General features: G+C 34.1%; 2 protein-coding genes across 2 annotated transcripts in view; one reads left to right on the forward strand and one right to left on the reverse strand.

The window, feature by feature from the left end:
• Positions 1-14,984, reverse strand: part of TSPAN19 (tetraspanin 19) — a 17,263-nt gene extending 2,279 nt beyond the window's left edge. Inside the window, exons 1-6 of the mRNA XM_010355541.2 lie at positions 14,919-14,984; positions 14,757-14,829; positions 12,601-12,725; positions 8,082-8,156; positions 3,481-3,591; positions 1,343-1,486 (exon numbers count right to left, since the gene is read on the reverse strand). Of these exons, the coding sequence (XP_010353843.1) occupies positions 1,343-1,486; positions 3,481-3,591; positions 8,082-8,156; positions 12,601-12,725; positions 14,757-14,829; positions 14,919-14,984 (594 nt within the window). The remainder of the gene's footprint in view (positions 1-1,342; positions 1,487-3,480; positions 3,592-8,081; positions 8,157-12,600; positions 12,726-14,756; positions 14,830-14,918) is intronic.
• A 6,941-nt stretch (positions 14,985-21,925) lies between these two features.
• Positions 21,926-59,216, forward strand: LOC115900015 (leucine-rich repeat and IQ domain-containing protein 1; the record flags this gene model as incomplete). The annotated part of the gene is made up of 11 exons (XM_030939555.1): positions 21,926-22,012; positions 23,744-23,899; positions 26,382-26,493; positions 30,844-30,935; positions 32,517-32,634; positions 33,199-33,422; positions 38,119-38,193; positions 41,420-43,054; positions 52,257-52,409; positions 53,719-53,869; positions 59,032-59,216. Coding segments are annotated over exons 2-11 (2,877 nt in total), but the record flags the coding sequence as incomplete, so codon positions are not given.
• Between the last annotated feature and the right edge of the window lie 9,333 nt (positions 59,217-68,549).

Below are 68,549 nucleotides of genomic sequence, written 5' to 3' on the forward strand. Positions count from 1 at the left end.
AGTCAATATCTAACTGGAGACTGGACTTTTTAGTCCAGAAAGCTTTGTATGGCAGCAGGACATCTCAGTTGCTAATTTTAAAGGTGCTAAGATGTTATCATGTAATTAAAATCAGAATTTTATTGCATTTTGGAAAGAGATTTTCTCTTCTGCAGACTATTGTAATTCATCAGAATACAGTAATTTACCACCAGAAATTCCCCCAGTGGAGGCCTGAAACCACAGACAGTATCAAACCCTAAATATATTGTTTTTTTCTATAGAAACATATATATAATAGAGTTTAATTTATAAATTAGGCACAAGAGATTAACAACAATAACTAATAATAAAATAGAACAATTATAATAATATGCCAGCATTACTATTCTTACACTTTGGGGTCATCATTAAGTAAATTAAGGGTTCTTGAACACAGGCACTGTGATACCTCAACCGTCGTTCTGATAATGAAGATGACTACTAAGTGACTAAGGATGGGTAGCATCTGCAGTGTGAATATACTGGACAAAGGGATGACTCATGTCCCAGGAGGGACAGGGCAGGAAAACACAAGATTTCATCATACTACCCAGAACAGTGTGCAATTTAAAACTTATGATTGTTTATTTCTGGAATTTTCCACTTAATATTTTCAATGGTTGAACTCTCAGAATGTGAAACTGCAGATGGGGCAACTACTATATATACCACCACCTAAAATGGTTATTTCCCAAAGAGTAGATGCTTTTTTAAAAACTATGTAATGTTCCATTTATTTATGAATTAATTATGCAATTGAAACAATATATCTTAAGATTAGAATAAGCTTAATATGTAAACTTTACAAAGTATTAGCAGTTCTTGGGATAGAAACATCTAGTTATCAATGTCCCACACCTGTAAATCACAGTTGCTCCAGAGAACCCTTTACTCTTGCTTCTGCCACACTTACTTGAACCCATCATTGCTGGGGTCCACTCCCTTTAGTTTTTGCCTATCCTTTCACTCCTGGTGTTATAGCTCCCTTTCCAATCTTATGCACCAAGGCTTTGATAAAAGTGCCTCCTCTTTCTGAAGGACTTCTCAAGGAAGGCTGGGGAGAAAGACTGATGATATCCCAAGTTCCAAGAATACATAAATCATATACTTCCAGGAAGTTTAATTACTTTATGTATTATACACTGGAAATAACACTACAATTTACCTAACTACATGTTCAACTTAGGGAAGTAGATTAGGAATGTAGCCACCATCAACAACATTACTTTTATATCAAAATTTGCTCAGAATTCTAAATTGACTTGCAAAATAAACAAACAAAATACTATACATACTTGGAGAAGACTAGATTTATCTTTACCTCGAGGTAAGTTGCATTCAATGGCTCATCACAAAACCATTTTCTTAAAGTAGACTTTGTGCAAGAACATGGCACCTGTCCTGAATTTTCTTTGTTCTTATTCTTTATCCAGTCTGTGTAATTATGTTGGCCACAACACTGTAACTAGGAAAAAGCTTGTATGAATTTTACCATAAAATGTTCAAAATGCAGTTAATTATATGAGATTAATATTGAAGTGATTTTTGTGATGAAGATAACTCATTAATTTTTCCTCATGAATACGTAATGAATTAATAAATAAGTATATTTGTGTTTATTTAATTCATTACTTTGTTTCCGCTATTATTGTTGTTAACCATAGCTAAAGATTTCTGCTCACATTAGTGACTTGTGATTGGATAGAATTATTACATCTGAATTTTATCCAGGATAGAAGATACACTTGATATGCTTACATATAAATGATGCTTAGGGCCATAATATAAAACAATCACCTGAGCCATATCCTGCTCCTAACTATAACAGTTCTCTTTGTATTTAAAGCATATGCAGTCATACATGTTTGGTATACCTAAAAAGAGATTCAGGGTAATATCTACTTTTCTAGGATTAATGTGAGATGTTAACTTTCAATTTTGTATTGTGTGAAAATTACCATAAAGAATCAAAAGAGGATAGTAAAAATAGTCATAAAATGATCCAACTTTTAAGAAATGTCTCATTCGCAGTACTGATTCTGGAATCCTATCAAGTAGAGTTAGGAGGATATGAACGAATCAGTTTACATATTTGTCACTTAGGAAATAAGAGAAAGGTGAAGTAATTGTTTTCTAAACTTTTATGGAAAATGATAACATTAGTACTGCTTATGTTTACAATATATACCAACAATCTTTGCACAATTCTAGTAAATGCTGATAACTAAAATAGTGATTGAGAGTTAGGTTACTGAAAGTTAGCTTAAACAAACAAATCTACGTATATTATCTCAGTTATATTAATGGCTAGGAACTGACAGCTGGAATTTCACTAATAGTAGTGATATGATATACAGAATTGTTTCCTCATCATTTTCTGACCATAGAAAGGTTCACTCCTCTACTGTAAGTTGTAATGCAGTCTGAAAATACAACACATGTACGGATCATATACATAAGAGAAGACGATGATGAGTAAAAGTATTTGTAATTACATTTTGATTATCTTAAAATTTATTTCCATTATCATATGTACTAAAAATAACTATTTTTTATGTGAGGCATATAATATATCAGTAAAGAGTATAGAATCTAGTGTCAGATTGGGTGGGTTTGAATCTTGGCTCTGCCACTTATTAGATGTGCAATCCTCATTAAATTGCTAAATTTCTCAGTTTTTCATCTATAAAATGAGGATAACAGTTCCTATGTTATAGGGTTGGGAGGATTGAATTAGCTAATATATGCAAAGCACTTACAAACAAGTCTGGGACTATGTAAATGTTTGCTATTTTTTTAATTGGGCACTTATTATATTCTAGGTGCTGATCTATTTCTGTAAACCATTTGGTTGACAATACCCTTCTCTTACCCTTCCACTGCACCTGTCCGGAAAAAACCTGCACTGTGAAATAATAATCTTAAAAAATTTGCTAAAAAGTATTAGTTGCATTTATGCCGTGGATCCAAGCCTTTCTATATATCGTATATGTTACTGCATTTATTCCTGCCAACCAGAGGTAGGGGTTAGTATGCTCATTTTACGAATGTGGAACTATGAGTTTAAGAGGGTTACTTGTCCAGAACTACAAAGCTACTTCACAGCCATCCTGGTATTCGGACTCAAATGGTAACCACCATGCTGCCAGCAGAGACTACTGCTTAGACTTGTCTCCCATCAGGTGCGGCAGGATAGACTACCCCACTTGGCAAAAGACCAGCAGCACTTTTCCAGGTGAAACCAAGTTAAAATGCACATCAATTAACACAGGAGTTACAAAAGGCAGATATAACTCAAGATTTGTAAGTGGGGAGAATGCTCTTTTTGCCCAGTTTGTTTGAAAGAAATACAACAAACTCTCATTCCTCTGCCCCATCCCCTGACCTGACCTATTCTCTCTTCTTCTGCCCCACAGTGATCAACACTGACATCTAATTTTTAAGTTAATTTCATCTTACTGTTTTCTGTAAAGCATTCAGAATAGTCCACTTGTTTATATCTTCAGGCTTATCTTTAGATCCATACTCAGAAATGACAAAATCAATTTTGTCATGCCATAGTTGCTGAACCTGTAGAAAATTGTATTAAAAATGAAAATTTCATAGAAATGTATCCATAAAAATTTCATAGAAATTGATGGTTCCTCAAGAGTACCATCATGAGAGAATATTCAATATTACTTTTCTGTTTATTTCTTCTTAAAATAACTTTTTAACAATTTCAGTGGGTATCAAAGCATATGGCTTTTCAATTCGTAATCTATAGGAAGAATATATTAGGCTCATTTTACAATTAAGGAAGAAGTAATGTGCTATTCTCATGCATATCTAAGGGAAATTTCTTCTCATACTCTCAGGAAAAACACTGCAAAAGTCTTTTAAATAAGCCAAAAAAGTTTGTTGAGTGTCTTTTCAATGGACACTAGGCTTTTTCTGGCAAACTTCAACATTCCTTGATTCTGTGGGGGTCTGTACTGTACTTTTCATGATTTATAATTTATTTTACAACTTTAGAAGTTGTAGAAAACTGTGGTTATGCAAATTATACCTGGTCAAATGTATATTTTTCTCGGTGAAGGTATATTTAATTCCTTCTCTCTCCAAACCTGTTTTGCATCTATTAAGTGACGGCCTATGTAAATGTCCTCTTTGGATTCTCCTTTGAATTAATTTTTATATCGTACTGATTCTCTCATTAATTAAGATGTCAAATAAAATGATTGACTTCTGAAATCTGCGTATTTCCACAAGAATTATGATTTTTAAGTTTTAAATATTATCCTTTTGTAATACTATCAGGCCTCAGAATACAATACTCCAAAATATAGCACCTTTGTATGCTGAGTATTTTAAGCTCAAGGAAATTGAGAAAACTGCAGAAGCAGGAAGATCACTTTCTGACCTTCTCCTGCCTTTCTTCCATGAGGCAGGTCATAAAAGAATTCTCACTGGCCGGGCGTGGTGGCTCACGCCTGTAATCCCAGCACTTTGGGAGGCCGAGGCAGGTAGGCAGGTGGATCATGAGGTCAAGAGATTGAGACAATCCTTGCAAACATGGTGAAACCCCGCCTCTACTAAAAATACAAAAACTAGTTGGGCGTGGTGGTGCATGCCTGTAGTCCCAGCTACTTGGGAGACTGAGGCAGGAGAATCGCTTGAACCCGGGAAGCAGAGGTTGCAGTGAGCTGAGATGCACCACTCTACTCCAGCATGGGTGACAGAGCGAGTCTCCATCTCAAAAAAAAAAAAAAAAAAAGGAATTCTCCGACCCATTTTCCCTGAAGGTATCCTCATTCCAGAGTGGTTCTATCCTATACGCAGAAGCCAAGAAGCATCTGAACAGACAGGCCTTGCTAAATTTCTCCCAGTTTATTACCATTAGATTATATGCTTTTGTCTTCCAAACACATTTTCACATGACTATCCATGAAAATAGATTTCCTTGGATCTCTGAGTCTTTATTTTTTGGTTAAGTAAATTTGTTATGCTTTTCGTTTGTTAGTTTGTCTTTTGTTATAGGGATCTCAGCCAAGAACCTTGTGATGGATGAAGTATAACTTTTTCTCTCTACAATACTAATACAAAAATGATCAGATTTGGATGGGGATAAACAAAACTCTGCAATTTCAAAATCAAGGTAATGCAAAGGTAGAATGATTATTGTAGTAACTTAAGCATTTACAAATTTATATAATCTTTTATAACAAATTACTAATTTGGTCCTCAATAATACCAAAAGGTAGGAAGAAAAGATATTATTACCATTTTATGAATGGGAATACAGACACTCAGGGAATTTAATTATTTACTTTTGTTTACAAGGAGCTGAGACTTTAAATATGATCATTTGAGTACTAGTCTAATGATTTTTACTGAATTATGCTATCTTTGACAATAAAAACTAAGTAACTGGTGGGAATATCACAATAATTATAAAAGGCATGTAAACTAAAATCTTACTTAGTTACTTATATATCTGTATTTTAATACATTTAAGAAGACTAGAATAATGAAAAGGAGAATTTAAATCTATTTTATACTCTGTTCATTTTTATTTTTATTTTTATTTATTTATTTTTTTTGAGGCAGAGTCTCGCTCTGTCGCCCGGTCTGGAGTGCAGTGGCCGGATCTCAGCTCACTGCAAGCTCCGCCTCCCGGGTTTACGCCATTCTTCTGCCTCAGCCTCCCGAGTAGCTGGGACTACAGGCGCCCGCCACCTCGCCCGGCTAGTTTTTGTATTTTTTTTTTTTTTTTTTTTTTTTTTTTTTTTGAGACGGAGTCTCGCTTTGTCGCCCAGGCTGGAGTGCAGTGGCCGGATCTCAGCTCACTGCAAGCTCCGCCTCCCGGGTTCACGCCATTCTCCTGCCTCAGCCTCCCGAGTAGCTGGGACTACAGGCGCCCACCAGGTCGCCCGGCTAGTTTTTTGTATTTTTAGTAGAGACGGGGTTTCATCGTGTTAGCCAGGATGGTCTCGATCTCCTGACCTCGTGATCCGCCCATCTCGGCCTCCCAAAGTGCTGGGATTACAGGCTTGAGCCACCGCGCCCGGCCTAGTTTTTGTATTTTTAGTAGAGACGGGGTTTCACCGTGTTAGCCAGGATGGTCTCGATCTCCTGACCTCGTGATCCGCCCGTCTCGGCCTCCCAAAGTGCTGGGATTACAGGCTTGAGCCACCGCGCCCGGCCCGTCATTTTTATTTAGAATAAATAAAATATATAGTGTTGTTGGCAGTGTGTGGGGGGTGAAACTTATGGCCTCGTTTTGTTTCTAAAACGTTATTTGGGAGATCCAGAGTGCATATAAATGACAACTTCATACATAAGTACTTTCATATGTAACCTATGTGACTAATGTATAAATAAAATTCCTTTATGCTTACTCAATTTGGTAAGCATCTATTAAAGGCCTAGTGTATCTTCCACACTGAGTTAGGTACTGTAAATGACATAAAAGATTTAGAGGCTCTTAAGAACTTAATCCAGTTTGAATGCAGAACACAAATTGATGTAAACAAAGATGTTAGCTCTGGGGTCAGCTAATGAGTATTTGAGTCTAGGCTCTGTCATTTGGCCATGAAATACTTTAACAAGCATTTCTAATCTCAAAGCCTCAGTTTTCTCTTCTCTAAAGCAGGACTTACGGTGCATCTCTAGGGGTTGCTATGAGGATTAATAATACAATGGCTATAGTGTTTATCACAGTCTCTGGCACATGGTAGTTATTAATCAGTTCTTATTTCCAATATAGAGAGAGATACAGGAGTCTGTGCATAACATTGAAGCAAATATGGGTGACTGATAAACTATATTTACATGTTGATAGCTCTTATGTGTCATATTTATGTTCTACCATGAGGTTGAAAAATCTGAGGATGATAGATTGGGATATGGTGTTTTGCCAGCAAAACAGCTTTCTAAAACTTAACTGCTGCAGCCAACATACCTTTAAAACTCACACACACACACATACACACACACACACACACACACATTTTAGATGTGGAGAAAAGTAATTTTAGGTCTAAATGCCAAGCCATTAACAGTAGGCATTGGATGATGAGCTGTCCAGTAAAGAATGAAGTTGGAGGGCAATGGTGTCATACAGGAAAGATATTTTTTTGAACTTTGGCCATTACAGAGGAGTATAGATAGATATAAAGAAAATCTAGGAACCATATAAATTAATCAAGAAATCCTTCAAGATTAAGTAAGGTGAGGGAAGAGAACTCTTGAGTAGCTACTCTACAACTGAAACTTGACACACTGTCAGTTAATGACAACTCTGTAAGGTAGGTAGGTATTAATTATATTTTACAGATAAGGACCTAGGCTCAGAGCTGTAAAGTAGGTTGTTGATCCCTAATCATATTCATATCTGTATGACTTCAAGTACATATTCATCTTACTATAGGACAATTAATCTCCCATGATACAAGATAGACCTTGACTGAACTGAAATACTGAAATTTCTTAAAGGATGAAAAGTAACTGTAGGTTGTAACAGGTAAGTTTTGTTGACCAAAAGTTTTTCCAGGCTTATTGTATGCTGTTTTGAACTAAATTTGATAAACCTAAATCTTGCTCTAATTAATGTAATCACTCATCACTCTACCTGCGGAAAATACAGGAATTATTCAGTATGTCTTGTTTAAGTGAAATTGCTAAATTTCAAATTAGTTAGAGTCTAAATTTGTTTCTTTGCAAAAATATAATACCGTGATTGGGTCAGTAGTGGTAGCCAGAGTTGGTAGGAGGAGATGGGTGAAAATTTGAACTTCTAAATCTCAGTATCACCTCCTCTTCCTCAATACTGTTTGATATTTAAAGCTACTTTCTAATCATATGTAAATGGAGTTTAAGGCAAGTTCCCCTATCTACCCTTTTCTGTCTGACTCCTGGCCCCTTCCTATACTCTAGTATTTTCATTGAATATTATTTTCCCCTAAATAAATTTACCTTTGGCTTTTAATATAGGATCAATAATCTCAATACTCTAAGGTATCCAATTTCCTTTGAACTTCAAATAACAGGATATATTGATAAGGATTTACTTTCCATACCTCCTCTTTCTTTGTGAAGATGACTGCTGAAAGTACAACCTGAACACCAAAGACCCATGTTATCAATACTGCATACTAAAACAAAAGAAAAATAGAGATGATGACTATGCTACTAATATATATTTTGTATGCTCAAATAATAGGAAAACACACACCACTGGAAATATGCAACCATAAAGTATATATGGGTATTGCTGAGGCTTCCTGCCTTCACAAATATGAATGAAATTAGGGAAATAGCAAGGCAAAGTAAAAAACAAACGAACATTTAGGTAAGAGCAAGAGAGAAAGAAGTGATAGTAATTAATGAGCACCTTGGTCCAATAGAGTTGCCAATGATGCCATCTTAATTCAGTTATAAAACTATTATAGGGTGAATTTAATTATCTTCACCTCACATTATTTTGCTGAAACTAAAGACTCACTAAATTTCTGATGTACTATTTAAACCCATGCAGAAAGTATAACAAAAGCAACTGCAATAATAAAACTTAATTCTGTACATACATTTGGACTATTTCCTGAAAACTAAAAATACTTGTATCTAAACCAAATAAAATAATTTTTTATATTTATAGGCTGTTTAATTTTTAAAAAAATATACGGCCACTTTAGTCTTCTTCATAGCTATTGTCAACCTAAAAAAAAGGCACAAAAGAAAATTATCTCTAAATATGTTGAGTTATTCAAGAATAAGAAATAAAGATTTATAGTCCAGATTGCATGAAATGGTAAACTACCAGTTCATTCTGTGAGGAGAGGGTAGAGAGAAGTATTTAGTAGCAAAAAGGGTGAGATTGACATAAACTGCTTAGAAACAGAGTTTATTGGTTCTAAAGATTCAAAGCCAGAGTTGTTGCCAGTTCACTGGTAGAGATGCCATGACTGGTCAAGTGCTCTTCCAAGAACATCTTATCGGAATTACTGCAGTCCTAAGGAATATCAAGTCATAAACATTATAAAAGCAGGAGATGACTGAAGTCAGTTTCCAGCTGGGAGTTCTCAGAAAGTCCTTAGAAACAGTATTTATTTCAGACATGTAGCATAAGCCTCCTCTCCTTTAGACTTTACTGGCTCTATTTTGTCTGGGTCTGACAAAAGTGATTTCCTGCTGGTATCAGCAACTTTTACACAGCACATATTAATATATAAGATTTAGAATTCAGCTGGGTGCCGTGGCTCACGGCTGTAATCCCAGCACTTTGGGAGGCCAAGGCGGGCAGATTCCTTCAGGTCAGGAGTTCAAGACCAGCCTGGCCCACATGGTAAAATCCTGTCTCTACTAAAAATACAAAAATTAGGCGGGCATGGTGGCTCGCACCTGTAATTCCAGCTACTTGGGAATCTGAGGCAGGGGAATCGCTTGAAGCTGGAAGGTAGAGGTTGCAGTAAGCCGAGATTGTGCTACTGCACTCCAGCCTAGCGACAGAGCGAGACTTCATCTCAAAAAAACAAAAAAGAAAAAAGGAAAAACAAGATTTAGAATTCATAATAATTTTAAAAGTAAGCGGTCTGAATATTTACTAGGCAAAATATAAGTACTAATGATTTACTTTATTATTTATTTACTTTTTACTTGGCCCTCACAGAGAGAAAAATTATTTAATTACACATATTTTATACATTTAATACCTTAAAATATCAGACCAAAATTTTCTTCTTGGCATAAGTTATGTTTCCTAGTTTCAGAGAAAAAAAAATTCAGAGACAAAAACGTGCTCTTTACATCTATTTAGATGTTCAGATTTTTAACTTCTACATGCAATATCTCACTTAATCTTATACTAATAAGGGATTGGGAACAGTAGGAAAAATTGTATGAAACTTTTTTTTTTTTTTTTGAGATGGAGTCTGCTCTGTGGCCCGGGCTGGAGTGCAGTGACGCAATTTCTGTTCACTGAAACCTTCGCCTCCTGGGTTCAAGCGATTCTCATGCCTCAGCCTCCCTAGTAGCTGGGATTACCAGTGCCCACCACCACGCCAGGCTAATTTTTGTGTTTTTAGTAGAGACGGGGTTTCACCGTGGTGGCCGGGCTGGTCTCCAACTACTGACCTCAGGTGATCTGCCTGCCTTGGCCTCCCAAAATTGCTGGGATTACAGGTGTGAGCCATCTTAGATCAGAGTAGGAGTATGTAAAATCACCTTTAAGACATGGAGTAGCTTTTTTTTTTTTTTTTTTGACGGAGTTTTGCTCTTTTTGCCCAGGCTGGAGTGCAATGGTGCGATCTCAGCTCACTGCCACCTCCACCTCCCGGGTTCAAGCAATTCTCCTGCTTCAGCCTCCCAAGTAGCTGGGATTACAGGTGCCTGCCACCATGCCCGGCTAATTTTTTGTATTTTTAGAAGAGACAGGGTTTCACCATGTTGGCCAGGATGGTCTTGATTTCTTGACCTTGTGATCCGCCCGCCTCGGCCTCCCAAAGTGCTGGGATTACAGGTGTGAACCACCGTGCCCAAGACGTGGAATAGCTTTTAGGCCTATAATATTTGCCCATAAGTTGACTGTGTGAATTAATTTGGTTCAGGGAAAAATAGATTCATCAGAAAAATATTGGTAAATTCAGAGAGTGTCACAATGGCCAAATTAGCAGTACCCTTCCATGGAATGTCTAGAAGGAATGGTGGTATCTTGGTTCCAGGCCCTAATCTGTCAGATCCTATGTTCATGTGTATCCTTATAATGATATCTATTAGGCTTTCTCATTCAGATGCCATTAATATTTGAATTATATGAGGCAGAAACTTAGGAAATGTTTGTTTTTCTCCCTCTACTTTTCCTCTTCCTTTCCTATCCTCTACCCCCTACATTGTAACATTGTATAAGTAGTAGACTCTGCATTTCCTTTGCCTACATGGAAATTTGTGACAAGAAGAAAAAATCAAGATTTTCTTGTAAGCCATTTCTGTCCTGGTTTTTATATCCCAAATCTGAAGCTCAGTGAGAAAATTATGCTAAGGATCCTGGAAAGAGAGAAAGATAAGATTTGAGAAGAAAGGGTTGGCCTTGGAGGAGAAGAATAGGAGAGAGTAAAGTCTCTTCTTAGACTAAAAAGATTTTGAGGTGGAATCTGGATGTCTGTGGGTTTTCAGAGCAACAGCATAGTCCTTGGAATCCTGGCACTGCCCTGGTAAGGTGGTAAAACCCCAGAGGGAAATCAGGGTCCATACCTAAAATGCCTGTCCCAGGGTAATATTCAAATAATAGTAGAAATTACTATTAATAGGCAGCAACTGATTCCTATGCCAGGTGTACCTCCTAATTGCTGTGTCACTAGGGAGGCTCACTGTCTCAGGGAAGGAAGACTGAAGGAATGGAACTGAGGTATTGGTTATTTACCAATATTTCACAAAAGGGTTTCACTGGTATGCCTGTACTTGTAAATACTGGATGAATAGCAGCCCTACCTTTGCCACCCACACCTTTCAAAGAGCAGAGTGGCTACACCTGAAGGGACCTTGTGACCTGGGAAAGTGAGTGTGTTTGTGGTAAGTAGCATAGACTGGTAACTAGTGTCCAGGGTGACCACCCAGACTTGCTCCATAATAGCTCAGTGTCTCTGCATTCTTCCTGGTAAGGGACAAAATGACAGCAGCTGAACTTCCTATCTGCTTGGTTGCAAATTAAAATCAATTTGATTTAGAGAAAAATGTAAAGGCTATATTTCATCTGAGTATGTGAATTGGGATCCATAACTGCCACATGTATGGTAATTGGCTCATGTCCAGGTCAGTACTCTGGAATATAGTTTGTCTTTTCACATTACAAGCCTTGAGAGAAATAGTGCACAAGCCAGATGCTACAGTCTGCCTCTTTCAGTAATTATAGTTCTCTTTTAAAAATAACAATTTGTGATCTCAATTATAAGTTACCTTTCATGGCAATGATAGACACTATTATTAAAGAGGGGAGGAAAAGAGTGGGGCAAGGGTTGAAAAAGTAACTGCTGGTTACTGTGCTCACTCACTAGCTGGGTCACAGGATCAATCGAATTCCAAACCTCAGCATCATGCAATATACCCATGTAATAAACTTTCACGTGTACCCTGAATATACAATAAAAGTTGAAATTATAAAAAAATACATACATACGTAAGTTACCTTTCCTCGTGCCATGCCCACAAAGAGAAAAATGTGCTGACTATAGATCATGTTTCTTTTACCCTGGTAAGCTACATTGCTCATTGACTTAAATATACTTTATTCTAATTCTAGCCTTTGGATTCTTAAGTTTGGTGAATTGTAGTTCACCCTAGGAGACAGAGAGTCCTATTGACTCTGTGTTGAAAAGTAAATGTCCGAATGTGCTGAGGTACAGATTCAGTTCATAGAAAACTCACTGAGAAAGTCCTATCTGGAAAAGTGACTTTGTTGGAGGGAGGAGGGTGTGCTTCATTTGAATTGCTCTAAGGACATACTCTACTGCAGTGCCATGGTAATATAAGTCACTATTCATTTGTGTAACTTAGATACTTAAAAATCTAAGATAAAAATTCAAGCTATTGACTTAAAATACGTACCACAATTAGGAGCCATCTGATTTCGTTGTGAATTCCTATATAACCCAATAGACAAAAAAGAACAGTAGAAGACCCCACTCCAATCAAAATTTGAGAAATAGATACTATGAAGTGATTATTTTCATCTGTGAAAAGAACAAAATTACTTATTATGAAGTGGTATTTTTATATGAAGTGGTATTTTATTTTCTATTTAACAATAATTACAGCAACCAAAAGTTTTTCTGAGCAGCTGTTGCCAAACCACCAGGATTCTCTCTCTATCCCTCTGTCTCTCTTTCTCTCTCTTTCTCTGTCTCTCAATTTTTGACCTCATGTACCAGCTCTTACTTTTAGAAACAACCTTTCTTCCTGTTCTGACATGAAGAGAATTTCTTAAATTTCAGATATCTTTACCCTTATCCTCCCTGTCTTCTATGATAGAAGAAATTTTTTTTCTAAGATCTCATCTATGTCTAATGTATATTCAAACATTCATGTATTCATTCATTCATCAAAAATCTTTAGAACGTAATATGTGTGAGTTAGATGTATACACCCTGAATTTATTGCTAATATGATCCCTTTCAAACTATATTTTAGTTTTCCCCATCTAGACTGTGAGCCCTCAGTGCTAGATATTATATATATTTATCCAGTCAACAGGCTGCCTGTTGAATGCTTGGTGCTGTGGCACAAACAGCAGAACAGTAAATGCTCAACAAATGATTGTTTTAAAAAAGAAGGATGGATAAATGAATTAAATATGTGGGAGGTGTTATGGGAGAACAGTGTAGGCAGTGGTGTGCTGGAGTGAGCTTGTATTGGCTCATAAAAGCCAATTGTGATATTTTCAGGAAATCTGCAAGCCAAGTGAATTCACTTTGACACCTTCAAACTGGCCATTGAGGAACTGCTTTTATCATGTCAATCATGTGCTATATACATTAAAACATTGTAAACTACAGTGTATTTAAAAGTACAGTGCTAGTTAGAATTAAAACAATGAGAAGAGAAAAGAGAAACCATCTTCCTCCTAAAATCTCCCAGTGTTCTTCTTCTCAGTTTAAGGAGTCACTACAGGTTATATCTTCTACCTATTTAAACCATGGAAATGGGCAGATGCCATAAATCAGTATTCTCCATTCCAGAACTGGTTGTTAAACATTTGCCGGCGTACTACTGCGAACAGAAGCACCTAAACCAGCTGGGGGAGAAGGTTAGAAGGTTTGGGCAAGGCTGCTGGAAAAGGTAACATCTGAGCATAGGCTGTATTGGTCACTGGAAATATCCAGGTTGGAACGGTGGAGCATTTCTGAGACATCCAGCAGCACAGGGTGGCTAAGAAACTCAGCTTTGTTTCCACTTACAGTTTGAGTCAGATGAGACTAAAAATGTTTTCAGGGGTGAAATTATAGGCACTTTGTTTTTCAGTCTTCTTCACTGAAATAAAGCTCCATGAGAATAGGAACTTTATTTTGTTTGCTCACTACCATATCCTCAGCGTTTAGGGCAATGACTGACACAGAGAAGATGCTTAGTAATATTTGCTATATGAGTAAATAGTGGCGATAGGGAGTCAGATTAAAGCTTTTAATAGGAAAGTTACATGTTTAAAATTGCATTTTTAATTTTTCTTTTTAAAGTGACAACTAATAATTGTACATATTCATAGGTGTTGTTTTTATACAGATCTATATTAGTCTATGCCTTCCCTACTTTATCGTAAACCATCTTCCTCCTAAAATCTCCCAGTGTTCTTCTTCTCAGTTTAAGGGGTCACTACAGGTTATATCTTCTACCTATGCTTTGAATTCTCACAATATTTTAGTGATCAGATCAGAGTAATTAGCATATCCATTCATCTCAAATATGTATCATTTTTGTGTGTTGGGAATAATCAGTATTCTTCTAGCTATTTGTGACTATGTAATACATTATTGTTAACTACAGTCATCCTACAGTAGTATAGAACACTAGAACTTTTTTCTTCTATCTAGCTGTAATTTTGTATCCTTTAACAAATCTCTGCAACTGATGAAGACTTTCAGAGGGAATGCTAGACAACACTTGATAAATTCCAGAGAAATACTGCCACCTGCTGAATAAATTGTGTATACAACTGTTTAAAATGGAATGTCTGTTTCACTGAGAGATAAACAAAAATAGATACATACCAAAAGCTGTTAAAAAATTATTTCTATCTAATAAAAGCCATGCACCAAATCCCATGAATATAAGTCCAAGAACCTAAAAAAAGAAAGTCAATGCTTATTTTTTTTTGTAATTGCCTAACAATAGATACATTTTCTTTACTATATAATTATGAAGATTCTTACCAGGAAAGCTCCATTAATGAGATTAAGAAAGTACTTAATAATTATTGTTTTGTTATTTCTTAACATTATTTTTCTTCCAAGATATGGATGATTCTGAAAAGACAACCATAACTTTTTTTATAAACATTCTACACAATAACTTTAAATATTTTGCCCTACTTATGTTCTTTATTTGCACATTTTTCTTCTCAAGTCAGTTATCAGTATAACATACTCCCATCTCTAAATGAAAGGACATATTGAAGGTATCTTGAAACTGTACCTTGTCTGCATTTTTTTTCTTTTTACTAGAGAGTATCTGTACTTAAAATAATAAATATATATCTGCAATGCTTTTACTAGGCAATCAAGACTAAGAAGATAGTTGTGTAATAAGTCAAGCAGCCTTACTGAACTTGCAGTTTCAAAAAGCATAAGATATTTTGTTTTCAGTCTTATTGTATTTGTAAATGTTTATTTTAATCCTAACCATTAGATGGCCAGGAAATTTTCCAGTCTTAATATACCTTGTTCCCCTGGCTGGAAAGTTTTCCTCACTTCTGCATGCCCCTTCTCAGAATAATATTAGCTCCTCACTGAGGTGTTGGTTTGGGGATTTTTCTCTTAACCCAATTTGTTGCCTTTCAACTTTCTCATTGACCTGTCTTCTTCCCCACAGACAGTCAGGGATATTTAGGTGGCGAGAGTATATCTTATATACCAATATAACCTCCAGGTTTAGCACACAGTAGGTACTTGATATATATTTGTCGAATGCATGAATGGATACATGAATTAAATTACTTAATCTATAATTTAATTTGGTATGCAGTATATTAAAAAAACTAAAGTAGCTTTCATCAAAACTTATTTTCCAGATAGTCAATTTTCCTAAAACTTTCATGGAAAAATCAATACTTACTCCATTGGTTTTTGGTGCTGTTTAATAGAGATGAAAGTTTCAAATCTAATCTTGAGTATGTTCCCACATTTTCTCTTTTCTCTTCTCATTGTTTTAATTCTAACTAGCACTATACTTTTAAACATACTGTAGTTTACAATGTTTTAATATATATAGTGCATGATTGACATGATAGAAGCAGATTTAATAAGATTATTTTAAAGCTATTTTTCTGTCCCTAATTAGGCAGAAACCAATTTGTTTGTTGAACTGAAGGATGCTTTGAAAAGTGGAAAAATAAGAGATGTCTACATTAGTCTATGTACTACCTTCCCTACTTTATCATAAATCATAGGCCGGGCGCGGTGGCTCAAGCCTGTAATCCCAGCATTTTGGGAGGCCGAGACGGGCGGATCACGAGGTCAGGAGATCAAGACCATCCTGGCTAACACGGTGAAACCCCGTCTCTACTAAAAAATACAAAAATCTATCCGGGCGAGGTGGCGGGCGCCTGTAGTCCCAGCTACTCGGGAGGCTGAGGCAGGAGAATGGCGTGAACCCGGGAGGCGGAAGTTGCAGTGAGCTGAGATCCGGCCACTGCGCTCCAGCCTGGGCGACAGAGCGAGACTCCGTCTCAAAAAAAAAAAAAAAAAAAAACCATCTTCCTCCTAAAATGTCCCAGTGTTCTTCTCTGTTTAAGGAGACACTACAGGTTATATCTTCTACCTATGCTTTGAATTCTGTTGCTGTCATTTGGTTTTTCTACTTTGCATCCTATTGTCTTATTCCTTCATTCCTCTAATGCCTGGCATGTTTTGATGGTACACTCAGTTGGAAAGACTGCCTGATTTTTATTTCAGTTTATTTCAAAGATGCTATAAATCTACATTTTTGGTTCCAATTCGATTTACTGCCACATGTGGAAAGCTCCCTCACAGCCTGAACAAGAAGATAGGCACAAGGTCTTGGCCCCTGTCTGTGAACAAGAAAGAGAATGGAGACTAATGAACCAGAAAGCTCTGTAGTAACTCTGATGTGAAATGTTGAAGGCATGGACTTGAGTGTTGATGTGGTAATAGTTAGTATGTGAGGCAGGGTCAAGCTGCAATGCTTTATCAAAGGACCCAAATACAGAAATAAACTTTTATTTATCTCTTAGTTCAAAGTAGGTGATTGGTTCGCTTCTAGGAAATCATGTTAGAAATTTGGAGCTAACTCTGGCCTATTTAACATGTGGCTTCCAAATTGGCTCCAGGTGCCATCTTTTATAGCGCACAGAAGGGAAAGGGGATAAGTAAACTCAGGCAGGCATCTTTTAAGCAAGTGAGGTTGAAGTTGTACACTTCTCTTCTGTTTATATTTCACCAGCACAGACTTGGTCCCACAGCAATACTCAACTTCAGTTGAAGGCAACCATGTACCCAGGATAAAGAAAAGAAAATAGATAGGGTGGTGAGGGTCAAACAAAATGCCCACTGGTCAGAAAAGGCCAATTACAAAACATAATTAGAAAAAAAAGAGAGCTTGGATTAAACTTTAATATGCTTTACCGTGGAAAAGAATCAAAGACAATCAGGAAGATTCCTGTAGGATGGGAAAACAAAAGAATAATGGTAATCACTGGAAATTTAAAAATTGGGGAAAATGGTTTAGAAGAAAAATTCATAAATTCAATATTTCATGATGGAATTTGAAGTGGTAAAGGATATCTATCAGTTATGTCTCATAAGCACTGTGAATGGAGTACAGATAAATGGGTAGCATAGGCTGTACAGACTTGAAAGTCATTCATAGAGAACCAACGTCATGGGTGTGAATGAAAGAGAAGAGACATTGTCTATAGATGGAAATGGGCAGAGGTTTGATGGTAGAGAATGAAATGATACAACTAAGAATTTGGAATTTTTAAAGCCGACTTTTATAGAAGTCAAAAGGGGTGAGAACTTAGTAAGCTCAAAGGTAGGCAACGTGGTAAGGAAGATGTATATGGTAATTTCAAAACTGTGGTTCAAGGTTTACCAAGTTAAAACACAACAAACTGTGCATCCAAGCAACGATTCAAAGAAGCCTATGACTATGTTTACAAAGAATGGTAACATGAGATGGTCATGTGTTGGCTTTTTCAGCCATAAGCTCCACATACTGGAAACAACGTCAATGAGAATAATGATGTGCCAACACAAAGGTACACAATAAGTTAAGTGTAGTTCTTATTTAAATATTTGTAGTGTGAAAGGTCTATATTTTCTTTTGCTATAAACAAATAATTTGTTTCTAACTTAATTAAATAAGGTCCAGGTGTGGCATTTATTTTGTTCAGTTCCTGACTAGTGAATTGATGTTGAAAGTTCAACAGCAGAGATGCTATAGGAATGGACAACTTACAATAATTAATCTATTTATAAGTGTTATTTTTTATTAGTTTAATAAACTCTAATTACTTCTTGTCATTGTTTTTATATTCTAAGTTCCAAGAGATGGGAACACACAAACAAACAAGTAAGAGAAGGTCAAAAAGTCAAATATTAAAACCTGTGGCTGACTCTGAATTATGTGTTGAGGTGGGGACAGGAAATAAGGAAATAGGAAAGTTTCATAGAGAAGATGATTTTGAGATGACTCTTGAAGGAGGATTAAGGTCTTAGACAAAAAAGGGAGAGAAACAGGAAATATTCAAGACAGGGGGGACACTATGTTCACAAGCTTTACAATGAGGTGTAAGGAGGCATGGATCAGAGTGGCAAGAGATGAGAGATAAAGCTAAAGAAGTAGACTCAGGAGAGATTGTGACAAATCTTGTATGCTTTACTAAAGATTTTTTTTTTTTTTTTTTCCTGAAGGTAATAGGGAGCCATAATTCTGGCCTCAATGTGGAAGCCGAATTAGAAAAGACACTTAAGATAGGGGGATAATTTATAAAGTTAATGCACTAATTCACAAGAGAAAAATGTGGTCTAAACTGCAAAATGGCTGTGGAAATGGAAACAGTATCACAATATGAGCGATGTATTAGGAAGTAGAATTCGCCAGCACTGGGATAACCAAAGAATCAAAGATGGAATTTAAGTCTGTAGAAACTATGTAATTAAACTCTGAACATTATCTCATATTCTACAATGTTTCATTTAAATTGATTCCCTTTATCATCGATATTTTGCAAATGCTATTATCCCCAACATCACCAACGAGGAGAGAAAGAATCAGGAATGCAAAATTACTTGCTAAAGATCGCTCAGTCAATAAATGGCAGAGATGAGATTTAAATCCATAGATATAAACCACCTTCTCAGTAAATTTCCCAAGCCCCAGTGTCATCACCTGTAAATGCAGATTACAATTGTACACTCCTCAAAGTAATGTGAAAATCAGAGGAGATTGCCGGGTGCGGTGGCTGGCGCCTGTAATCCCAGCCCTTTGGGAGGCCGAGGCGGGAGGGTAACGAGGTAATCGAGACCATTCTGGCCAACAGGGTGAAACCCAGTCTCTACTAAAAGTACAAAAATTAGCCGGGCGTGGTGGCGGGCGCCTGTAGTCCCAGCTACTCGGGAGGCTGAGGCAGGAGAATGGTTTGAACCCCGGGGCGGGAGCTTGCAGTGAGCCGAGATCACGCCACTGCACTCCAGCCTGGCGACAGAGCGAGACTCCGTCAAAAAAAAAAAAAAAAAAAAAAAGAAGAAGAAGAAAGAAAGAAAGAGACAGAAAGAAAATTAGAGGAGATTATGTTTGTAAAGCACTTAGCCCAGTGCCTGGCTAGATGTTAGTTATCTCATTATATCATATGGTTAGAATCTCGTTATATCACATCTCAGTATAGAAATATTAAGATTATACAAGAGTCATGCATGTGAGGATGGGCAATGGGATGTAAACTGTGGAAAAGTGATAAATTCTCACTTTTCTGTAAAGTGGTGGTCACGACACCAGCTGGGAGGCAGCACAAAGAGAGTTAGAATCTGAAGGCTTGAGACACACTTTAAGTGGAACAAGATAATGAGAGAGGTCTAAGAATACAATATGTGGTACTATGAGCTACATAGTAAAGTACTTTTACTCAATAATCACCATGCCTCAAGAAAATAAAACAAAGAAAATACAGGCTATGCAGCTATTTTGAACACAACAATGATATTCTGGGATATTTAAACTATATCACTGCCATATGAAGAATAAAGCAGTTGTTGAAAAATGCTATTAAACTAAAATGATTTCATTACTCAGTATTTTCAAAGGAATTATTAGTCTTGTGAGATAACAAAGAACAAACATTATCTCTTATTCTTTCATTCTCTCAACAAATATTTATTATGTACTCTCTAAAGGAAATATGCATTGTTGAGCCAATATGCTATAAATCAACCACACCTACAATTTTTTTAAAAATTTAAATGAAATGAAGTTAACAGGTTCAAAAGAAACAAAAGTCTACTCAGGTTAAAGGGTCATAGGCAAACTAACATACTCAATCTGAAGTTACCATTTCTAGGAAGAATGCAATTTAAATGGACTTCTGCTAAATGCTACACGGTTGATAAACAATAGTGTCAAGTTAAATTTACTTATAATCTACAAACGTTTTAGATAATTGCTGCCTTTTATTTTTGATTAGTAATATTCTAGTGAAATTGTGACTAGTTGATAAAGTTGTCCTTTCTTCCAAAGGGAAAAATTGCATGGCAATATAGGAGACCTATCACTATGAGTTAATTTATCTTCAGAAAAACTTAGTGTTTTTCTTTTTTGCTGTCAATATTGACAAAGTAAGTTTTGAGAAGGAAAGGAACTAAGGCACTATTTCCAAAATTATTTGATTATGAAAACTAGTTATTCAAAATTAATTTTGAAATTGATTATTAAAGGATTTATATTTTTTAGAAGTATGAATACTTTTGTAATCAAAAATAAAACTAATCTTAAGATTCTTACATGTGAACTTCAACACGATATGAAAGTCTATTTTAAATGAAGAGTTTGAGGTTCCAACACAGTAGCTCATACCTATAATCCCAGTGCTTTGGAAGGTCAAAGTGGGAGGATCACTTGAATCCAGGAGTTGGAGGCTACAGTAAGCTATAATTGTACCATTGCACTCCAGTCTGGGCAACAGAGGGAGACCCTGTCTCTAAAAAAAAGACAACAAAACATAGATAATTTCAATAGTCTATAAATTGGCAATAAAACTAAACTTAAAAAAAAAATTCCATTTGAGCATAGACTTTGATAATGAAAATGCTCTGGATTTAATTAGACCTGAAACCAAGTGTAGTTTAAATTATCTTTCCTGAAAAGGACACTAACATGCGTGCTTTTAATATGAAAGTCTATTAACTTCTCACTTTATATTATTAGTTCTAATGTTGATGCAATTCAAGTTTATTGTTACCAGGAAATGTAGTCTATTTTTTTTTTCCAGAGGCTCAATGAAATATTTGCTTTTAGCTTATTTTATAGCAGATACCTTTTACAATTATGGCTACTTCCTTTTAGAATTTAATGCCTTGTTTGCAAACTTTAAAAGAAAATTAAAGTCAAGAATATGTTATTAATTAAAATATTATTTTGTACCCTATATATTTGCTCCACATTAAATAGCATGACATAAACTTAGAAATTAAGGTTTTATATTGAAATACTGTCTGCCAATAGTTTCACATTAAAATAAATCCAGAAAATAATTTTTCAAAATTTTCACCCACATCCCTTCAGTTAAGAGGTTTTTGATGGGCATTGATTGATTTTTTTTTCTTTTTTCTTTTCTTTTTTTTCTTTTTTAAAAAACTGTTGTCATGGAAGGCAAACAACTTATTGACTTCTCTTCCATACTTCTAGGTCCCACAAATCACTGTTCAGGATTAAGGTTTTGTGGACTGAATCACCAGATTGAAATATAAATATATGTAGCTCAGAAACAATTTGAACAATTTAAAAGTGAGGTTACATCTACTTGGGTAATTATAACAAAATTTCATTTTATTAAATATTTTCCTAAAGTATTTAAATATTAAAATCTACCTGCAAAAAAACGTAAGCTCTTCATCCAGTCCCTGAAATGCTGCGTTCGTTTCAATTTAGAATCCAAATTGTTTGTCCTTCTGGAGCACCTGTAGGGAAAAAACCGGTCTCTCTTCTTTGGGATTGGCTGTTGCCATGGATACGCTTTGTGTAGACTCTATGGGCGCTGTCTTACAACGAAGCCGAGGAATCTCGCTGCTGAGGGGTGAGCCGGGGCCTCAAGGCAGGGATTCCTGTTGGGGGAGGTGAAGCAGCTGTGGGAACTCAGGACGAGCCGGGACACTCTGCCTGGCCAGACTTCCAGGAAAGGGAGAGACCGCGGGTCGGGAGATGGCTGTCCGGCTCTGAGAAGCTCGAGGCTCCCTTGGGGAGCTCATTCAAAACTTAAAGAGATGTCTTAGCTAGATAGGGACATTCGATGGTTACTCACTCACCGCTCCGCACAAACCATTCTTTTCTTTCCTTCCTTCCTTCCCTTCTTGTCTCCCTCCTTTCCACCCATTCTTTTTCTGTCCTTTCTTTCTTTCTTTTTTTTGTTTTTGTTTTTTTTTGGTAATATATAATGTATATGAACCTTATAAAGTAGATTTCTCTCCCTTTTCTTTACAGGGGTTGAAGGTTGTAGTTCCTTAAGCTTTTCTACTTTTGACAGCTTTAGTGAACTCCAAACGATTCGTTATCAACTTAGAGCACTTTAATGCAGCCCATTTACAGTGAGACCCATCTGTGACTGCACATCATATACAGTAACCACTAACTACAGGTGGCTACTGAGGACTTGAAATGTAGCTAATCCTGAGATGTGCTGCAGGTGTAAAACACACAACAGATTTCTAAGAATTACTGTCCAAAGAAAGAATATAAACTCTTTGCCATGATATTAATAATTAATTTTGTGATTACACGTTGAAGTATTTTGGATATGTTGGGTTAAATAAAATACATTGTAAAAATTAACTGCACTTGATTCTCTTTTGTTTTTAAAAAGTTGCTACTAGAAAATTTAAACTTGCTTAAGTGCTCAAATACGTAATTGGACCGGAGCGATCTAATGAGCTAGCAGATGAATAGAGAGGGTCATGGTAAAGGAAATGACTTACCTCCACCATACTCTCCTGCCTCTCTTTCTACATAAAGTTTATTATACCTGTGCATTTTACTTTGTAAGCATAGAAAAAAAAATCTAACTTTCCTTCTAATAAAGCCTTTTAAATGCACTTTGAGTTCAATTGCAGGATAATATTTTGCCCTGGTTTGGAGTTTCATTTCATTTTGTTTTCCTTTTCTTTTCTTTCTTTCTTATTTTATTTTATTTTTTATTTTTGAGTGAGTGAGGGAGAAGGTTGTGGGTAGAGTTGATTTTGAGATGATTGAATAGAGTGAAAGGAGGAATTAACGAAAGGGAAAGAGGATGGAAAGAAGGAATGAAGAAAAGAAGAAGACAGGTGGGAAGGTCAGGCTCTTGAGGAAAGAAAAAAAAGAAGTTTAAAGTAGTGTCACGAAAAATAGAACGATAGCTGACTAGTACGTTTTCAAACCTTTTTTGGGATTCAGACCAACAGTGAAAAATAAAAAAAACCCAGAACATTAATAAAAACACATATTACATTGCAACTCATGCATACATACATACATTTATATGTATTAATCACTGAAACAAAAATTTTATAAACAATTCTGATCCCTATTATATATAGTGCAATTATATAAACATATAAATCAAGAGTACTATGGTACAGTTACAGTTGATCATTTTGTAGTCAAATTTTAAAAAGAATGATTGAAGAGATAAAACAATGTTTGGTGTAACCATAATAAGGTGTGATAAAAGTTTGTTAAATTAAAACATGTCTAAATAAATATGTTGGATTGGTATGACAAATTAGAGAACACATAATTTTTAGCGACATATTAGCCTCTTCATTTTTTAAAGCAGTTCTGTGCTTTATTATGAAGAATAATGGATGATGATGATGCAAAGCTCAAAGCAGAAATAGAAGCTGAATTGGATAAACTCAGCATTTCCTCCTTGGAAAAAGAGGACATTGAGAGTGATTCAAAATCAGAAACTCAGAGTGATGATAGTGATACAGTAAGTATTGCACTTTTGAGCCTTTTAACAGGAGTAGGCTTTTCAGGAGAAATATTACTTTTCTCAGGATATTTTTATATACTCCTCATTTTTAGCAGCATTGTTATAAACAATTTATATAAATATAAATTATATTTAATATATATAGTCACCTGTACATCTTCATAAAATTGGGATTATTACATATATTTGTATCCTGATTTTTGTTTTTACTTGTGAACATTTTAGCATGATTAAATTACATGGGAAGAAAAATGTATATGAAATCTTTTGACATATCAAAATGGTTACTTTTGGGAATAAAACAAATTATCCTTTTATTTATGTATTTTTACCAATGTTTATATGCTTACAGAGTTCATTCATGGATTTATTCATTTATACCAATATCCTTAATCCAACTGGAATTTATTTTCAGGAATGTTATGAGATGTAGAACTAATTTCAAAGTCTCCTGCACATATTGAGCTAATATTTCCAGTGTCTCTTGTTTAATAATCTACCTTTTCTCAATTGATTTGTCATGTGTCTTGTTGATAGTTATTGTACATATGATCTATCCAAGGCTGTCTATTCTTTCATTACTTTGTTCATTGTTTTCCTACTGTTGTATATTTTTAAATATTGAATGGATCAAATTCTTCACATTGTTTTGTTATTATCAGATCTTAACTAAGCTTTTTTTTAAAAAGAAATTTTTAAAAAAATTTCAGAACTTTATGTTTTATTAGGATTGCACTAAACCTACCTATTGCATTTAGAGAAATTAATATTGTTACATTATTATGTCTTTTATCCAGAGCTAATTTAAATGAGACCAAAAAAGTCTGAAATTTTTTATTTGAATATGAAATCTAACAGAATAATGAATTGTATTATGTTATACCTTTTTATATAAAGGAAGAAGAAAATTTTAAAGCCCTTCTGTTTCAATTAAGATACCTCACTATTATTTATATCACTTAGAATCAATGTAAATATTATTACCAGGGGAAAAAATTATTAACTAAGGATTTAGAGATTGTGAACTATATTTCCCAGGACATAACAACAATCTCTATAATCCAGGTTATTTAAAATGCTTCTTAGTTAAACAAGAAGTAGAAATCTCAATGCAGGACAGATGTCAGAAAAATAGAATTGATATTTTTGTCGCTATTTTTAATACACTACTTTGTCAGGACTCATTTTATGACATATAATTTTACATGCTTTTCTGTAGTACTAAGAGAAAGGTAATATTTTCTCATTATCTTCTGCTGTTCATTCTCAAAACTAAACACTAAATTCCATTAATTAAGATAGAGAAAATAAAGCTGGCTGTAAATCCTAAATTCAACACATGAAAACACAGTATGGCAGACGATATTTATTTTTAGTTAAATGAAAGCAGGTGCATATCATGTTCTTCTATATAGAAACATTTATATTCTTTCATTCATGCCATGCTTGAAGTCCCTCAATGAAGTGTTGTCATCATGTAGATATATGTAACTTCAAGATTATTATTAAAATTGTTCATAGATGCTTCAACTATTTTGTTGTTATGAATATTATTTATTTGCATTGTATTTTCTCACTAGTTATGGTGTTTATGGAGGAAGAAATTTAATTTTCACATTTTGCATATCAATATATTTAGCTATTTAGAAAATTTACAAATCAATTTACATAGGCTGTAATGGTAGATATTTTATAACAGTGCACAAATGTGACTAAGTTTGTGTATGATAATCACAAAGCCAATTTTGAATGGAATAAATAATTATATCAGGTATTAGTTTGACATTAAATATTTTGAAAAAATAATCTTGCAGTTTTGATTAATATTTGATAAAATTTACTTGAAGTTGGAATTAATCTAAAAATATATACAACTATTGAGGGCATTCAAAAATAAACAGCCTCTAATAAAATTAATAGAAGTGATGTGTAGGTAACTCTTTTCATTTGTTTTCTTTTTTTTTTTTTTTTTGAGACGGAGTCTCGCTCTATCACCCAGGCTGGAGTGCAGTGGCCGGATCTCAGCTCACTGCAAGCTCTGCCTCCCAGGTTTATGCCATTCTCCTGCCTCAGCCTCCCGAGTAGCTGGGACTATAGGCGCCCGCCACCTCGCCCGGCTAGTTTTTTGTATTTTTTAGTAGAGACGGGGTTTCACGGTGTTAGCCAGGATGGTCTCGATCTCCTGCCCTCGTGATCCACCCGTCTCGGCCTCCCAAAGTTCTGGGATTACAGGCTTGAGCCACCGCGCCCGGCCTTTCATTTGTTTTCTTAGAGTTTTCTAGAAATGCACAACCACCTGAAAATTAAAAGCAAACTTTAGCCAAATATACTTGTCTGAACTATGCTGTTTGTGTGGAACCCTTTTACTTCATTTACATATTTTGTTCACATTTTTGATGTGGAATGAAGGGTCCAAAATTTGACACATAATTTTGATAATAAACACTTTCACAGTTTCTTGTATTATTCAAATTTTTAGGATTCGGTTGAATTACCAGAATCAGTTCTTCATTGTATTAACATCATAAAGAACAGGAGTACAGCTGTTGAAGAGCTCATTCTTCAGGACCTGGAAGATACTGATATTTTAAGTAAGTACTGTTTTCATCTGTCTGGCAGATAAGCTTTCTGTACATATGAACAAATTATAATTTAGTAAACTCACTTGCTTATAGTTCTTATCTCTTACTGTATACATCTGTATACATTTAGTGTATTTCTAATATATCTACTGTATATTGGACTGTTGGGTTTAGTTCATTCTTTTTTTTTTTTTTTTTTTTTTACTATCTTTCTTGGGTCTTCAGTAAATACCATCAGCATTTTGTTTCCACAGTTCTAATTAATACCAGACATCCTTTTATTTTATATTAAAGAAAATAAAACTAATCAATAGACTGTTTTAGCAGTATCAGTATATACATCTTTCTTTGGGAAAAGTATAATCATTTGTTTGAAAAGCCCAACAGTATATTGCTTGAACTGTGCCAATTTGCTTCTTGGAATTGTTGTAAGACTAACGGAAAAATCGAAGATTTAATTAGAATTAATCTTGGCTTGGTTTATAATGAGAAATGGCACCATTCTAAATGTTCAACAAGACCATTTTTGTTGAATAATATACCTATTTTTAAAAATGACTTAGACAAATATTTAATGAAAAAAATATTCATGATATGTTAAAAGCTATTTTAAAGTTAAATGGCATTTATGTAGGTATTAGTATAAATTACAATGTAGATATTCATATTCATTCAACAAATATTGCTTTGTGATAGAATGTGTTCTAGTCACTAAGAATACTGCAGTGAACAAAACAGACAAAGATTCTGCTCCTCTGTTTTAATGTTGCAGTGTAGGCAGACAGATAATAAACAAATATGCAATATTTCAATAGTGATAACTGCTATGAAGGAAAAAAATGTAAGAAGATAGAGACTGCCGGGCGCGGTGGCTCAAGCCTGTAATCCCAGCACTTTGGGAGGCCCAGACGGGCGGATCACGAAGTCAGGAGATCAAGACCATCCTGGCTAACACAGTGAAACCCCATCTCTACTAAAAAATACAAAAAACTAGCTGGGCGAGGTGGCGGGCGCCTGTAGTCCCAGCTACTCGGGAGGCTGAGGCAGGAGAATGGCGTAAACCCAGGAGGCCGAGCTTGCAGTGAGCCGAGATCCGGCCACTGCACTCCAGCCTGGGTGACAGAGCGAGACTCCGTCTCAAAAAAAAAAAAAAAAAAAAAAAAGAAGATAGAGACTGGAGTTTGCTGTTTTAAATAGTCACGGAAGGTCTCTATGACAAGGTCTCTATTTGAGCAATGAGTTAATGAATGTAAAGCTGAGCCACGTGGTTATCTAAGAAGTCTGTATTCTGGAAAGAGGGAAGTATAAAGGCCTACTGAGTGGACTTAATGTTTGAAAAACAGCAAGTAAACGTTTCTGGTTGTATCTGAGAAAACAAGGGATTAGATGATATAGGGCTCTTCTAAACCATTTTGTGGACTTTGGATTCTATTCTCAACATATAAAAAATTTCGAGTAAGCAATGACAATATCTGAATTTTATTTGGAATCAATCATTCTGTTGACTGTGTAGAGAATATGCCTTGAGGTAGTCAAGCTACTACAAGACTATTGCAATAATATGTTAAGAGATGAGAGTGGTTTCAGTAGACATGAAAAAATATGGTCATATTCTGGAAATTGTTTTAAGGTGGAAAGAAAAGTATATATTGGTGGACTGGTACAAAATGAAGAGAGGAAGGTGGCTCCAAGATTTTTGTCCAGAACACCAGCATGAATTGCTATGTAAAGATTTACTGTATATTTTGACAGTGATTATCTATGGTTGAATTATTAGGAATGTTAATGACATGTTTTGTTTATTTTTACTAAGGTTTAAACAATGAACATATAAATACATTGACAGTTATACAGCCTATTTATAGTCTAATTATGAAAAAGATAAAAGAAAACACAATTGTAGAAATTAGTTACATGAATTGTGATACAACTACAGTTACAGCAGTGGTTTAGAAAATTATGAGATCTTGTATATGACTCTAATGTAATCTAATCTAATCTGATCTCTAACAAGATCAAACAGAACAGAGCCTTATAAAAGATATTTGACAATCTCAATGAATAAAATAATTTTCCCAGAAAATTTAAATTAATTTAATTATTTAAAATGGTTAATTATTTAAATTATTTAAAATTATTAAATTTATATTAGTAGAATTAATTATTTTAAAAGTATAAATTATTAATTTTAATTTATTAAATATTAAATTAAATAATAATTGTTAATATTATTAAATTTATTATTATAAGTTTATTCATTAAATTATTACTAATATGTATTATTTATTAAATTTGGATTTATTGAAATTTAATTTAAATTATCCTGTATAATAATTTAATAATTTACATTATATATTCATTCTTACATAAATTATTTAATTTAAATTATTTGTTACATTATTTATTGCACAGGATGATAGTTTAAATTAAAATTAATTAATGATTTTTCAAGAAAAATTATCAAAATTATTTGAAAAAGTGAAAAACAATTAAATCAATAATATGGCAAAGAGGTGGAAAGAGATTTCTCAAATGTTGCTAAACTAGGAAAGATGTTAAACTAAATTCTTAACAACCCATTAAGGAGCAAAAATACTTTATTTCTAAAAGCTATTATTTCAGATCAAAGTTGCATAAGCATAGCACAAATAAAAGAAACTAGGAAGCTAGTTTCATTTATGAATATAGATGTATTGATCGGGGTTCTCAGTTGTAGAGAACAGACACTAGCTACTTTATGGGCAGTAAAATTTTTTGTTTATTTTTATAAAGAGAGATGTTCTGAATATTTATTGTCGTGAAACAAAGTTAGAAAGTTAAAATAATTTATTATTATACCTTTTGGTTCTGTTGGTTGACTAGGCTCACCTGGACAGTTCTTGCTTGGGTTTTTCATGCACTTAAAGTCAGATGTTGATTAATTCTGTAGTCATGTGACGGCTTGACTGGATTAGAATTCCAAAATAGCTCATTAAAATGTCTGACCATTGACACCACCTGTTGACTGGAGAGTTCAGATGTGGCTTTCAACTGGAGGCACCTACATGTAGCCTCTCTCTGTGGCTTTCACTCCTCAGATCATGTAGATTCTGAGAAGTGTTCTACAGCAAAATACCAAGAGACCAAGGTGGAACCTCGTAGGGCTTCTTATGATCTCTTCTCAGACATCATGCGTCATTTCTGCCACATCCTGATGGTCACACAGGGTCAGCCTGTGTCCTATGTGAGAGGGAACTAAACAGGGTATGTATACCAGTAGGTATGATTCTTTGGGAGAAACATCTTTGGGGACTATCTACTACAATAAGTAACCGAATTATTAATAAGACTGAAAAAGCAGTCTCTAGTCTAAACATCCAAGGTGTAGAACAAACCCCACACATATATCATAAAACTGGGCTTCATCAGAAGCTGCTGTCATACTTAAGAAGTTCAGAAACATTAATCCTCTACTATACACTCTTGTCTCCCAACTCTGAGCTCCCTCTACCACATTCTGGCTCATAGAAATAAAAATATCATCACCTGCCTCCCTTTAGACATAATATTTTATGAAAAAAAGAGTTATGTAAATATATTTATGAACATAAACTAAATGCCCTCTCAGAAATCTAGCTGCAAAGGTATCTGGATGATGTCATTTTTTTTTTCTTTTTGACCTCTCACAGAGGAAAGCTTCCCAGAAAGGTAGTGAATAGGTGTTAAAAGAAAATGTATCATATTTGCCAAACTAGGTGTGAATAATCAAGTTAGCCAGCAGAATGGTCCTCTGTAAAGTTAGTTTACTATTACGAAACATTACCATGTTATAACATATTAATTGAAAGAAAGAAAATAAACATAACTACATCTGCACACATAATTAAAAATTACAAAATTCAACAACTCATAAAATAAGAAATATAATTCCTCTTCATTTACACGGTAATAATTATAATTTTTAAATTAATATTTTTATTAAAATGTGTTCAATATCTTGTGCAAGGTCATGTCTGGTTTGTGGCAGATAAAATTGAATTTTTGTTGATTTCTAATCAAGGTGCCATTGCAATATCAAGCAAGGCATGTTTCTTTATGCCTGGGAAATGAACTTCAGGCACGAGAATATGGAAAATGATAGAGTCAAAGCACTTTAGAAATTTATTACTTTTATTTTTAGAATAAAGGGAGCAGATTTCCTCCATTGTTTATTCTTAATTATTTTTCTGTTATCTTGAGTTACTCTTACTGATGAACAATATGCCCTGATAGAATTTGAGATTAAAAATTAAGAAAGGGTTTGAAATTTTGAGATGTTGTGTTGTATTCTAATATTGGAAGTTATATATATATATATATATATATATATTCTTTTTCTAGGCCATAGTTATGGAACAGTTTCTAATAATCATATGCATTTAAGGACAGGACTATCAACTGAATATGAAGAAAGCTCAGAGCAATTAATTAAGGTATATATTCAATATTTGACAAAATATTCACTATTACAATTAGAAACTTTCTCTCTTACACAAGATTGATAATTCACTGATTTAAATATTAAAAATTTAATTATTTTTAAGCAAATCATCTGTGGTTTTATCGTTTCCTCTGGCATATGATAAAAAAACAGTCAATTTTCAATCTTTAAGAATATTAAAAGTGGTGGCTTGAGCCATTTATACCTGGCAATTTAATGTGCATGTCGATAAAATAGAACTGTATTACACAAATTTTGTTGTCTAAAAATTCTGAGGAAAATAATGAATATATTCTAATTTGCTCTTCTTAGGAATGTACTATGTTCCAGCAGAGACTTTACAGAAAATTTAAATTTATAATACTTTATAGCAGTTTTTAGAAACAAATAAAAGAAAAACTTACTTAAAAAATAAGAAGAGCCTTAGCAGTTTATTAAGCTAAAATCCCACAAATGTATTTAAGAGAAAGTCTCTCCTAAAGATTCACTTCTTAGATTGATTTTTACCTCTTATTTTATCCAACTTTCTCTCCTTTTACCTATTTCTCCTCCCTAATATGTTTAACATAATTTGAAAGTTGCTTATACATCTCTTATTCTTTTTGAATGTTTTACTCTATTGAATTTTTTTTTGTAATACTTAAATTTGAAATATTAATTTTAAATTATTATACTGTTACTTCCTTGGAATACATAGCCTGTATCTTTCCAACTAAAGTATGGTGAAAATATAATTATGGAAAATAATTGATATAAATGATGCATATATAATTTAGGTTAGAGAATAGTTCTCTTTTTCATCATATAGAATATATAAAAAGTTTGTCTATGTGAACAGTCACTACAGTGAGAAAAACAGAAATATACACACACACACACACACACACACACACACACACACATATATATATATATATATATATTTTTTTTTTTTTTTTTTTTTTTTTTTTTTTGAGACGGAGTCTCACTCTGTCGCCCAGGCTGGAGTGCAGTGGCCAGGATATCAGCTCACTGCAAGCTGCGCCTCCTGGGTTTACGCCATTCTCCTGCCTCAGCCTCCCGAGTTGCTGGGACTACAGGCGCCCGCCACCACGTCCGGCTAGTTTTTTGTATTTTTTTAGTAGAGACGGGGTTTCACCGTGTTAGCCAGGATGGTCTCCATCTCCTGACCTCGTGATCCGCCTGTCTTGGCCTCCCAAAGTACTGGGATTACAGGCTTGAGCCACCGCGCCCAGCCTAAAACAGAAATACATTAAAAGGAAAACATCAGTAGAAATATTTTGAAGTGATTGCCAAGCAGTTTAATTGAATATTGTGGAATAATATTAAATAATATTAAAGACTTATTAGAGTTCTGAAAAACAAGGAGGGTTACTTATGCTTGCATGGAAAAACTTTTTTATTCATTGTAAAGAGAATAATTATCAATGTACTGCAGATTTGTATTTGAGAGAAATCTGAAGCACATTAAAATTCTTGGTATATACATGTAAATATTTAATGTATTACTAAAATGACAGCTTTACACTCTATCTTGATTTTTTTAATCATTAGTACTCATTTAACCTCTTAGATATTATCTGAAATAGAAAAAGAAGAATTTATGAGAAGTAAAACCAATTGTGCCAGTCCTGATTTTGTTCCTGAGCCTATTCCTCATGACTTGCCTATGGATGAACATGTTTTACCAGGTGGACTAAATCGCTCAATGAGATGTTTGTTAATTTTTATATGATTGATTATAGTTATCTCAAAAAATTTGGACAGTTTTTTTGTTCTTTTAATATTTAGAAAAACAATTACAATATTTGAATATTATTGTGCCTTTGCTATACTTATTAAATTACATATCATCATAGACTTTTATGCCTTCTAAATTTACTTGATTTAAATATTTTTTCTACATGTTCAGCTGATTGCAGTAGATTTCACTATCCCTGACTTTATTTAGTATCTCTTAACTATCTCTTAACTATTTCTTAATGACACACACACACACACCCAGACACACACACTCGTGGATTTTATTTTTATATTAAGTTTTGTGAAATATTTTAAGTCAACTTATGTGACTTTATTCACTTCAGGGAAATTTCTATGTCTATTCAACAATGCAACAATTTCTATTGCTGCATATTCTCGCTTTGGGAATATGTTGGCATTTTTTTAAATTTTAAAATTACTTTTATACTTTGAATTAGTTTTGACAGTTTTCATCTTACAAATAGTGACGTTATTTTTCTTCATAAATCCAGATGATGCTGATATAAATTTTGGATACTGTGAAGTGGAAGAAAAATGTAGACAGTCTTTTGAGGCTTGGCAAGAGAAACAGAAGGAATTAGAAGATAAAGAGAAAGAAACTCTCAAAGCTCAGAGGGATAGAGAAGAAAAACAATTTCAAGAAGAAGAAGAAAAGCGACATTGCTGGATGAAACAATTTAAAGTTGAAAAGAAGAAATTAGAGAATATTCAGAAGGTATTTTGCTTTTGTTTTTCATATATTTTTAAAATCAGTAGCTACCTCTGAAGAATATCGATATTTGGATTGTGGTGCAGATTGAGCTTAATAGTATGGCTTTTAATTATTCTCTGATAGAGGAAGAAATTGACTGTGAATTAACAGTATTTAATATGAGCTCCTTGATTAGTTTTTATTGAAATTCATTGGAAGTTCAGACACACTTTTGATCTTGGGGGCCGATGGAGTCTATGAAGTTTCAAAGGGTCATCCTGGATAGTCTGAAATTTACAATACAAATTGTTGTTTTTCTTTATATGCTTCTAAACATTGGAAAAAGCAATGAAAAATTCTTGAGTATGCATTAACCTTACTATGTGGTCTGGCATATGACACGTAAAACATATTTAAAAGTAGTTCAACCATTTAGGGACAGTCTGTGCCCCACCTTCGTAATTAAGCTACTTCCTTGAACTGGAAACTTTTTGGTGTAAAGTTTTGTACTGTTTTTATTTCTGTCGTTTGTGTTGTTGGTGTCGTTTTCCCCCTAGGAGAGCCACACAATCAGGTCATAGTAGTGGTATATCAATATTGTGAAACTGGTGGAATTTAGGACCCTACTTGCAGGTCATCAGAACCTTGGAATATTTGGATAACAGGCATGACTGACTTCTCTCTCTTTCATGATTAAAGTTGATTTATACATTATCCAGAACTCGCTGGGTTTGAGTGTTGCATATAAAGAACATTAGCTTGTTCAGCATTTTTTTAGTCCTCCATGTTGAGTACATTTCATTTCTTACTGTGTAGAAAATAAACACACTAAAGGCTGGGCACGGTGGCTCACGCCTGTAATAACAGCACTTTGGGAGGCCGAGATGGGTGGATCATGAGGTCAGGAGATTGAGACCATCCTGGCTAATATGGTGAAACCCTGTCTCTACTAAAAATACAAAAAATTAGCCGGGCATGGTGGCGGGAGCCTGTAGTCCCAGCTACTTGGGAGGCTGAGGCAAGAGAATGGCATGAACCCAGGAGATGGAGCTTGCACTGAGCCAAGATCCTGTCACTGCACTCCACCCTGGGCGACAGAGTGAGACTCTGTATCAAAAAAAAAAAATAAATAAAGAAAGAAAAGAAACACATTAAAATAAATTGTAATATTGTAGAACCAGTTATGCCATGGCTTTTTCTAATAGTAAGATAGGAATCTTTAATTTTCCTTTAGTTATGTTTTCTTTCCCATAGACCAGAGTGACATAGTCATTTCTGAGATCAAAAGCTTTTTTTAAAAAAATCCAAAATAGGATTGAGTATAATGTAGATTATTGGAGTAGTATTTGTTGGTTTGTACTAAAATGCATAATTGTTATTGTTAGTGGTATTTTCAGATTTTAAAAAAATCTGATTTCAATCCTATTAAGCAAAGTTTTCATTTTTATTTGTTTTATAGCCAAAATTTGCTGACTGCCTTAAGGGCAAAGCATTCAGCTGTGGGCTTAAATGATGCAAAAGAGATCTAACACCAAATCCCACCCTCAAAGAATTATAACTTATTTTTTGAAATTAATTTGCAATTTATCATATAATTATGATTTAAGAAAATGCAATAATATTAGGTGTAATGAATTCCTAAATATGTCCTTCATTATGCCTTGGAACTTAAACGTTTACAATGGGACTAGCCCACAAGTTTATGACTGACTCTAAATATATAATTTACTCTCTTTCGGTAGTTCTTTCCTGGGTTGTTAGCTGCCTCTCCATTCCCCAAAATAGCAATCATAAATCTCTTAAGAATTACACTCAATTCCTCCCCCCTCATTATTAGCAAATAATCATATAACTTTTTTTTTGCATCAAATACAAACTTTCTCTTTTAATTCCACAGCTATTTAGTATCAATATCTGTATTCATCCTTTTTAAAATTATTACTGGCTTTCCCTCCTATCCCAGTAAGAAAGATTTCTTCCTTCTGCCAAAGGTTAGCTTTTACTCCTCTAGTTTATATTTTATCATTTTTCAACCTACACCTGCTTTTTCCATATGCTGAAACACTCCTATCATCTTCCTCCTTTTTTATTGTTTATAAGCATGTTCAGTTTCCTCCCATCCTAAAAACAAAACAAAAGAAAAATCATGAGATCATTCGTATATTTTTCTTTAGCTGTTCTTTGAATGACTTTTTAAAGGCTGTGTATAATAGGCTTCTTAAAAAGTGGTTGTTTATACTGTATCATTTTTTCATTCTCATCCAATTCTAATCCTGCTAGGTTTTTTGCAGCATTACCACACTGAATGAAACTGTTCTTGAGGAAGATAACCAATGACTTCTATATATTATACTCACACGTTTCTTTCAGCTATTTTGGCCTCTGTAGTATTTTATGCCAGCAAAAATTTGATGGTTGACCATTTTACTTTCCCTTGACTTCTGTCAGATCACATTGTCTTGATTCTCTCACATCTTTGGCAATTACTAGTTGATATCCATTTTAGGCTTCATTTTCTCTCTCTGTCCTTGTGTTTTCCATTATGCTGTTCCTGTATTGCTATAAAGAAAATGCCTGAGACTGGGTAATTTTTAAAAGTGGTACACACTTTTAAATGACCAGCTCTAACGTGGACTCAGAGCAAACTCTCACTTATCACCAAGGGGATGGTCAAAGACCTTCATAAGGGACCTGCTCCCATGATACAAACATCTCCCAGCAGGCCCCACCTCCAACACTGGGGAGTAGGGTTCAACCTGAGATTTGGGTAGGAAGTAACAGCATGGATTCTATTTTTGTCCCTTTCTTTTCTTACTTCATATACCTCCTCTCTTGATAATTTCATCTTAATGAATTCCCTAATGTGTCCTTTGCTATGCCTTGGAGCTTAAAACAAATGACCATTGATAACCAAATCTACAATTGTATCAAAACAAGGTAGCCTACGTAACTCTCCTACAAAAACTGCATGCTCAGAGAACTTTGTGTATCTAAAACTGAATGCATTGTCTTGCTTTCTGAGTAGCTCTTCCCTGGGAATCTTAATTTTGATAAGCCACATTATCATCATTAGTCCAAGATAGAAAAATGAGGGTAATGTTTTATTCTTCCTTCTTTTTTATTACTATCTTCCTTCCAATTATTGTATTAGCCATCTTCTCATCCATGTACTTTACAGCTCCTTTGTAGTTCAAGCTGCCTGAGGGTCTAACTTGGGATATTTACTATATTCTCTAATTGGTCTCCTTATCTTTGGTCTTACGTTTGTCACACTTATCCATAGCACTGTCAGACAACTATTTATTTAAAAATATGTTACTTCCATGCTTAAACCTCATCAAAAATTCCCATAGCTCATATAAGATAACGATCAAAGAACTTTTCCTACTTTGTAAAATATCCAATGAATTGGTAATTTGTGGCAATTTCATGTTTACATTGTCTTTGCATCTGTTCTCACTCTTGCTACCTATCTACAGAAGGCCCTACTGATTCTCGTGTGGTCATTTCCTATACTTTCTGATACAGTTTGGATGTTTATCCCCTTGAAATCTCATGGAATCATCAGTGTTGGAGGTGGGACCTAGTGGGAAGTATTTGGGTCGTGGAGGTGGATCCCTCATAAATAGCTTGGTGCTATCCCCATAGTAATGGCTGAGTTTTTGCTCCATTAGTTGCCACAAGATCTGATTGTGAAAAAGAGCCTGGCACTTTCTCCTCTCTCTCTCTCTTGCTCCCTCTCTTGCCATGCGACACACTGGCTCCATTTCTCTTCCACCATGAGTAAAAGCATCCTCAGGCCTCACCAGAACCAGATGCTGGCACCGTTCTTCTTGTACAGCCAGCAAAATCATGAATTAAATAAACCCCTTTTCTTTATGAGTTATCTAGCCTCAGGTGTTCCTTTACAGCAACACACTAATTTAATTTGCTCACCGATCTCATTGTCTCCTTTGTTCTCTTTTAATTTTATCTAATGTAAACTGATGATTTTCGTAAAAACAGAGATGTAATTATTTTCCTAGCTCAAAATGCTTAATAAGTGCCAAAAATTGTTTCTCTTCTTGAAAACCTAGTGATTTCAAATACAGTCTTTTGCATGAAAACTTTCGTGATCTAATTATCATGCCCATTATGATTTTTAATATTTTTTCCCTTGTAATAAACTTATTCTTCTAAATTTTGGGTAATGTGTAAATTTATGATAGTGTCTTCACGTTATCAGAAGAGTGTTTGAAGAAGGGGGTTGTATTTTACCGATCTTTGTTTATTCTGAGGAGTCTTATTGAATGTATTGATAAAGAGTTATTGAAAGAAAACCATCACTTGTTGAACTGATTTATGTAAATTAAATGGTATGACATGGTGAGAAAACAATTGTAATACAAATCCCATTTTTCAAACATTATTGTGATTTTTACAATGTCCAACAGTGTTTCGAGCCAATACATTATATTCTGTGAATAAACATACTCAAATAAACACAACAACTTTCCCAGGTTGCAAACTTCTTTCTGTTCTCAGAATGGAAACCCTAGGTATTATTTATGTGACACTTCAGTTTGAGATTAAAGTTGTTATCCCAGTACTAAAAATTGAAAGCCATTGGTTGGGTTGTCATCTTTAACTATTGTTTACAAATATAGGTTATGAGAATCATATGTAATTAACATATTTTTGATATTCGAGTATATCATATTTATTATTATCTTATGTTCAGCAAGAACAGGACAAGATGAATGATGAACTCTATGAAGAAGAGAAAATTTGGAAAGAGAAATTTAAACAGCATGAGGTATCTATTTGTTGTTTTTAATTAGCACATTAAGCTTTCTTTATTTGAAATACATTACTATACTTGAAATGGTTATTTTTAGATAATACTGCCTAAGTAGTACAAGATTTTAGTTTATTACAGCATTAAAAATGTATTAATCCTCAGAAACACTTCTTGAAATAGAATGTCTTGAAAATGAGTTAGCTGGTTTAGTGAATGTTGTCCATATAAAATTGTAATTCTAACATTTCTTTTAAGGTTTGATGAAATGTACCATTTTGAATATTTATTTATGTTCAAAGATTGTTATGAAAGCTTACTCTTTTTCCTAAACACAATTAATTTTGTTTTGAATGTAAGATTATTCTGATTATACATTTATTGATGAAGTTTTAGTTTTTATTTACCCCATAGTTTTTATATACAATTATTTTAAGCAATTACAAATTTGAAGTAGATATCTCCCATAATCCTGTTACTTAGCTAAACATTATCCTTTTTTGTATTCCTTTCAAATCTTTTTTAAATTTATATAAATCCGCTCCTGCAAAAGTAGGTGCCTACTACACATTGTCAAATTAAAAAGCTGGTTAAGCATGTAAAGAGACAGAGTCATATGAATGAAAAGTGACAAAAAAAGACAATAATAGCTCACCTGTAGATAATCTAAATGTTAAGTATAGTAGAGCTGTTAAAATACCTATAATTATCATCCAGTAGCAAAATACTTAGACAGGTGATGTGAAAAGAAAAATAGCATCTGTAATGAAGTACCAACTATACATTCTAGAGTTTAAAAAATTCAGTATATAAATTAAATTTCAGTATATAAATTAAATTTAAATTCTAAATGTTAAGTATAGTAGAGCTGTTAAAATACCTATAATTATCATCCAGTAGCAAAATACTTAGGTGATGTGAAAAGAAAAATAGCATCTGTAATGAAGTACCAACTATACATTCTAGAGTTTAAAAAATTCAGTATATAAATTAAATTTCAGTGGGTGAATTTGATTGGACATAGCAGATGAGACCATTCATGAATGAGATAGTTCAATAGAAAATATCCAAATTAAAGCACAGAGAAGAAAAAAAAATGAGAAAAGAGGAAAAGAGCACAAGGAATATGTGATACATGGTGAAAAGATATGAAATTTGTATTATATCTCAAAAGGAGAGGAGAGAGAGAATAGGGCAGAAGCAATGAAGTAAAGAGATAATGGTTAAAAAGGTTTCAAATTGTTTTTTAAAAATCAACCAACATAGTCAAAGATGAAAAATAATTTCCAAGTAGGATAAATACAAAGAAAATGCCACCTTGGAAAATAGTACAATTACTGAAATTCAAAACAAAGGAAAAATAATGTCTTAGAAGCATCTAGAGGATAAAAGACGCATTATCTAAAAAAGAGTAACAGTAAAACAAATAGCCATCTTTAAGCAAAATGATGGAAGAAAGAAGACGATTCAAAAAACGTAAGTATTCAATGATAATGGTTTTTTATTAGTGTTCTTTGAATCCTGACTCTTCTTCCAATTTCTGGACTCAATTTTTAATTTCCTGGAGTATACACTTAAATACTTGTCAAAAAATGTTTTTGGATGCTAGATTTTCTCAATCTTTGTTTGCATATTTGAAAATATTTTTAGTTTGCTTTCAAAAATGATCAATTTCTTTGGGTGTAGAATACAGGTTTATACCACTTTTAACAATGTAAGGATATGACTTCATTGCATATTTATTTTTGCCTATGCTATCTATGATTGCAAATTTGATGCCTTTTCCTTACATTCTTTTGAAGCTTTAGGATTTTTCACTTTATACATTCACCCACACATATTTACTGATTTTCTACTAGGTCAGGCACTTCTCTGAGTGTTTAAGATATGGCAGTCATAAAACTGAAAATAATCCCTACTTTCAAATATGATACACAATTCCCAAGGAGGAGAGATACAAAGAAAATCACACCTTGGAATTAGATAGTGTTATTCAAATTCAAGACAAAGGAAAAATAAAGTGTTAGAAGCATCCAGAGGAAAAAAGACATATTATCAAAAAAGAGCACAGTAAAACTAACAGCTTACATTCCTTAGAGTTCTGAAATATTGCTAGCATCTATCTAAGTGTGTTGTGTATGTGTGCATGCAATGTTCGGTCTTTCTCCTGTGGCTTTTTGTTGTTGTTTTTAAGAAAACGTATTTTTCTATTATTTCCGTCCCTTCAGTTTTTCTCAGTTCTTTATTCAGGAACTCCTAATAGTCATGTGCTGGAGTTTCTGTGTTAATCTTCTTTACCTCTGACATACCATTTTTATCTTTGTTATCATTTTGTTGTTGGGGGAAAACGTCTAATTTTGAATTTTTTTTAAGTAATCATCTGTCCAGCCGTTCTATTTTGATTATTTAAGTGAGTTGTTTTTATTTGAACCCTTGAAATATGAGGTTATTCCTGTTTAAATATTTTTTCTAAAATATCTTTATTTAAATTTTTATCTAGTTTATTTAATAGTTCGATTTTCTCAGAAATTGGCTCTTCCTTCTGCTGATTAAAATATAGTCTCATATCCTGTTGGTTAGTTTCCTGTAGATATTTTCTTAATTTTGTTGATCTGCTTACTTTTGGTTTAGGACTGTAGTAAAAATAATATTTTCTCACCTAACTCTAAATATTTCATTAAATAAAGTAGTATGTGGTTATCAACTATTTTGGTCATTGAGAAGGGGTAAGATATGTGAGTAGGCTGGTTCTGGATATTGTTTTTATGTAGGGACTATCTGACTTTCTTGGTATCATAAGTTTCACAAAATAATTCCTGTTTTTGCAGTCTCAGTACTAGCTGAGTCTTCTTGATCAGAACTCTCTTTCCAGAAAGTTTGAAGTCCTTTATTTCTATGTGGTTTTTAGCCTGTGGTTTCCCTTTTGTTGTTGTTGTTTGTTTGCTTATTCTGTGTCTTTTTGATTTTATGTTTTCTATCTTCAAGGAAATCTCCAATTTATATCTGGGTGGCTTAGAATACATATAACATTAGAGTATCAACTTAACAACATGATTCAATCTCCTAAATATTAAAAAAGTATACCCTTTAAGATAAATGACTTTAGTTTCTCTAAATAAATTTTTTAGAAACTTTATTAAGACGTCAGTTTTAGTATTTGTTTTCAATCTATATTTCAGATGACATTTTAGTAACATCTCATGTTTAGTTTATGCTGACTACCATGTATCTTACTTTGTTTTAGGAGTATATTAAAAACTTGCATTTACAAATGGAAGAAGAAAGGACAAGATTTAAAGACCAACAGGAAAAAGAAAAAAATTGTGTGTTAAAACAGCAGAATAATGCAGCTGTTAAAATTCAAGCTAAATATAAAGCATTTGTAGCCTATCAAAAATATGGCCCAATTATTAAAGAGCAAATTGAAAGTAGGAAAAGGAAAGCACAAGAGTGGAAGGAAAAGGAAGCAAAAATACGACAGAAGGAGGAAGAAATTCGAAAAAGATTAGAGGAAGAACAAAGGATAAAAGAAGAGAGAAAAAAGCAAAAGGAAGAGGAAAGGAAAAGGAGAGAAAAAGAATATGAAGACAAAAAGAATATTATGAAACAAAAAAGAGAGCAATTAATAATCAAGGAAAATATAAGATTAAGAGAGGATGCAAGCCAACAGCTAATAATAAGTAGTGCATTAAAGAAGAGAGGATATAATAACAAACATTTAAGTCTTGAAGATATTTCAAATGATAAGGGTGATATAGCCAAAAATCTAGTGGATGAAAATTTAAAGAAGCAGGAAGATGTTCTCCTTTGGTTAGCTGAGGAATCAAATATGAAAGAAAATATAGATAGACAGACTATATTAAAAGAATCAATACAAGTACAATTAAAAGAATCTATATCAAGCCAAACAGTTCTGGCAGATTTTAAAATGGAAGAAAAAAATAAAAACCTAGCAAAAAAACAATGTTCAGAAGAATGGGTCAAGCAAGAAAGAAAATATGAAAATGTAAATAACAAAACTGAATTGGGAGACTCTGGTCTAAAAGGAAATCTGAAAGAACAGTTTCCACTGCAAGAATTAAAGTCTGATGCACAAAAAGAAGAAATCATGAAACATGTCATAAATGAGAATATGGGACCAAAAACCCAGATAATATTAGAACATAACCAAGAAATCAATGAAGTGAAAACCAGTGAAGCACAGAAAATAATCAAAGATAATCAGCAGAAAAAGATACAAAAAGTAGAAAAAGAAGAGATACAAGAACAGAATGGATTATTATACAAAGATAAGGATACTTTAATTATTTCAATGAAGCAAAAATCACTCTCACTAACATCAGAAAATTCCGAAGATGTAGGAGAAAACATAATATTACAAGAAAAAGAAATTTATTCAAAAGTCAAGGAAATTGAGGAGAACCCTAAAGACAATGCTTGGAATAGTGGCATTGTGATTTTTAACACAACTGATACCATGATAAATAAAGAAGGCAAAAGAAATAGCCAAGATTATGTGTTAGGTAGACATGCTCCTTGTGAAGACTTGAGTGATTGTAATGCAGAAAGCTCCATGGTACCTAAAGAAGTAAACTCTCTTAAATCTGAGATTAGAAAAATTTCAGAAAAATGCCCTGAAAATGGACCTAAACCTGAAAGCATGACCTGCTCTGTACCAGAGTCAACACTTCTATATTCTATTGAAGAAAAGAGACTAGCCTGGATAAAATCATTTAAACCTTGGCTTGAAATTTTCAAGCAAAATCAACAAAAGAAAATTGTTAGAAGAAAGAGACCTGTGAAATGCCCAGCCAACATGACACCCGCTTTGGATAAACTGAAAATTCTTCGATGTGGCCCTTGGGCTACTTTACAGCAGGTATTTCTAATTTTATAATACTTTTTCATATTTAATTCCAATTAGCTCTTTAAAATGTAACTTTTCAGATCTTAGAAAAAATTATTTTGTATACAAGAATTGTCTCTCTTGTTTAATAAAGTTAGGAATGAAGTATTACCCCATTTGGGAGGGAATATATTTCAACTAAAATACTTCAAGGCATCTTCCCTAAGTGACAGTCTATAAACAGCTTTGATTTATATTTTTTAATATCTTGAAGCCTATGTTCAAGGGCCCTACAGTCATTATTTAAACCTCTAAGAATGGAAGCATACAGAAAGTTAGGGTTAGAATTATAGTAGGAAACTCCTAAGTAAACAGAAGTTTGCTTTAGACTTGAGCCACCACACCACCTAGTGACTCCTTTTGGAATAAAATGGATTCCCTGTGCATGACCACTGTTGTGAAAGAAGGGCTTGCATGATAGCAGACCCTAGAATTCCTATCTAGAAACAATTATTTAGTTGTGTGCTCTTTAAAGGTGGTGCCTGTATGTCTGAAATGTAAAATAGTTGTCATCAAATGTTACTAATTTTATATGGTTATGGAGAACATTGTTTCAACCAAAATTAAGACACAGAAACTAACAAACGTATGGAAAAAGAAAATAATATTTTAAATAGTGTAACACTAGAAAGGACTTATGATTAAAATACATATATTTATCTAAGGCCTGAAAGTCAAATGTATTCCATAAAGTTTATTTAATTTCTTGATAGACTTTCTTGCTAGACAGATGTCTAGGAAAAGGAACAATCATATTAATAGGTAAACATTATTTTGTTTATTCACTCAGCAAATATTCATCTATCCAATAAGATGATCAATATTTATTGGTAGACTAAATAAAAACAAAGAAAACTCAGTCTTTTCCTTTACGGAGCTTAAACAAATAAATACACACATAAATACATTATGGATCTTGAGAATTGCTGTAAATAAGACTTCAGAGTATCCTGTGAGAGAATAATAAAATAGTGGGATTTTGAAGAGATTTGTGGTATATGAAATAGCAATATAAGAGATGAGAACTGGGACGTACACTTTTAAGTGTCTTTTATTTCCTAGGTAATGTATTTGCCACATCTATCAGGTCTGTAGAGCTACATATAGAATCTCTCATCTGCTCTTCCCTAATTTTTTCCTTGAGCATGTTATCTCTGCAATCATGTTTTAGCACTTTTCTTTCTCTAACATATTGCTGCAGGCCTTCCAATATGATAACATTAGCAATTATTTAATTTTCCTCGTGAATATCTGTTAAAGCTAGGCACGAGTGATGGCTTCATGCCTACAGTGTACTTGCTTCAAAAGTGAAAATGAAGTTATAGAAACAGTAGTGTTCCTCCCTTTTTTTGTAGGTATCTGTTCTGTCCAATGAGAAGGAAGTTAAGGTGTGTGAATCTCTTTCTCCTTGGCATTTCTTCTCCAGCTCACTCTCTGTTCCTTCTTTCAAACGCTTGTCAATTTACATAAAATGATAATTAACTTTATTTTACTTTTCAGAGCAAGGCCTGACAAACTTAAAATCTATAGAATACCTGAAGATTTGTTGAAATGTGGATTCTGATTCAATAGGTCTGGTGATCCACCCATCCTCCATTCTTGCAATGATTCTAAATGATGATGTTGGTGCTGGTGAATGGACTAATCTGAGTAGTAGCAGGGTTCTAAAGGGCACCATAATCCTCTCATCACTTCTTAAAGCAACTATCTCAAGCTTTTAATTTGGCTTTGAAGCATCAAATAGACAGTATAAAGATGAAAAATACATGTGAATGTGCCATATAGATGCCGAAGTGTTAAGAAAATATCCCTTTTGTTACCAGACAACTCCTGTAAAGATTCTGTTTGGTAGATAGCTTACTATGGTGCCTTTATTCACCACTGTTACTACTGATCCATGGCTCACTTTCTTTTTGACCTTCTGATCTTTTAGCTTCAGATCTCTGTCCTTATCCTGACCACTCACCACCACCCTTGGGATGTCGTTCTGGAGATAAGCTTAGAATAAGTTTATTGTCTCCCAGTAATGCATTCATTTTGCTTACATTAATCTCTTACTTTGAGACTTCAAGACATAAGTCAAATCTTTGTTTTGTTCATACTTCTTTACACATTGCCAGGCAAATAAAGATACTCCTCAAGTTACAATGAAGTTACATCCAGAAAAACCTCCATAGCTTACAACTGGGCAAAATCATCCGGTAACATGGTACACTGTAGGGTATTTGTTGTTTACCCTTATGATCGTGTGGCTGACTGGAAGCTGCGGCTCCCTGCCATTGCCTGACATTGTGAGAGATTATCATACTTTATATTGCTAGCTTGGGAAAAGATCAAAATTCAAAATTTGAAGTATGGTTTCAACTAAATGTCTATTGATATCACACCATCATAAAATTTTTTAAAAATTCTACGTTAAACAATCTTACAGGAGCAATCTGTAATGACTTTCATTACCTGATTATAGGATTGATGGCTGAGGGGATGAATAAATGGATGAATACAGAATTCCAATAGAAATATCTAATGTAGATGACCGGTTGATGGGTGCAGCAAACCACCATGGCACAGGGCACGTGTATACCTGTGTAACAAAACTGCACCTTCTGCACATGTATCTCATGTACACATGTAACCTAAAGTATAATAAAAAAAAAAGAACTGCAATTGAATGTTAATCTTATCTCCTCATTACTACCAGTTTCACAGTTTAGATAAAGTATATTGACTGAAGAGGAAATTAATGTAAAATTATTGAAGTGTAGTTTATTAGACTACGAAGTTCTATGTTAAGACTGTTTCTAATTTTATTTCTGTCATTTACTGGCTGTGTCACCTTATGCAAATGCTTGACCTGTATGAGCCTCAGTTTTGTCTTTCACAAACTAGAAGAGCAATATCTATTATATAGGATCGTTGAGTTTTAAAATGCTGTATGTAATGAACATGGCCCAGGACTTCTAATATCACTTGTTAAATGTGGGTCTCAAGCAAGCAAAGAGAAGGACAAATGGATTGTTTTTGAGGGCTGCTTAATAGCTTGTTTCATCAAAAAACTTATAAAGTTGAAAATACTAGACCATTGGGTTATATGCAGTAATATCTCAGAAGAGAAGACTAAAGAGCAATAATTATAGGTAATGAATATATTTTTATTTTTAATTTTTAAATGTTTTAACTATTTTCTCTTTTATTTTTCGCAGTTTGCTACTAATGGTAACTTGTGTTAAGTAATAACCACCACAAAAAAGGGCATTGAGCTTAAGGATTTTTAAATATTGCTTTATACCATACATGAATAATAATATTTTAGCTGCATATTAACTTTTAGATCAAGAAGTCTCACTTCTCTTATACAAAGTAAATTGTGATGAACTGCTATTGGAATGATACATGACTTACCTGAAATTATTTTGTAGCTGTTCTATTCAAGCCAGTAGTCAAACCTTGGACTCAGTCCCTTTGCAGCTGATTTTTAAAACAATATTATTTTTCCCTGCCAAATAGATTTGAGATTGGACCACTGGACAAATGTTCTGAAAAAGTAAAAAAAAAAAAAAAGACTTGTTGCTTGCATTACTTTTGTAATTACGTTTACCATAGATGAGTGACACTTCTTAGGTTGAACTCAAGAATAATTGAGAATAAAATCTCTAAAAAGTATATTGCTGTGTTAGGGAATTTTATGTACAGTGAGCCATAAAGGATTTGGGAAAGTACAGATGATTAAGTAGAAAATTGATTTGGAATCTGTTATTAAAATATAATGAGTGTTTCATAGCTTCTATAGGTGGAATAGTTCATTCTCAAGTCATGAGAGTCTGAAAGAATAACTTTTTCAAATGTTTTTACATAATTCGTTATAAGAAAAAGGAAGTATGAGTGCTATAAATATAGTTGAGTTTTGCCACAGGCTAGGGAAGTTCATTCATTTATTTATTTAAGAAACATTTACCCAACACCCATTGTGCTCCAATTTCTGTTTTTCAAGTTGACTGTACAGTGATGAACACATATGATTACTAATTCTATATTGACCTTAATTTTGAAGCATAAAGTGGTTGATATATGTGGCGCTTGTCCCTATAATTAATACAAAATTAATTAATACAAAAATTAATACAAAATTAATACAAAAATTTATTTTGATCCCATATATTTGGAAAAAATCTGTGGTCGAGTAGGGAATATATCGCTATACTATAAAGATTTTTTTCAATGTTCAATGAAAAGGGCTTCAATTAAAGGAGGAAATATGAAGCTCCTCATATTCAAAAATAAATACCACTAACAGGGATACTGTAGCAGTTACTTCTGTAATAGATAATAAGATTAAAGGACAGAAATTGCCACATCATAAATAACTAGAACTTAATGGTGGTTGTATATTTGTTTGCAAGCAACATGTTACTAACTCATGCTGAATAATATAAATTATAATGTTGAGTAGTATTTGTTACTATACAGTTGTAATTGTTGAATTTTCAATTTTTAAGTGCTCAATTCTAAATAATGTTTTCATTTTTAGTGCAGAGCCAGTTTTCCAATTATAGAATTTATATCCGTTTGTTACAGATTAACTAGGCAGTACATAGAATTTATCTCCATACAAATTGATGAGTACATTTTCTTTCTGAAAAAAATATTAAAAATAAATTATTTCAAAATTGCTTTAGATTATGAATAATTCTTAAAATGATTTTGAAACTAGAAGTCTAGAGGGCCGGGCGCGGTGGCTCAAGCCTGTAATCCCAGCACTTTGGGAGGCTGAGACGGGCGGATCACGAGGTCAGGAGATCGAGACCATCGTGGCTAACACGGTGAAACCCCGTCTCTACTAAAAAATACAAAAAACTAGCCGGGCGAGGTGGCGGGTGCCTATAGTCCCAGCTACTTGGGAGGCTGAGGCAGGAGAATGGCGTAAACCCGGGAGGCGGAGCTTGCAGTGAGCTGAGATCCGACCACTGCACTCCAGCCCGGGCGACAAAGCGAGACTCCGTCTCTAAAAAAAAGAAGTCTTATTTATCTGAGAGCTGAGATCCGACCACTGCACTCCAGCCCGGGCGACAAAGCGAGACTCCGTCTCTAAAAAAAAGAAGTCTTATTTATCTGAAGTTTTAATTATTGCTTTTGTTACTTAAAACAGAGTGGACTAATTCCTTTCTTTATATCACCATGAACACATGGTCCTTCAATTTACTTACATAAATATGTAAATTTAAAACTTTTAGTTTAATTTAATGCACAGGAAATGTTCCATACAAAGAGGAGTTACTGCATTCTAAAATTTTGTACTCTTTCAATGTTTTTTGAAATAATAATGCTTCTAATTTTAATATAATATTTTTATAATTTTAAGTATGGCATACACAAGAATATTCCTATCAAGCTAATGATTTTTAACTTTAAGTACAAGGGTACAAATGCAGCTTTGTTATAAAGGTATATTGCATGATGCTGAAGTTTGGAGCATGACTGAACCTGTCACCCAGGTAGTGAGCACAGTACCCAATAGGTAGTTTTTCGACTCTTGTCCCCTTTCTTTCACCCCTTCTTGTTTTCCCCAGTGTCTGTTGTTCCTATCTTTATGTCCTTGTTTACCTAATTTTTATTTCCCACTTATAAATGAGAATATGTGGTATTTGATTTTCTGTTTCTGTGTTAGTTGGCTTAGGATAATGGTTTCCACTTGCAACCATGTTGCTGAAAAAGACATAATTTCATTTTGTATGGCTATATATTATTCTAGGCTATATATGTACTACTTTTTTTTTTTTTTTTTAACATCTAATCCACTGTTGATGAGTACCTGGGTTGATTCCATGTCTTTGGTATTGTGAGTAGTGCTGCGATGAACATACTGTTATATGTGTCTTTTTGGTAGAATTATTTATTTATTTATTTATTTATTTTGATCCATATCCAGTAATGAGATTGGTGGGTTGAATGGTGGTTCAGTTCTTAGTTCTTGGAGAAATCTCCAAACTGCTTTCCACAGTGGCTTAACTAATTTACATCTCTACCAACAATGAACAAGTGTTCCCTTTTCTCTGTAACCTCACCAACATCTACTATTTTTTGACTTGTTAGCAAAAGCCATTCTAATTGGTGAGAGATGGTATCTCATTGTGGTTTTTATTTGCATTTCTCTGATAAGTGGTGGTGTTGAGCATTTTTTCATATGTTTGTTGGCCACGTGTATGTCTTCTTTCAAAATATCTCTGTTCGTGTTCTTTGCCTACTTCTTCATGGGGTTATTTTATTTTTATTTTTTACTGGCTGATTTAAGTTCCTTGTAGATGCTGGATATTAGACCTTTGTCCAATGCATAGTTTGCAAATATTTTTTTTCCTATTCTGTAGGTTGTCTGTTTACTTTTTAAAGAGTTTCTCTTGCTGTGCAGAAGCTCACTAGTTTAATTAGGCCCCACTTGTCAATTTTTGTTTTTGTTGCAATTGCTTTTGAGGACTTAGCCGTAAATTATTTGCCAAAGGTGACATAAAGAAGAGTATTTCCCATAAAAATTTAAGATAGATGAAAGACTTACATAGAAAACCTCAAGCTATGAAAATCCTACAAAAGCTAATGATTTTGTTTAATCTAATTTTTAACTTTTGTGGGTACATAGTAGGTATATATATTTATGGGATACATGATATATTTTGATTCAGGCATATAATGCATAATAATCACATTATGGTAGATGGGGGGGTATATCCATTTTCTCAGGTATTTACCCTTTCTTTGTGTTACAAATAATCCAGTTATACTCTTAGTCATTTTAAAGTGTACAATAAATTATTATTGACTTTAGTCACCCTATTGTGCTATCAAATACTAGATCATATTCATTTATGTTATATTTTTGTACCCATTCATCATCTCCACTTCCCTCAACCTCACCCGACTACCCTTCCAGCCTCTGGTAACCATCATTCAGCTTTCTAATCCTATGAGTTCAATCCTTTTAATTTTTAGCTCCCACAAATACGGGAGAATATGAAGTTTGTCTATCTATACCTGGTTTATTTCACTTAATGACTTCCATTTTGTTGTTGTTGTTGAGACAGAGTCTTGCTGTGTTGCCCAGGCTGGAGTGCAGTGGGGCGATCTCGGCTCACTGCAAGCTCTGTCTCCCGATTTCGGCTCACTGCAAGCTCTGTCTCTGTCTCCCGGTTTCGGCTCACTGCAAGCTCCCGATCTCGGCTCACTGCAACCTCTGTCTCCCGGCCATTCTCCTGCCTCCCCAGCAGCTGGAACTACAGGCGCACACTGCCACACCCAGCTTTTGTGTGTGTGTGTTTTTAGTAGAGACGGGGTTTCACCATGTTAGCCAGGATGGTCTCGATCTCCTGACCTTGTGATTCGCCCGCCTCAGCCTCCCAAAGTGCTGGGATTACAGGCACGAGCCACCACTCCTGGCCTATGACTTCCAGTTTTATCTATGTTGTTGCAAATGACAGGACGTCATTGTTTTTGATGGCTGAATAGTCCTCATGGTGTATATGTACTATTTCTTTATTCATTTCTCTGTTGATGAACACTTAGGTTGCTACTAAATCTTGGCTATTGTGCAGAGTACTGGCATAAACTTGAGGATACAGATGACTCTTCAACATACTGATTTCGTTTCTTTCGGATATATATCTAGCAGTGGTATTGCTGGAACATATGGTAGCTCAGTTGTTCGAGGAATCTCCAAACTGTTCTCCACAGTGGCTGTACTTATTCACATTCCCACCAACAATGTAGGAGGGTTCCCTTTTCTCCACATCCTCTCCAGCATTTGCCTGACTTCTGCACATAAGCCATTTTAACTGGGGTGAGTTGATACCTCATTGTCGTTTTGATTTACATTTATCTGAGGATCAGTGATGTTGAGCACGTTTTCATATGACTGTTTGCCATTTGTATGTTTTCTTGAGAAATATCTATTCAGGTCTTTTGCCCATTTTTCAATTGGATTATGAGACTTTTCCTATTGAGTTGTTTGAGCTTCTTATATATTCCGGTTACTAATCCCTTGTCAGATGGATAGTTTGCAAGTATTATTTCCTTTCTGTGGACTGTCTCTCCACTTTATTGATTGTTTCCTTTGCTGTGCAGAAGCTTTGTAACTTGATGCAATTCCATTTGTCCATTTTTGCTTTGGTTGCCTGTGCTTGTAGGGTATTACTCAGGAAATACTTGCCCAGTCCTATGTCCTGGAGAGTTTCCCCAATTAAAAAAATATATATTATCAGTGTCGTAGTTTGGGGTCTTAGATTTAAGTATGTTTAATCTATTTTGACTTGATTTTTGTGTGTGGTAAGAGATGGGGGTCTAGTTTCATTTTTCTGCATATGGATATCCAGTGTTTTCCAGCACCATTTATTGAATAGACTCTCCTTTCTCCAATGTATGGTCTTGGCACCTTTGTCGAAAATGAACTCACTGTAGATGTATAAATTTGTTTTCGGGTTTTCTGTGCTGTTTGATTTGTCTGTGTGTCTGTTTTATGCCAGTACCATGCTGTTTTGGTTACTATAGCTGTATAGTATAATTTGAAGTCCATACCACTGTAAAAATCAAAAATTGGCAGAAAAACAGGGAATGAGCTAATACATGATTAGGTTGTTGCATTTATGTATCTTACCTTTGGGCTTGAATTTGTCATAGATGATTGCAATATTTTGTCTTTGTATGTGGGGAACAAGAGAGACCAGATAGCTTAGCAAATTGAGTTGTTAGTAACGTAGGCTTCAACATATAGTATTACTTTTCTTTTTTTTTTTTTTTTGGAGATGGAGTCTTGCTCTGTCGCCCAGGCTGGAGTGCAGTGGCCGGATCTCGGCTCACTGCAAGCTCCGCCTCCCAGGGTTTGCTCCATTCTCTTGTCTCAGCCTCCCGAGTAGCTGGGACTACAGGCGCCCGCCATCTCGCCTGGCTAGTTTTTTGTGTTTTTTCGTAGAGATGGGGTTTCACCGTGTAGGCCAGGATGGTCTCGATCTCCTGACCTCGTGATCCACCCAGTCTCGGCCTCCCAAAATGCTGGGATTACAGGCTTGAGCCACCGCGCCCGGCCTAGTATTACTTTTCTTAAATGAATTTTCTAAACAGTTTTGTAAGGCTAATGTTGTTTATATTCAGTTTTGTTAAATAACACTGTGCACTCCAATTTTCTTGATTCCTCTAGGTTACAACAGTTACATTTCAAGATTTGCCAGGCTGTGTTCTTTCTACACTGGCAGAGTGTACAAATCTTCAGTTTCTATCCCTTCAACGTTGTGGATTAACTTCTTTGCACAGCCTGAGTAATTGTAAAAATCTTAAGTACATTGATGCACAGGTATGCTCTCTGTCCTACTGTTATTTATTTTATAATAAAATGTAAAATGGATTTATGTTTACATTTGAGAAATGACACTTTTGAAGAAACAATTACTAAACTAACCTGTAACTCAGAGCCTGAAGAAATCAAGTGGTGTGGTAAAGTTTTGAGAAGCAGAGAGGGAAGTTTATTGGATGATATGACCTAAAATGACTTATCTCTTTTTGTAGCTAATATGGTTATGGTTTTCATTACTTTTGCTGCACAACAAATGACTATATTACTTAGTAGTTTCAACCAACAACCATCTTATTTGTTCATGGTTCTGTGGGCCATTAATTGTGACTAAACTTGGCTGGGCATTTTTTCTGATTTTTATTGTATTTACTGGGTCTCTTATGTAACTGTAGTGAGATGGAAGCTAGAGCTAGAATGTCCTAAATCACTTACCTTATATGTCTGCTGCCTTGGCAGAATTGTCTGGAAGATGGGAATCTCTCTGTTATCTGGGGCTTCTTTCCAGGGTGTTTGTAGGGTATTTCTCAAGAGCAGAATCTCAAGAACCTAAAAGACATGCTGCAGTGTGCAAGTGCTTATAAAACATCTGCTTACATCATGTTGGCTAATGTTTTATTGGCTAAGCCCTGAGGTCATGTGGAAGGGGACTGTATGCATATGTGAATATTGGTTTCTGATGTTTACTGGGAGCTACCAAAGTAACAGTCTATTAAAATCTATCCTCTGGCTTATAATGATTCACATCTTTCCCACATGCAAAATACGTTCATATCCCAAATACACCAAAGTATCATTAACTTAAGGCATCGGGCTCAAGCTTGAAGCACAGGCTTTTCCCATCTAAATCAGATCCAGGTGAAGAGGTGGCTCATTAGGTTCAGTTCCTTGGATGCATCCACTGAGGTGAAGTCCGCTCAACTCAGATATCTGCAATCTAAAATTAAAAATTATCTACTGCCACCCCACATACAATGGTGACACACGGCTTGATTACCAACAGTAGCCATTCCCATTCAAGATGGGAGAAACAAGAATGACAATATATTCACTTTTTAAAATTTACATTGTTTAAAATACTTTGTTATCCTCTGTGTTTTAAAACAATAATATTTAATACATTAAAAATTATTTATTAGTTTACTTAATATTTTCATCAAAATAGTATAACAGTTTTCAGGGTTATCTTAGAAGTTAAAGATTCAGATATTAATTTGGAGATCCTGTCTCATCTTTCCTCTTTTTGAAAGCTTTCAATATTTAATTAATAAGCCATTGAAGTAAAACTAATTGCATTTGTTCTTTGCTTCAGGAAAACCGTATTGAGGCTATTGACTGTGAAAATTTGGAAAATCTCTGTGTTGTTCTTCTTAATAAAAATCAACTGACTTCTCTTCATGGTTTGGAGGGCTGCACTAATATTCAATGTCTTGAACTTTCACATAACAAAATTACTCGAATTGGTAAGCACAATGAAATTTTAATATTTAAATATTTATTTCTCATAATTTATTTTGTTTTATTTATTCATTTTTAAGAGTAGGCCGCCATCACGAATCTGCATATTTTATTTATATTATACTTTTAAAATCGAGATTAGAAAAATACAATTATTTTTAATGTCTGTAAAGGGAATATGCTCTCCCACCACTGACAACTCTGTAGTTGTTAGCAGCCCCCCAAGTTAGTATATATGCTTCTCTGTTTCTTTTCCTACATCCAATAGTGATCTGAGCTCTACGGGAATATAACACCTTGATATTGTGCCTTGATATTTTTATGGATCCTATGCTTCCCAAATGCCTCAGCGGTTGTTGTAACTGTTTGCTGGTAAACCTTTTTCATCACCACTCTCATTAGCTACATACATCACTTGGACTAATCTTTCCTTCTTCAGATAAAGTTGCTAAAACTACATGAAAGATTCTTCAGGCTGAATCTCCCTAAACTTCTCAGTCCCTCCAGAGCTATATCTGCATATCTATGTAACTATATTGACTTCCTTCCTTATGTCTTATAATTTATATAGGTAGCAATGAAAATCCCTTTTCTTACTTAAAGACCAGTCCTTTTATTTTTTTGTTTTAGCAATTTTTTTGTGGACTCAAGTTTATCTTTTATTTTTTATTTATTTATCTATTTTTATTTTTTTGATAAGGTCTTGCTATGTTGCCCAGGCTTGTCTCAAACTCCTGGGCTCAATGGATTTGCCCACCTCAGTTTTCTGAGTAGCTGGGACTACAGATATGTACCACTACAGTCAACTAGTCCTATTTTCTATAAATATTCCCATCAGCCCTTCTGGACCTTACTCCATTATTTTTCATCAGCCTTCTGTCAAAGTGTTTCTATTGCTGTGCCCTTTCTCTCACATTTCTAAATGAAAATAAAAACAAAAAACAAAACAAAACAAAAAAACATTTACTTTTACCTCACACTGAGTTCTGTCTTTGCCTCCCTTCTCTTCTTCCCCTTTATTGTCAAGTTTTGGGAAAGAAAGAATGTTTTATGTTTGCTTTCACCTCTTATTACCCAACTTCCCTCTTCTACCCACTGAAATGCGACTCGAGTTACTTCTGCATTGTTGTCAGCATGGTGATTCTGAAGTAAAAATTGTATTATTCACCTCCTGGCTTGAATTCCTCTATTGTTTTTTTATTATTTTATTCATTATGAAATTCTCAAGGGCCTTGGTAGAGGGTTAATAATGGTTAATGAAAAATCAAGGATTGCCAAAAAGTTGGGAACTGGATTAACACTTTACTTTGATATGGCTGAAATATTGGGCTCCCAGAGGATACCATACTGTCCACCTTTTCAATCTTATAATCATTAGAAAGTCTAATCTAGACTGAAATATCAGAGTAGAATGGGCATAGATAGGGGAACAGTAGTAAGCTTAATTTCTGTGTTTAGTCTTGGTTCTACTATTAGTTTTGCTTCTCTGTGTATGTTTTGTTTTTTCTTTTCTTTTTATTGTGGAAAATTTCAAACATTTATAAATGTAGAATAATACATGGAAATTCCATATAACCATTAGTTATATTAAACATTTGCTTCATCTTTACTTTTTTGGGGTTTTGATTTCATTTTTTCTTTCATAAAGCAGATCCCCAGACCATGTAATTCCATTCCTTCATGCTTCAGGAGACAATTTTCAATAATATGGCCCTCTCTTACTTAACCTCAGTGCATTATAACACCTAATGGAATTAATAATGAATCCTTGTATCAACTGATAGTACATAATCAAATTTTTCTAATTTCCTAAGTGTCTGGGTTTATTGGAATCATAATATCAGTAATGAGTATATATTACATTTATCTAGGACTTTGAAGTCTCTTTAAATCTGCAGCAGTCCTCATGGCTTTTTTTTTCCCCCCCTCCATTGATTTGTTGCAGAACCTGTGTGAATTGTCTTATGGAATGTCCTGCCTCAGGCTTTGTCCATTTACTTTTTTTAGTTTTATTGAAATTGTTTCATTAAACCCTGTATTTTCTATAAATTGAAGTTAGTTAAAAAAGGTTTGATTAAATTCGGAAGTAAACTGCTTTGCCAGGAATTCTTCATAGGTGGTGTTCTGTGCTTTATATTTGATTACATCAGCAGTCATACAGTATTTGACAGTTTACTTTTAGTGATGCTACACTTGAGTGTTGGGTATAGCTGACGATAGCCTAAGCACTCCATTATAAAGTTCGCCATCAACCTTTCATCTAATGTTCATCCATTGATTAATATGACCTGGATCAATTAATGCAGTAGAGGATATAATTCGTGAGTTTTCTATTTGATCATTTCTTCCATAGCCTTTAAGCTGGAATTCTTTAATCAGTTATAACTATTTTGTTATCCCGAAATGGTTTGTAGCACAAAGTCAGGGCTAAATGCTTACTATTGTATTACAAACTCTTAAAGTCTTAGTGACCCTAGTTACTTTCAGTGGTGCTAACTTGTTTTTGGTTTGTTTATTTAGTTTGTTTTACTACTTGTTCTACCTTTCTCTCTCTCTCTCAATATTCTTATGAAAATATACATTTTTATAGCTCAGAATATTTTAGTCAGTTACTCTGTTATTCATTTTGATACTCTAATTGTTTTGTGAACTTGAATTGAGGATGGCAAATATGCTTTAGACTTACAGCTGTATTCATATTTTCTTCCACTATATTCCATGGTTTGTGGCAACATTATTATAACCACATGCCATATCTTATCCATAAAATAGCTTCAAAACAACAATGCCACTATAACTATTGACAGTATAACTTATTGTCAATAGTAATTTTTTTAAGATTTCTTTACATTTTTTGTCCTTGCACTATCCCAAACAGATATGATTAAAATAGTATGTTATAAAATCATTTGAAATATTTTATCTTTGGGAGTAGGTTATAAATTTGATAATTTAGTTTTCTACTAATTTGATAAATTAATTCACTTTTCCCATTTGATTGTGTTTAACTTTTATATGTAACACAGATTCATGATTCCAAAATGAAAACTACATGAAAAAAGCATACTGAAGATACTGTGCTTTAGTTCCTGTCTTTTTCACTCTTCTCTCCTGTTTACTTTTATATGTGGAATTTTTGTGTAATATGTATATACCTAATATGTAAAACATATATATGTGTGCATCTATATATTTGCACATATCTAAGGAAATACATGTATGTATGCTAATCCTCTCACAAAATGTAGCATATTTTAAGTACTGTTCTTTATCTTGCTTTTTTCACTTAACAACTTATTATGAAAATTTATAATTCTTTTTCCATAGCTACTTAATTTTCTGTTGTGTGAAATGACCAGAGTTTTCCCATTTTTGCCTTGCTGATGGATATTGGATGGTTTCCTATCTTCCACATTACCATAATGAATATAACATCTACTTAATTTCATATTTGGTCAGATATATCTTCAGGTTAATTTCCTGCCATTTGTATCAATGAGCCAAAAGATACCAATAATTTAGGAAGATAGTGTCAGAATCCCTTTATATATATTGTGCCTATTCTCATGCTGCTGACAAAGACATACCCGAGAATGGGTGATTTATAAAGGAAAGAGGTTTAATGGACTCACAGTTCCACATGACTGGGAGGCTTCAAAATCATGGAGGAAGACAATGCAAGAGCAAAGGGACATCTTACATGGCGGCAGGCAAAAGGACTTGGTGCAGGGGAACTCCCATTTGTAAAACCACCAGATCTTGTGAGATTTATTCACTACCACAAGAGCAGTATGGAGGAAACTTCCCCCATGATTCAGTTATCTCTACCTGGCCTACCCTTGACATGTGGGGATTATTACCATACAAGGTGAGATTTGGGTGGGGACACAACCAAACCATATCTTTGCCGTTTAGTACTTTTACCACATATGCGTGATAATACTACTTTCTTGACTTTTTCTTTTCTGTTTATTATGCTGTCTTTTCTGTTTTGAGTTAAATATTTAATTCAATTATTTTTAAATTTTTTTATCATATTGATATAAATACTTAAATCTATAGATTTCCTCTGAGCAGTGCTTAGTCTGTAACTTCTGACATGTAGATATTTTCATCATTTTTATAATTTTAGAGTTTTTAAAAATCTTTTATCTAAGATTTAAAATTTCCATATAAAAAGGTCATTTTTTTGTTGATTCTTTTTAGTTTTATTGCTTTATAGCTGGAGAATAATTTTTGTGCTATTTCTCTTTTTGGAACTTATTTTGGCTCTCTTGCTAATCTAATATGTGGTCAATTTTCAGAATGTTTTAGATGTACTTGAAAAGGAGGCAGGGTTTTGTTTTTATTATTGGGATAAAGAATTTGTTTTATATGTATAAGATCTACCTTACTGATAATTTTTTTTTTTTTTTTTTTTTTGAGACGGAGTCTCGCTCTGTCGCCCAGGCTGGAGTGCAGTGGCCGGATCTCAGCTCACTGCAACCTCCGCCTCCCGGGTTCACGCCATTCTCCTGCCTCAGCCTCCCGAGTAGCTGGGACTACAGGCGCCCGCCATCTCGCCCGGCTAGTTTTTTGTATTTTTTAGTAGAGACGGGGTTTCACCGTGTAGACCAGGATGGTCTCGATCTCCTGACCTCGTGATCCGCCCGTCTCGGCCTCCCAAAGTGCTGGGATTACAGGCTTGAGCCACCGCGCCCGGCCTGATAATTTTTCTTAAGGTGTTCTGTTTGTTTGATTTACTTTGGACTGAGGAAGTTGAGTTATTGTGAATTTGCTGGCTATTGATTTGTTATTAATCAGCCTTTTTTTTTTGGTAAATCCTTTGGTTTCTGTTTTGTGAATGTTGCTGCCATGCAATTTTATAAGTGCCTTATCCTTACTGTAAATTTTAGCTTTGACTGTTGTTTCCTTCATTTTCTCTTTAATATCTTGGAAACTAAATTCTACCTTGTCTGATATAGTTTATTTTTATCTGTGTTTGCCTACCTGGCCGTCTTTTTTATTTTTAACCTTTTGAATTAAGTTTAGACATTTATTTTTATACAGTATAGATTTAGGTTTTATTTTTTGCTCCAAGTTTAAATTTTTTTCTCATATAAGCTATAACCACTTGCGTTTATTAATTCACCTTATATATTTGGTCTTAATTCTTCATCCTACTCAGGATATTCCTTCTTTCTGGAAGAAAACCTTGTTGACAATACAGAGGGTCTGCCATCACTTGGGCACCTCTACTTCTTATCCCTTGCACAAGTCTGGATTCCAACTGGATTATGTTGGTCCCAGATACCTATTACCTCAGTTACAAAAAATTCAGATTGTAATTTCCTTATCTCCCACTTACACTGGAATTGTAAGTTGTGTTTATTTTTTATTTTGTTACTCTTTATGGATTTCTAGAGGAAGTATTGGGAGCGTTGGATCTAGGCAGTCACCATCATCTCCTATACTTTTTAAAATATGGGTAAAATATAGCTGTTTTCACAAAATAATCTTTATTTTGCAAACATTTCAAGGCACACTTTTGAAAATATAATATATAATATGCTTTAATGTGTTTATTTGCCCACGTTCTTTTGCTGCTGCTTTGGGATTATTATGACTTCTCCTATATGGAAATGTTGATAGTTTTGACACAAATATTTTTACTTTAAAATTTTAGTTTAAAATAATTTTGTTGTTGTTGGAGTGAAGGCAAGTGCATTGATAATGTATGTTACTATATTGGCACACACCGAAGCAAACTTTAAAAAGAAAAAAAGGCTGTTTGTAAAACAGAAATGCTTGAATTCCCATTTGCTTCATTTTCATTGGCAGCAGTGCTGTATGGAAGTTTTTTTATAAGTAATGGATTTTCTGGGATAGGATATCAGCAAGATTTATGTGAAAACTGCCATAGTATTAATTGATGAACCTGAGGTATCTCTGTGCATGCAATACAGAGCAAACAAGGTAAAAAACTTCTTTGGTGTCTGTTGGGTACAATGAAAACACTGTATTTATTGAGTGTGAGAATAGTATACATGAGAAAGTAGATGTTCTGAAGAGCAGTTGGAGTCTGTTTTTCATCTTCAGGAACTGCTTAGAGATTCTGGTTGAGCTAAGTGAAAAGCATAGATTTTGTCTTTCAGTGATATATTGATGCTAAGAACTCTTATGAAGGGACACAAAGATAGATTTGTGTTTATAAGTTAGTGAGTTATTATTCCATGCTATAATATTTCTTAAGGAGGTGAATAAAATTGGAAGCAATACCACAATATTTCACGTTGATAGTTTCAAGTTTAATTTGTTTCTAGTTCTTACTGTGCTATAGTTATCACAGTAATTAATATGTAATGTTAACTCTCTTATTTTTATTAGAAAATATTAATGTACATATTTATTTGGTTGAGACTATTTGCATTTAAGTGAATGAGAACAGTGAATACTTCAGTCTTTTTAAGGCAATTTATTTGAAATTAGTTATGAATGTTTTCCATTCTAATTAAACTATGCAGTTGTAAAAATAAAAATATGCTGTGAAATATTCATACCAATTTTATTTTATTTTGTGTGTGTGTGTGTGTACATAGTAGGTGTATATATTTATGGGATACATGTGATGCTTTGATACAGGCATGCAATGTGAAATAATCATATCATGGAAAATGGGGTATCTATCTCCTCAAGCATTTATCCTTTGTTTCTACAAACAATCAAATTACAGTCTTTTAGCTATATTAAAATGTACAATTAAGTTATTATTAACTATCATCATGCTGTTGTGCTATCAAATAATAGGTCTTATTCATTCATTCTGATTTTTGTTTTCCTTCTGTTTTTAATACATTAAGCAAGCATCTCCACTTCCTCCCAGCCCCTCACTACCTTTCCCAGCTTCTGGTAATATCCTTCTACTCTATTTTATGACCAATTTTAAATAAGAAAATCTTTCATGTTGTCCTTTGAAATTTCCCATAAGTAAATTTATGGCAAAATTGGTAAAACTGTGTTTTCTTTATGAGATGTGGAAAAAAAATATTGAATGAATATTGCCACATGATTGTTAAAGTTTATGAAATGGTTCATGGAAAACCTTTAGTACTTTGCGTTAGTATTTTTGAGTTAGTTTTTTAAAATAATAGCCAAAGCAAATGAAAAATAGGGGATTTATAATTTAAAATCTAGTTGTCTTTGTTTATCTTAATTTGTGTTGAATTTCATTAACTTTCTAGCAGAAAGTTTTGAAGCTAAATTAATTTTGAATAAATCCATATTTGAAAAGTTATTTTATACATTTACATAAAAATACAATTTAGTATTGTATAATAATAACTTTCTTACCAACAGGTATTTAAGTGCTTTATACAAATTAACTCATTTGCTTTTCACATCACTGGCATGAGTTAGGTACTATTAAATGTTTTATGCTGGGAACAGTGGCTCACGCTTATAATCTCAGCACTTTGGGAAGCCAAGGAGGGAGGATCACTTAAGGCTGGGAGTTCAAGACCAAACTGGGCAACATAGTGGGGCCCTGTCTCTACATTTTTATTTTTATTATTTTTTTTATTTTTTATTTTTTTTTGAGACGGAGTCTCGCTCTGTCGCCCAGGCTGGAGTGCAGTGGCCGGATCTCAGCTCACTGCAAGCTCCGCCTCCCGGGTTTACGCCATTCTCCTGCCTCAGCCTCCCGAGTAGCTGGGACTACAGGCACCGCCACCTCGCCCGGCTAGTTTTTTGTATTTTTTTTTTAGTAGAGACGGGGTTTCACCGTGTTAGCCAGGATGGTCTCGATCTCCTGACCTTGTGATCCGCCCGTCTCGGCCTCCCAAAGTGCTGGGATTACAGGCTTGAGCCACTGCGCCTGGCCTACATTTTTCTTTTTATTAGCCAGGTTTATTAGGCCATTTATGCGTTGCTACAAAGAAATACCCAATACTAGATAAGAGAAAATAGGTTGAATTGACTCATGGTTCTGCAAGCTTTACAGGAAGCACGGTACTGACATCTGCTTGCCTTCTAGAGAGGACTTAGGAAGCTTACAATCATGGCAGAAGGCAAAGCTGGACCAGGCACGTTGCAAGGCAAAAGCAGGAGCAAGGGAGACAGAATGTGGTGGTGGTGGGGATGTTACCATATACTTTTAAACGACCGGATCTTGTGAGAACTCTATCTCCAAGACAGCACCAAGCCCTGATGGACCTTCCCCCATGATCCAAACACCTACCAGCAGGCCCCACCTCCAGCATTGAGGATTAGAATTCAACATGAGATCAGGGACAAATATCCACACTGTACCACTGAGCACGGTGGCACACTCCTGCATTCCCAGTTACTCTGGAGGCTGAGTTGGGAGGATCTCATGAGACTGGGAGGTTGAGGCTGCAGTGAGCTGTGATCATGCCACGCACTCCGGGCTGGGCGACAAAGGGAAACCTTGTCTTGGGGGGGGGGGGGGGGGGAAATTCTGACCCCACCAGATAAGAAAACTGAGACATAAAGAAGTAAAGTAAATTATCTAAAATTACACAGCTAGTAAATGATAGAGACAGGATTTGAAACTCAGCAGTCTATCCCTAGTGCCTGTTTTAAATTACCTTATTGTTCTATTCTTCTACTTCTTTAATAAATATACATTTAATAATTAAGATTATTACTATTTTTATACTACATTAAAACTATGCTGAACAAATGTAATGATTTTGATATTTTTTCACAATGAAAAAATTTATTGAGTACCTATATGTATAAGCGCTTTTGCAGCACTGAAATATTTCTGGGGATGTAGCAATAAACAAAATAAATGATTATCTTGACTTTTTCCACCCATAACAAATGACTCTCTTGACTTTAATATCATAGTGATATACATTTTCTCTCTATATATGGAATTGGAGTAAATTATTTCTTTTATTAAATATTGAATAAAAATAAAAACTATAAATATAATGTTAACATGTAAGAGTAAGTGATTATTTTAATATTCTTGTTCATGATATTTCTGTCTCTACGAAAACTTTAATCTGAAAAAAACATTTCTTTAATTGAAGCAATATAGTTGTCAATTCATAAATTTCACATCATATATTCCTAAAAATTATCATTGTAAATAGCAGAGGTACTAAGAGTTTTTTTCCTACTTTATTTTCTAGATAATATTGCTTTCTGGAAAATTGACCACTAGTTTCATAAATATGAAAGATTAGGACATAATTCAACATTTTCACATAGGCTTGATTGCTATGTCGTGGCTCATAGTGCCTGGAATAATTCTTGCTTTCAAATGTTGTCTTTGAATCATTGGGAGGAAAAATAAAGAGAACTCTCTAGACATTTTGCTTATAAGAATCTTTTTCACTATTACCTATTCCGTGATTTTTTGTTTTTTGGAGTCCACTAGGTGGTGCTAGCTTACTTGTTAGTTTTGAAGGGCAACACAATGCTTAGTGCTAAAAGGGATCTTAGGTTATCTCATGAGTCTAGGCTGCTTAGTTTACAGATGAAAAAACACCCACATAGTTTTCATCTAACTCATGGCAGAGGTAGGGCTGGGATCCAAGTTTCCTGATTCCTGTTTCAGTATTACTCTTTCTAAACAACATATATAATCCTGAAGTACTTTTGCACTAAAATTAAAAAATCTCAAATGCAACTTTGTATATTTGTACGTGTGAATGAAAAACCATCAGACATGGCAATAAGTGAACAGCTGAAGGTGGCTGATCTCCAGTGGAAAACCTCCAGCCTAATTTAACATTTTTAGTTTTGCTGTTCCTTACAGAATTTTCTCCCCTGTTGCAGGAATGTTTTATTAGACCATTGGCTCATTTCTGTGGGAAGAATTATTTGAAATAGATATGTGTAGAAAGTATGGCTGAAAGCTAATTTTGCCATGGGCATGAGCCCTTTGAAGAGGAAACACACTTGGCTTAAGTTTTATTTTGTGAGATCTAGGAAACTTTTAAAGAGCTGTTAAAAATATATTTAACCAGTAAGCTAAACAATATTTAAGCAAGTCTTTATTTGTATTATATTTAAGTCCTTTGAAAAGGCTCTTTCATATTTTTGTGGCTATGGTTTGTTTAATTTTGAATGGGGCAGGGGAAGAAATATCAGATATTTTATCTGGGAAAGAATAATTTTCTTAGAGACGTTAAGGAATTAATGGTATCCTAAGATAGGACTTGCTATAAGTTTATTTTGCTCAGTTGTCAGCCTTTATATGACAATAAAGAGTTTGTAAAATTAGGACGTGCATGGTGGCTCACACCTGTAATCACAGCACTTTGGGAGGCCAAGCTGGGCAGATGGCTTGAGACCAAGAGTTTGAGACCATCCTGGGCAACATAATGAGACCTCATTTCTACTAAAAATAAAAGAAATAAACAAAAAATAAGCCAGGTGGGGTGGTGTATGTTTGTAGGTCCATCTATTTGAGAGGCAGAGATGGGAGAATCACTTGAGCCTGGGGGATCAAGGCTGTAGTAAGCTGAGATCACACCAATGCACTCCAACCTGGGCACCAGAGTGAGACCTTGTCAAAAAAAAAAAAAAAAAAAAAGATTAAAGATGAAGGGTAGCAACCTACTTTAACTTCATTCACATCTAGAACCCACCCCCCACTTCATCCAAGTGCATTTATGGATTCAATTACTGTTTAATCAGTTGTAAATAGAGTTTTTGGAATGTATATTAATATTCTCTTTCTCCTTTAATGTTTGACTCAAAATTCACCCTTCTCTGAAGCCTTATTTGGTCACCACAAATTTATAGTTTTAAACTCCTTGTTTTATTAAGAATAATTATTGGGAAATAATAATAGGTATCTTTTTTTGTAGCTATCATGTGAAAATCCTGTATAAACTACTTTAAAATATTATTTTAAATCCTCATAATGAGATGAAGTCACCCTCACTCTATAAATAAAAGACCTGAAGCTCAGAGAAGTTAAGTAACTTGTCTACCTTCAAGTAGCTAGTTTGGGAGTAGACCTGTTTTTTCACAACTCAGGACGGCCTATTTCAGAACCTACATATTTTTGTTATACCACCTGCCTCTTGATTAAGGGTGGTACTGATAATATTAGCAATGACTCTCATGATTATTGTAGTTCAATCTTTTTATTCTTATTTTTTTTACTTTAAATGTTTTTGAGGGCATGCTATTTGGTACTTGCAAATTTCTAACTGTTACATGTTTCTGTTAAATTGACCAGTTTCATCATTTTAAAATGTCGCTTTTCATAGGTTGTAAAGCTTTCTGCTTTAGCCTTCTGTGTCTTATATAATTAAATGAGCTTTCTTTTAGATGCAGGACTGTTTTACATTCTCAAAAATTACTGAGGACCTCTCTCAAATAACTTATTTGTATGGGTTATGTCTAGCAATATTGTCAAGTATTCAAAGAAAACAAAATTTTTTATGTTTTATTAATTCATTTAGAATTTCAAATAATAAACCTTTGGATTCACAAAAAAATTTATAAAGGTTAATTCTGTTTTCTAAACAAAGAGTTATAGTGAGAAGAAGGGTATTGTTACACATTTTTGTAAATCTCTTTAATGCTGACTTAACACAAGACATCTGGGTTCTCATATTTGCCTCTGCAGTCAATTTGCTATAATATCACAAGTCATGTGGCCTCTGGAAAATTCCACTATACTCTCTTGATCAAATGAGAGTGAAAAACGCAAATAGCATTTTGGAATTATTACGAAAACAGTGATGACCTTACAGAACTTTTAAAAGTGTCTCTGGGAGGTCTCTGGACCACATTTTGAGAACCACTAGTTTAGTGTTCACATGACATATCTTTTTCTTTTTCTGTCTTTTTTTTTTTTTTTTTTTTTTTCAGACAGAGTCTCACTCTGTCTCGGCTCACTACAACCTCCACCTCCTGGGTTCAAGCAATTCTCCTGCCTGAGCCTCTCAGGTAGCTGGGATTACAGGCGCATGCCACCATGCCCGGCTAATTTTTTGTGTTTTTAGTAGAGACAGGGTTTCACCATGTTGGCCAGGCTGGTCTCAAACTCCTGACCTTGAATCTACCTGCCTCTGCCTCCCAAAGTGCTGGGATTATAGGTGTGAGCCACCGCGCCCAGCCTCTATTTTTTTACTTAAAATATTTCTACAAATTTTGTTTCCAGTTTGTCTCTTTTTTGTAACACGAAAATTTGATGATTTTGTTATTGCTTTATCTGGACTGGCTTACAAACTCTAGCTTTGATTTGCAGCTATTCATCATTAGCAATTAATTATAATCATTAATTTCATGTAATCATTGATATATTTGAGATTAAACAAACTCTCTTATTATTTTTTATACTGTTCATTCTGCCTGTTTTTTTCTTTTTGCCTTTATTATTTGGTTTGACTGAGGTTTCAAATTATTTCATTTTTCCTCTTGTATTTACCAGCTACATATTATTTTTCTATTCTTTTAGGTTGCTATAGATAATATGACTATACCACTAGTAGTAGTATTCTGTAATAATACAGTATAAATTTTCCATTGCTCTTTATTTTGTCTTTCATCTACAATGTTCCTTCTGCCCAAATAATATCTATTAGTATTTCCTTTATTGTAGGTCTTTTGGTGATGAATTTTTCAGATATTATATGCTTAAGTATGGTTATAATACACACAGGCACACACATACCCACAAACACATATACGTATGTGTGTGTGTCTATTTGAGGTATAGACTTACCATTTGTATTGCAATTTTTGCATTGTAAATATATTTTATTGTATTCTAGCTTTCCTGGCTTAAGTTGATCCTTGAAATATAATTTTATTTTTCCATTTTTGAGATTTTTTTCTTTGTCCATTTTGGTTACCTTAATATTCGCTCTGTTTGAATTCATTGCGCCTCCTAAATCTGTAGCTCAGTGTCTTTATTCAATATTGAAAAATTCCAAATATACATGTTTTTAATGATTTAATATATGTTAATAGATATAATTATTATATGTAACAAATAAATATTTAATGTAATATAGAGGGCATAATATATTTAATATCTTTTATATGCAATGTATGTCCTGTAATTTTCTTATATATGTATATTTCTTATAATTATATTTCATTTGTGTCTCCTTGTACTTGTATTTATCCGGATATTTTCTTTTTTTTTTTTTTTTTTTTTTTTTGAGACGGAGTCTCGCTCTGTCCGTCAGGCTGGAGTGCAGTGGCGCTATCTCGGCTCACTGCAAGCTCCGCCTCCCGGGTTCCCGCCATTCTCCTGCCTCAGCCTCCTGAGTAGGCTGGGACTACAGGCGCCCGCCACGGCGCCCGGCTTTTTTTTTGTATTTTTAGTAGAGACGGGGTTTCACCGTGGTCTCGATCTCCTGACCTTGTGATCCGCCCGCCTCGGCCTCCCAAAGTGCTGGGATTACAGGCGTGAGCCACCGCGCCCGGCCGGATATTTTCTTTTAACTCAATTTACAGTTTCCTAGTCCTTCAAGTATATCTAATATAGTGTTCAATTTATCCATGAAAGTGTTGTTTGCAATTGTTGTAGTTTTTTGGTTTTAGAATTTTTACTTGTTTTTTTTTTTTTTTTTACTTAACATTTAATTTGCATTTTTATAGTATCTAGGATTCAGGTATTTAATTTTAACTTTTATTTAACACGTTCAGCAAAGTTTTGTTATGTTCTGTGTCTGATAACTTCATTATCTGGATTTCCAGTGGGTAGTTTCTATTGCTTGTTGTTTTTCTTTATTTTTGGTCAGATTGTGTTATTTTCTTGCTTATTTTTTGTTGTTTGACAGACAGAGAATACTATGAAAAAAAAAACTGGAACCAGTTAGAGGCTAGTATATTATTATTTTCCTCTAGAAGTCCTTATTTTTTACCGAGGGCAATCTCTGTGTAGCTAAATCTGTACATTGATATTGAGATTATTTGAAGTTTAGCTTCAGTCCCTCAGAACCCATTCTATATTTGAATGATTCTTAATCTTAATGGATAGTGCATGCTGATCCCAACCAAAAGTAAGGTAGGGTTTCGTAGGCCTACTCTGATGAAGAGGGCCCTAGAAGCCAAATTGTGACCTCCTAGGTTTGTAAACTTTCTTTCTGAGAATTACTAGATATCCTGAAAGATGTGATCTTCTCACTTCTGGATCTTAACCCTATGATTCGGTATAGTATCATTTTAGTCCTTTAATGTCTTGAGCAGATATGTTTATATAATTTTCATTTTTTTCTACTTCTCAACAGATGAACTGTTCTTCATTACCTAGTCCTTTAGTACTATAACCAGAAATCTTGTGCAACATATTCTATTTCTGTTTCCTCTCCTCGGTTGTCTTCTTTTGGATTGACTTTTTTTTTTTTTGTCATTTCCTATTTTATTCATGAATTCCTTTAGTAGCTATATACTTTATTAATTTAACGGTCACTACAGAAATTAAAAATGGACACTTAATTTATCTCAAGTTAATCAATATCTTTACCTCCTGTCTCCTGACTTACGGGTGTGTGTGTTGCAGGCTTTTAAATGTATTTTTATTTAACTCTGCAAGGAAATTATAATGGTTATTTTATATAAAGTTTAATTATATTTGCTCACATTTGTCATTTTTATGCCTTTTATTTCTTCTTCTTCTTCTTCTTCTTCTTCTTCTTTCTTCTTCTTCTTCTTCTTCTTCTTCTTCTTCTTCTTCTTCTTCTTCGATCTTCTTCTTCTTCT

Source organism: Rhinopithecus roxellana, chromosome 10 (assembly GCF_007565055.1).
Source record: "Rhinopithecus roxellana isolate Shanxi Qingling chromosome 10, ASM756505v1, whole genome shotgun sequence".
In the NCBI taxonomy this organism is placed as follows: Eukaryota; Metazoa; Chordata; class Mammalia; order Primates; family Cercopithecidae; genus Rhinopithecus; species Rhinopithecus roxellana.